Raw genomic sequence first — 72,089 nt, forward strand, 5'->3', positions numbered from 1 at the left:
GTCTGGATGAAGGAGAACTGTGGTAGACAGATGGCTCATCCAATCACCTGCCAAGTATTGTTTGTATTACTTATTTTGAAATTGCACATGTTGTTTTTTCTCAGTTTCAGAGAATGACTTCCCAGATGGTTTAGTGTGGTAAATTATCTGGAGCATAAGGTTAGTGCTCACCAATCCCTCCAGCAATTCACTGTAATCCACTCAGCATTTGTATCACAGTGCTGTACATTGGTTCCAGCTGTCACTTTTTATATCCCTCTTCTTTTTCTTCTTTTGGCTGCTCACTCTAGGGGTTACCATATTTGATCCTCTGCCTCCATTTCATCCTACCCCTTGCATCCTTTTTTGTTACACCAACACTATCCATTCATTCACTCCATGAATCTTCTCTCACTCCTCTTTTCCTCCTTATTGGCAGCTTCATCTTAGCATCCTTTACTTAGTATGTCCACTACATGCACATGTCCTCAGCCTTGTCTCTCTTTGGCTCCACACTGTTCAACCTGAGCTGATGTAATCATTCCTAATCCTGTTCACCCAGGTCACTCCCAGCAGAACTCTTAGCATCTTCAACTCTGACACTTCTAGCCCCACCTTTTCTCTTTTTGCCAGTGCCATTGTCTCCAAACATACATCATGGCATAATGTCTTGTAAACTTTCACTTTTGTTGCCATCTTCTGTCACAAATCATCCCTGACACTTGAATCCACCCACTCCACCCTCCCTACACTCTCTTCCTAACTGCTATTCTGCATTGTCCATTGCTTTGGATGGTTGACCCCCAGGTATATTGTTTATTTAAATTAAAAAACAAAACAAAACAACGGAGAGAAAATTATATTACATTTGTATAGTGTTTTCTAAGAAGCCAGGGTCACATTTCCCTTTTGGTCAATTGGTGAAATACAGATTAGTTTTCAAAAAAATTGCATTTAAGCTTTTCAAGATTCACCTGCTGAGGACAGATTAAGCAGAGGGGAAGGCAGAAAAGTTTGAAAGGCAGAAAAGTCATGATGATGCTGTAAACTACTGCACCAACAGCAAAACAGGAAGAAAACTTCATTTCAAAGGCCAGTGCACTCAGCAGAGTAAAGTCGTGTTTGCTGTTGTAGAAGACGTAAAGGAAATCATACTTTCCATCAATAATCCGCTAACCGCAGATGATATTCAGCTCCACATTTTCTTTTAATACTTTATTACTTTTTATTCATTCTGTTTTGCAATTGCTGCAGAAAAGACACAAATATTAATATTTGAGGAGGATATGTAAGCATTTATGCTTAATAAATTAAACATTATCAGTTATAATTACTTTTGCTAATATATTTTCATACGTGCATCTTTCAAATAACTAATTAACGGATTCGGCAGTTACTGAAATGCTTCTGCTCACATATGTTGATCACTGTTTTTGATTTAGTCTCTGTGATTGCTGTTTCTCAACAAGAGCCTGCCTTCATTTGCCCTCTGTGAACAACCTGAGCTCTTTGAACTGTGCTTACCAAGGTATAATTCTGCTGTGTTAGCACAAGCACAGGGGGTTCGACAAAATACTTCTTCTGAATCCCCTCCAAGCTTATTTACGCTGAGTATGCTGGCAGTATAAGCACACCCAAACAAACACTCAGTGAGAAACCCTGATGACAGGTGATCCCTCAGTGCAGGAGAAGGTGTTGTTTGCTGAATGGGCAAATCCATCACAGACCGAAAAGTGAAAGAGATGTCAAAAAGAAGGAGGGTTGAAAAAAGATGCATGTTTGGCAGGTTGGCGTAGAAGTAATCAGGAAAGCTTAGGTAGGGTTGTGAGGTTGTTAGAGTTCAGAACCTCAAATTATTATATTGTTGTCACTGAGTCATGACTAGGGATGGGTATCGTTTAGGTTTTATCCGATACCGGTGCCAAATCGGTACTTTTGAAATGGTGCCGGTGCTTAAACGGTGCTCGAACCGGTGCTTAAAGAATGGAGAACACAAACTTTGTCCAAAAACCTCTCATGTTCAGCTGGTTTTTTTTGTAAAAAGATAACAATGTTAGCCTTTTCTGCAGCTATGTGGCATATATGGTATCACTCTTGGCTGGAAGCAGTGCTTAAACAATGGAAAAAACACAAACTTTGTCCAAAAACCTCTCATGTTTAACTGTTTCCCACTTTTTCTTTGGTCATTTTAGCCTTTTTGGCCAGGGTGAAGGGAGTATCTGCCATCAAACAAGAAGACAGCCGCATGTAGCTATGGTGATGTTTGCTAGCTCACCTTACATGCATTAATGTAATAACGTGGTTAGCCTACTCAACGTAAATTACACATGAACAACATTAAGCTACTCACGCAGAGAAGAACGGCTGCTGCTGCATCATCATCCTCATCATTTCTGCTACACTGGCAGGGCTAGGGGCCAGGACTCTATTCTTCGGGTTTTTGGAGGATGTTGCTCCGGGTCCGATAACTGGCAACCCACCCGACGTGCACGGTATGAGGTCTCGCAGCAAGCTACGGCGCATTTCTCGGCTTTTAAAAAAGACGCTATGCGTCGCCAGCTGTTTAATCGGATTCTTGGTGTTACCTCCTTTGACAGTATCACAATATCGCCTTAAAGCACTTGTTGCAGGCTGCTGAGTTTGCATATTTTGCTGTGAAGTACAGCCAGACTTTTGACCGCTTGGCCTTGGACATTTTTAATCTGTAGCTCTGCTCTAACTATCCTAGTAGGCGGGGCCTACTAGCCAACGTAAAATTATTGGCTAGAAGTGTATCACAGCTCAGGGAAAAAAAGCACCGAAATGTGCGCTGCTTTTCGGTCTGGTTACTACCGTTTATGTCAGAACCGGTGCCATCATGGCACCGGACACCGGTACCCATCCCTAGTCATGACAAATTGCTTCTGCCCTCATGGATTCACCTTCTTTCTTCTCTTTTCCAAATAATAGTTTTAGAAATTTAGATGGATGGATTCTGTACATTGCACAGTACAAAAGGTGGAAAGCATCTCTCTATGAATCCTGTCAAGGAAAGCTGGTAAGTGGGGACATTCCAGTTACACACAGATAAAACCTGCAGTATAAACTACTGCTCATTTGAGCACAATGGGTGATATAAAAAGCAGGGTCTCAATTCGAACCCATGCTTCATGATTATTAAATGCATGACCTGAATATGAGTACATTGTGCAGCTGTTGAATAGTCTGACTACCCATATGGAAAAGAAATAGTAAAAACTTATATGTGATTACTCATGAAAGTGGCCACTTCCTCATTACTTTCATATATTGTTTTAGTAAGTATCCAAAACATACAAGTTTCATTGTATAATTTTTCAAGGGATCTTATATCTGTTTTCACTCTTATATGCTTTTCATACAAGTTTCACACAAGACAGGTACAAACTTTATAAGATTTATATATATCTTTTCCATATGGGATACACTTGTGAAAGTGCTCACTGACAGCATCACTGTTACTCCAAGTCAAACGACAAATATAATCAATGTTCTTCACAGCTTAGTGGTGTTATTCTGAGTCAAACACAGAGCTAAATTGAAGCCTAGTTGTTGCACGCGCAAACACACACACACACACACACACACACACACACACACACACACACACACACACACACACACACACACACACACACACACACACACACACACACACACACACAGTACAGTCATTAATTTGTGATGCAAGTGCAATTAAATCATAAAACGACTCCCCACCACAGTCTGTCCTGTTAAAATGGCGCCAAAGTGATGAACTTAATCTACTGACCTCTATTGTTTCTTTTTCAAAGCGCTTGAACAGATTTTATACTGTAGGTGGGAACAAAACTAATCTTTCCTGTCGACATTTGAAGAGTCTGATACACAGGAAATGAACTATTATTCTATAGCTGGGTTTTTCCTGCTGTGGTCTGTTGTCAGAGATGTTAAGTGTAATTAGAGGTGTGATTACAAGAGCAACAGATTACTCTTCCAGCCAACCATAGCCACTGTAGCCATGTTTTTCCTCTTCCTAAATCCAAATATAGAAACCCACTCTGTTCTTGCAGTCATGTTGTCAGTCTGTATCACAGTGTAAAATTCTTGCAGGAATTCTAAGATGTGCTTAACTCCAACAGCACTCAGTATGAAGCCAGGTTTGTTGCTTATTTGGCCAGATGTGAGTTTTTATTGTCTACCTACCACCTCTGGCTTGTATATCAATTTAAAAGCTGTAATACACTAAAGGTTCACTAACGCAATGAATAATCTTTATTTAATTTTATGATTTTTGTTTTATTTTTTATTTTCTGACACACTACATAAGATTATGTTCTCAAAATCTTACACATAACTTCATCCATACTGTCAAATGTCTGAGCCATTTGGTCATCTCTGCCCTATGTTGCTGTTCTTCCTTTCTTTTAAACAAAATATCATTTATGTAGACAATCTGGGTCAATGGCACACAGTTAGGTTGTGGAATTTGTACTATTGCAATTTTTAGAAGGATTTTGATATTTCTTTACCTTAAGAAATAGAAGCTTAAAGTTTTGCGTTTAACTGCCTGTAATATTCCATAACAGATGTTCAGAATCAAATATTTATGATTAGTCAGCCATGTTGGACTTGGGAAGCTACTATGAATGACTGTGAGCTGAAACTATTTTAAAAAAATTATTACAATTACCAACAGAAACAGCAGCTATCTGTTAGCAAGCTAACCAGATAAAGCTAACCTCCTCTCTTTAAAACCTGAAGAGGTGATAGTGGGTCAGTGTGGTGGGTAGTGTGCCCTCATTTCATCTTTAGAGTAAGACGTAGTGCTCTCCAGGTATAATTCATATTCTACTTGACATTTAACGGGCATCAGAGTAATTGGTGTTGCATCAACCATTGTCTGATAGCAATCGTAGGAATCGTCAGCAACCAACTTGCAAGATGATCTGCTGGAGAAGCTATGTAAACTTACTATTTACAGGCATCAGACTTCCAGTCCTCGGCATAACCTGCTGTTCATGGTTGGAGGACAATGCATCACAAGATAGCAAGAAATGAGAGGCATGGGGAAGGGATTAGGCTAAAAGGTTCCAGGTTGCAAACACACTGTAGCCAAATGGATTTTAAGTCAGTATTCTTCTCTATCATTGTCATACTAAATGTTAAACTGGAATATACCTTACTACAGATTGCACAGACTGCTGCAGCTATACACATTTCAACCTGATATTACGGCATGGCGTAAAATAGACATGCATGTCAGTTTAGCATCTTGCCTCTCCAGTGTGAAATGGATAGTAATTAATAGTTTCATTAGTTTCAGTGTGGGATTGTGTCTGTGTATTTTAAATTGTGTAAAGACTGGTGCTTAGTTACTTCTGATTGTTGGTGGAGTAGTGAATCAAATCCACAGCTCCTGCTTTTCACTGGGCTATATATGATTATGGAATATTGCCAGTTTATAAATATAGAATATTTATTTAATATATTTATTTATTTAAAATATAAAAATGAATTATTAGAAATAGTGGTTGAAGAATAGGCGAGGCTACACAGTGGTAAACATGCCTCTTGTCTAAAAATCCCTTCAGTCAGTGTTAAAACAAAGAGAAAACGCATCACGATGAAAGTGACTCAAGTACAGCTTGGAGAAAATTCAAATTGCCCCTGATTTCAGTTGCAATTTGACATACCTCAACTATTTCTCCCTGTTTCCTATCTTATGAATGGCTTCTTGACAGTCGTCCTTCAAATGAGACAATTTTTGAGGAGACTTCAGTGAACGGATGAATCAACTCTTTGTCAGCTCCTAAAAGTTCAGCTGCTGGACTTTTTCCGATTCTTAACGTCATGACTTTTAGACACTGTTCATCTGCTACAGATAGTTTTGTATGTTTCAACTTTGTTGTTCACTTGTCTAGACATACTAAGCCAACATATGCCAAGTCTTCTGCTAGTAACAAAGTGCCTTAGGATACAATTTGAAATTAGTTCTTTTCTAAGTTGTCTATTATGTGTAGACACGATGCTGATTCATTCCTTTTTTAATGCCTGAATGACTTATAGGTTAGTGTTAAGTAGCTAAACAAAGAAAATATTTCTTTTGAAACTGTCAGGTATAAGAACTGCACTGAAAATGAGTGAAAAGCAGCTGATATTCAGAGAAAACTGGTTGAAAACTCCTCAAGCTGCTGTTTATTTTGAGCATTCAGTTTCAGTTCTGTTGTAACTTATATATGGGAAATAAAAGTAATGAACAACTGCACGCTTGTCTGGACCAGTGTTGGTCAAGTTACTTGAAAAAAGTAATCAGTAACTAATTACTGATTACTTCCCCAAAAAAGTAATCCCGTTACTTTACTGATTACTTATTTTCAAAATTAATTAATTACTTAGTTACTTAGTTACTTTTTAAAAACACGATTTACAACCTGAAGAGGTGATAAAGCGATATATCTTTCAGCCCAATTCTACTTTTTCTACATAATCCATCATACAAAATGTAATCAAATGGAAAAGTCTCTTTTTTAAATTTGTTTTATCAGTTTTAATCTTTTAACTTTATGCATCAAGCAAAAATTTAATTATATGCAACATTCTCTGAGTTGAATAAATTAGTTTAACATTTAAACCTATTTTCTACACATTCCAGCACATAAAATAAAATATTTTTTGTGTTTACACTCACTCTTTCAAATAGATGCAAGTAAAACACAGCAGAACATAAATAAAGTCAAAGACTCAGCGGTCCTGTTGCTCTATTTTCACCTGTAAAGCAGGACTGCGGTAGGCAGAGGTTTACCCTGGTGCAGGTGTGCAGCGGTCAGTGGAAGGATACGGCAGTGTCTCTGTGAGTTTCCCATTACGTCGTTGCGCTCTCGGTGCTTGCTTGGAAGTTTAGGGGTTTTTTTCGCTGTAAAAAGAAGTTTTCTTCCCACGCACGATGGACGCTAATGTTTTTGTCACTTTTTACGGAATCAAACTCAAAGTAAGGTCAGTACTTCCACGCTGCACGCTCACACTCTCTCCCACAATCGATATGTGATCCATTGTTGATCTGCACACAGCTGTTGTCACTAACGGCGCACTCGCTTACGTCACTGTCGTGAGACACGGTTCACGGTTTTAGTAACGCAGTAACGCAGCGTTCCTATGGGAAAGTAACGGTAATCTAATTACCGTTTTTGCAATAGTAATCCCTTACTTTACTCGTTACTCGAAAAAAGTAATCAGATTACAGTAACGCGTTATAAGTAACGCATTACTGCCCATCTCTGGTCTGGACCATCTGTATAAATCTCTCTGTCAACTCGTGGAAAGGAAAGTATCAAACCCTATCAGGGTTAATTATGATAGACCACATCTTGACCGAGCTTAGGCATGCTGCAGTTATGAAAACCAGTTCTCCTCCATCTGTTTTCCTAACGACTCTTCTAGCTTCACTTGGAGACTACTGGGGAAAAAAAGAATATCCACAACTTAAATTTTTCTGGTAAACTTTCCAACCTCAAACTAAACATTGATCTAGTCAATAGTAACATAGTTTCTACATTTTTCAAAACAATAATCTTAAAATAACAAGCAATACAGGCTGACTTATAAGAGTGACCTAGTTAAATTGGTATGTTATGAAAAAAATAGCAGATAATGATGGCGCATTTTTGCAGTCCAGATAATGACTAAATACCAAATGTTGTCATTTAGAGAAGACAGCGCTCCTAAATTTAACCAGATTTATGAGATTGATTCGATTTTCTTTTCATATTGTTATATGAGTAAACAAACCTTCTTGTTATATTGTTATAACTGGATGTCAGAGCGATCAATGTTTATATCACTAAATACAACATAGAGAATGAGTAAAGGATAATAAACAAAATACCATGTAAGGCTGAAACAGCACTGGGGCACAATTTATTCTTGACCTTTTTAACACTTCTCAAATTCAAGCTTGAATTAGTCTCTTTTTTTTTGGAGAGAAAGTATGAAATTCCTTTCTTAATGATGAAGATTCTGGGGTCACCTTGCTGCTCCGATACAAATTACCACCGTCTTCTCCTCTCTGACAAACACACTCACAGCAGGATGACGAAACAGTCTTTGAATCCCAGAGGAGATGGTGCATTTTAAGCAGGTCAGAGGTCAGTGTGGAGGAAGAAGAGGAGACTGCGAATGATTTAACCAAACTCACTCTGAATGATGAACAGCCACCACAGCTTGACTTGGGTGGGAAATCAAAATAAGACAAACTCGCAATTTAACCAAAGTTTATAAAATGTAGCCCGCCCTGCAGACACATGAGCAGGTTCATTATGTAGCTTGGACTTTGTTCCTGTGTATGCCCTCTGCCTGGAAACATATCTGAAATTTAGTAATTTTTGTTACCCGATGGGAGTAATATGTAGAACATAATGATTCATCTGAATATTCCATCTTGATGCGATTTGAAAAATATCACATTTGCTGCTGAGAACTGCATGCAAAGTGGTTTCACATACTCAAGATCAATTTAAACCACAGCACAATGACATGTCTAGAGCAATTGTGCTGAGATGCATTATTGATCTGACAACAGGTGACGAATCGACAGTCTGTGGATGACTGGAAGATCAAACAAAGAGAGGATGAGGATGCAGAAATAAATTCAGTAATTAATTTGTAACTAGTGTCACCTATGGTGCTACCAAGTTTCTCTTATTTAAAAAAAACAAACTTTTTCACCGGTGCCCGGTGAAAAAAACAGAAGCAAGAAAAGGGCGAGAATGAAAAGGTGCAGGGGTCAAAACAGAGGCAGTAGGAGGAGTGGGTGAACCCAGGCTGAGATTAAAAAGTGATGACAAGAGAAAGACAAGTGTGACAGATTAGAGAGGAGACGAAGTGATCAGGAGGTTAGATGGAGAAGCGTGAGCTGAGAAGACAGGGAGAGGTAGATGGTGCAGCACTCAAAAAAATAAGTCATTGGATGAACTCAATTGGACTGATGGCAGGTTTTCCATGTAATACATCTATTTTGGTCCAACCTAATCTACATACATCATGACAATTCAATTAAATTGAGTCAGTAGAACACAATTTCGTAAATACTGCTAAAATGAAAAAAAGTACATTAAAATGATGTGAAAGGTTTTGGTTGGTCCAACTCAATACAATGTCATTCACTTGAGCTAGATTTTCATTGCATTGAAATCATTATTTTGAGTTCAACTAAATCATAATTTTCATTACCAGAAAACTAATTTAATTATTAAAATAATGACAAAATGAATTTGTTTTTACAACTCAGGTTTATTCACTTGAATTAAAAGCAGAAACAGAATATTTTGTAAATAAACATACATGTCACATGGTCAAATCAACCTTAACAAAAATCAAAGTGCTCACAAAAAAGTGCTGACGTACATTTGTAATGAATGTCAAATCTGAATAGCACACACCTCTGTACTACTAGGCAATACTGAAAACAAACTGGAATCTGTAAAATCAGATTTCACTTCAGAATCATTGTATATATTTATAGTGACACTTGCAAATTCACAATGATAACCTAAACATAAACATTGCAATTCACACCATAGTATGGCAGTCACTGAAGATTTGAAACAACCCAACAATACATAAATACACACACATATACATAAATACACACACACACACACACACACACACACACACACACACACACACACACACACACACGCACACACATATATATATGTGTGTGTGTGTGTGTGTGTGTGTGTGTGTGTGTTTTCATGACGAACATTTTTCTGTTACCAAGGGGGAGGTATTTTAATAAAAAAAAAATCTTTCAACTTTACTTCTCCAAAACCAATTACATGTAAACATTTACAAGCTTATAAGAACGGGAAGACCAACTTTAAAACACTGGAAGACACAAAACTTGTCAACATTTTTCTATTACCTTTGCAAATCCCAAAAGCAATCAAAAAGAAAATGGTGGTTACAACCATGAAACTTTTTCTGAGCTAAATCCCCAGTCTTTTCATCCATCTATAGTAGTACAGATTAAAGGTCACATCACTCACAACATAACAGCAGACAAAAATAGACAACTTCCATTTGGCCAAAAAAAGAAAGAAAAAAAGGTCACAGTTTGAACAAAAGATATAAAAAGGCCAAAATCAACTTTTGTGCTGGGTCTTGTTTGCCTAAGCAAACATCTTCATTTTCATTTGCTGCATCTTTGTACTGAGCCTTTGTCCATCCAGATTCATCAAAATCTTCTGACAGAACTCAAAAGTGTACTTGTGGTCATTTGGATAGCTCAGATCAAGTGCATAAATCAGTCCAAAGAGGACGATGAATGCCATGATGACACTACCGAGGTTGTTCATAACTGTAGTACCTTCAATGACAACTCCAACATCCTCTGGCTCCTGAATCCCTTCTCTTCTGATGGTGTAAATACAGTGACAGTTGCTGCAGTGGACCTCAACCGTTCATCCTCAGTGGAGGAGGTCTGAAAAACAGGTTGTTTCAGGTTTAAGGGCTCTGTCACTTGGAAGGGGACATATTATGCAAAACTCAGCTTTTGTATCCTTTTGTGCTGAAACATAGGTCTCTACCGCCTCTATAAACACTCCAAACATAAATAAAACCCGTCAATCTGTTTCCTATCAATAGTTTGGGTTCAGGTATTATGTACCTCCCTTTGGGAGGGGCTTGATATAGAGCAGGAGCTCCTCCAGTGTCTATCAGTGTGTGTGTGTGTGTGTGGGCTGGGTCAATTTCCCTTATTTCATCACAATTGGGAACCTTTTGAAACAGCTTGTTTTATGCACATTATTCCTGAAACCAGGAGATTGCTGTAATGGCAGTGACACTAGTTAGTGTCTTGATGCAATCTGCTGTGTTCCTTATAATGAAGACTTTTTACTAATTGGCATAATAAACTGAACTCCACTGGAGTGTTTACTTTCTGAAGTGCCTTGAGATGACTGTTGTTGTGATATACCGCTATATAAATAAACTGAATTGAAACACTGACAGAAAATGGATGAATGTTTTGTCCACATTTACTGTGTTTATAGAGGCAGTAGATACCTACATGGCAGCACCAAAAGAATGAACAATTGAATTTTTGCTGAAACTATCCCCTTAAAAAGTGCTCTCCAGTGCAAGTTTCAACAATGACTATTAAGAATAATACTATTTCACAATTATATTGTCTCTTTTGAATATATGAGGATTTTGTGTGCGATGAACCTAACTCAAATTGAATCTAGAAAAGAAGGTGTGATAAGCGTACCAGATACTCCTTGAACAGTAGGTCTGGATCTTCATTAAAGTAGATCACCAGGCTTTTAAGAGTATGCTCCCTCTTTATGTCGATGTCATCATACTAATGCAAGGGTGGAAAAAAAATGGTGAAAAAAATGGAATTGATTGATTGCATTTAATTGATGGGTTTATCATTAGTACCGACCAAACTACTGATCGCCATGATATCCTTGATCTTTTGGCCCTTTGCTCCTTTGCTCCCCTGAAAATTTTGCATCAGCTTGTCTGTTAAATTGTCCAGCTGAGCCAAGAACTTCGCCTGCAGGGGTTTTGTAGTGATCTGCAGGAACTCTGCATTCACCTGGAAATAAAACATACACAAATATAATAAACTAGAAGTTTAAATACAGACTGCTGAATCAACACACTGAAAGTTGCTAAACATTTGAACCATCAGTGAAGTTTGTCAAGACCTAAACTGTTTTTAGCTGAGTTTAGGAATATATCGCCACCTGTTGCTTTGGCATGTTCCTAGCAGCGTTTTCCTTCATTTTTGCGTTTACCTGTGGACGGGATTATTTTTTAAAACGAAAACGGAAAATCTCCGTTTTCAAAAATACCTGTGTAAGTGTGGACGTAGCCGAAATCTTTTATAATAATAAATAGGTTTGAACGTCATGGGAGTGCGCATTGTGCTGCCTGCAGTTACTCTTCCGGCCACATGGTTCGCTTTTGGTAGCACCCTCAGTAAACTATGTAGTGCTTTTAAAGACACCTCAAAACGATACTTTCTACTAGAAAATGGCATTATATAATAATAAACACAGAATACCATATTTTTAGATTATAAAAAGAAAACAGTAAGAAAGAAGTTAGCTATAGGACATCATCTTTCATTGAGCACAATGGCTAGCTGCTAATAAGCTAGCACACGCTCCGACTTAAAAGTTGGCAGCTACACAATTTCTCCTCTAAAACAAGGCACTTTTGAAAAGACCTGGCTATATTGTCAAAAAAAAAATAGTATTCAAGCAGAGAAGAGAATGGTAGCACCACCAAAAGTTCAAAAAACAACTGTTACAAGCTTCTATGATAAATAGCATTATAGATTTAGCTGATAAAGAAATACACAATTGGATATATGGAAAAATAATATGTTACCTTACCTGAAGGTGTAGTTTTATCCAAAAAGTACAGAGAGGCCAAGAGCAGCTGGATTCATTTAGGTGATCCTGAAAGAGCGCAAAATTTTCAAAGAAGGCGGACCGTTGTGTAACTCAGTAACTTTGTGTTCTTGTGACAAAGACTGCTTTGAGAGAAAATAATTTAGGTTCACCACACGAATAATAATTGCAGTAACGCTGGAGTGCTACATTTGCGTTGAATGAGATTAAAAATAATGTTTAAGCTTAAAGAGGGGCTTGAATTGATTTCTTTGAGTTTACAAATACTTAAGTGCAAAAATGTACTCCTCCTACCCCCAGTGCCCCAACAAACTCATTCATTTTGTGTTCAGAATCAGCCTCTGCTGGTTTTGAATAATTTTAGGTTTACACAAAGAAAATCAAATTAATTTGGTATTTTTTAATTGCATTTGTGAACAACTAACATAATTTGCATGTGTTCTTTGAAAGGAGGACCTGAATCTGTTTTTTGAGTGAGGGAGGGACACAGCTGCAGCACAGTCCTAGTTGTAATTCTTCACAAGGCACCAACGTTTTGTTTTTTTTGAGTGAAAACTTACAGAAAGTTTTTCTCTTATTTCTTTACAGTGTCAATTTGAATTCTGAAGAAGCACAGCAATCGCCACAGAATTTGGCAGTATATTGCATCATGCTGAGAGTCTGCACAGATAGCCTCCCTCTGTTTTTTTTAGAATACTATAACTGATAAGACAGACTCAGAATTTAATATATCAATTACTAGTTCCCAGTATAAAAAATAAATTCAAATTGCCACAGGCTATATGTAAACCTGTATCTTTGAGTATGAATTTAATTAGTATTAATTAATAGGAATCCAGATGTGTGAGAAAATGAGGTGCAAGATTCATGTTAATAGAGTGTTTTTCTTCCCACTGTAGCTTGCTCATATGGGGTCATCTGACTGCAGGGTTTTTCTCTGTAGTACTGTAGTCTTTACCTTACAATATAATGCACCTTGAGGCTACTGTTGTTGTTTGGCACAATTTAAATAAAGTTAAATTTAATGAAATTGAAAATAATCCAAAAGGGCTAAAAATAAATGAATAAAAGTGAACTGCCATTTATTGGATTCACCAAGTCAGAAGCACATTCCAGTCTGCATTTTCCTTTCTTTGTGTTAGTTTGATAAAGTCATACTACAGTGAAATCTACACACCTTCTGACTTTGTTGTAATGTTCTCAGATGAGTGTAGCAGAGACAGCAAAATATGTAAGATGCTTACCAACTCTTTAGATATAATCATAGCCTTCCCTCATTTAACAAGCTTCGTAAGCATGTAAGCTTGTTCCCTGACATGTTTACTTGTTTGTTACGAAACAGTTTATGATAACGTCACCTAGAAGTTATAGAAAGACTCATTTAATGACAGAAGTCCAATGTGCACTCTCTTTGAGATCTGTCGCTAATAACGCCAAAGAGAAGTATGTGTCTTTTACTGCCTAACTACATTATACTCACTCAATAGCCACTATGTGCTATTTCCATCCTGAGCAGCTACTGTATTATACAATAGGCTTTTAGAGATGTTTTTCCACAGGAAACCAGCTGCCTACTGTTAGAAACATTTCTGTGAGAGCTGTGAAAGTCGAAAACAGAATAGAGATACTGATTTGCAAATAATCATAACTTTGCATCAGAAATTGGATGCTGAGTTTAGATAATATTTATGACAGCTTTTTTTTTTTAAATGGTACTGAACCTACCAGAAGTATTCAGACTTTTTCTCTAACCTCTGGAAATCTCGTGCCCATTTCCCCTTACCTTTCATGTGCTTAATTGTGCTTTTGGAGAGTCTGAAACATTTGATTAGATTTTTTAGAAACCTAATTCTTCCAATTCTTCAAAATGCATCTTTGCATTATTCTGCACACTTCCACTTCAATAAAAAAGTAGCTGCACTTGTCATAAATGCTATTTTGTAATAAAAAAAATGTCTATACTGTCTATACATCTAAAGGAATTTAACTGGCTATTACTGTAAACCTCTGTATGTTTGTCCGGTCTGTTATGAGTGAAACTCATTATAATAGGTTATATTTTTATAACAACTTATATTTACATGTATAAGGTGACTGCTATGTAAGTATGCTACTGTCTCTGCATACCAGCTACTGTAAAATTATGCCTCTTATGCATTAACTGTGGTACATAATAATTTCATATTTAGATGCTCCAAGGATATAATTTCAGAGTTTCTGTTCTAACCCAGTAAGTTTAATGTCTTCATTAGTGATATGCTATTGTTTGACTTAATGCTTCAGTAAACAGTGTGAATAGAAGATATTTATTTCTCCTCTCTCAAAGACAAATCATTGCAAGATTTTGTAATTAATTTAAATTCTTTAATTCTTTTCTCAGCAGGTTTTATAGAAAATGCTTTCTAATTGAATCTAACTGCTTCTCCACATCTAATCACAAAAGCTTTGCTTCTGTTAAACCTTGAGAATTCACATATTTATATATATACATTCTGTTCATAATTTTTATGGACAGGATTTCTAGGCGCAGCCAAGTGGCGGAGGGCTTTCGCTTTGGTGGCCTCAGAATCTCATCTCTGATTTTTGCAGATGATGTGGTTCTGTTGGCTTCATCGGGTGAGGGCCTCCAGCTCGCACTGGAACGGTTCGCAGCCGAGTGTGAAGCAGCGGGAATGAGGATCAGCACCTCCAAATCTGAGGCCATGGTTCTCAGCCGGAAAAGGGTGGAGTGCCCACTCCGGGTCGGGGATGAGTTCCTGCCCCAAGTGGAGGAGTTCAAGTATCTCGGGGTCTTGTTCGCGAGTGATGGGAGAAGGGAGCCGGAGATCGACAGACGGATTGGGGCTGCAGCTGCAGTAATGCGGACGCTGCACCGGTCCGTCGTGGTGAAGAGGGAGCTGAGTGTAAAAGCGAGGCTCTCAATTTACCGGTCGATCTACGTCCCTACCCTCACCTATGGCCACGAGCTGTGGGTAGTGACCGAAAGAACGAGATCGCGGATACAAGCGGCAGAAATGAGCTTCCTCCGAAGGGTGGCTGGCCTCTCCCTTAGAGATAGGGTGAGAAGTTCGGCCATCCGGGAGGGGCTCAGAGTAGAGCAGCTGCTGCTCCACATCGAAAGGAGCCAGCTGAGGTGGTTCGGGCATCTGACAAGGATGCCCCCTGGGCGCCTCCTGGGTGAGGTGTTCTAGGCATGTCCCACCGGGAGGAGGCCCCGGGGCAGACCCAGGACACGCTGGAGAGATTATATCTCTCGGCTGGCCTGGGAACGCCTTGGTATTCCCCCGGATAAGCTGGAGGAGGTGGCTGGGGAGAGGGAGGTCTGGGCCTCTTTGCTTAGGCTGCTGCCCCCGCGACCTGGCCCCGGACAAAGCGGATGAGGATGGATGGATGGATGGATGGATATATATATACATTTTTCTGTTGTTGAATATACCCATTTGTGTTAAAATGGATATGATTCATTTATAGCACATTTTTGCAAACTGCATGGCCAATAGTTCTTAAGTCCATCAAATTCAATCCTTGAAATAAATGGACTGAATGCCCTCTTCTGGGTCACATCAAAAGCCTTCAGTATTTCTTGGATTAGTCGTGACCTCAAAGAGTCAGTTCACTCCAATGTAAGAAAAGAAAAAAAATGATCTTCTGCTTTGAGACCTAGTGCATTTCTTATTCTACTAAAACACTGAGTTTGAAGATAGCTGAGTGCTTTCAGCTAAATGCACATGACAACGTAAGTGACTGCAAATGCATTTTAACATAATATGCAAGAAAACTGTATGTAGGAAGCACTTGTCACAGAAGCATCAAGGGACAGTTTGTATTACCAAGTAAAATTCTCTCAGGGGGATGCAGCTGCAGTCAGTTTGGTTTGGGCGAAAGACAGATAGAGCTGAGTATGAGCAGACCTAAAGAGCATGATGTTGCATCAAGGAGATCAGGTTAACTGCTTAAACTCTCTGAGATATCATTGGCCTATCAACCAAATCCAATATGAATCCAAGGCCCTGTCCAAAGGAAAGAAGCCTTTAGGAAAGGTAACCAATAGTACCCTATTTCATAGAAGCAACAAAACACAGCTGTCACGCAAGATGGTATGTGTGAAATGCTTTGACAAAAATCGTAGCTGCAAGTTCTTTACTAGGAAAAACAAGAAGAAGAGAGAAAGAGAAAGCGGTCTATCACTTTGAGTCCTTATCAGTTCTCATTGGCTCCATATTGAGAGTCACCACCATCTCTAAACAGCATGTCAAAGACATTACATTCATGCAAATTAATTACATGCTGCCTGGTCAAATGTTTGTGGATGTTTGAGGTGTTTACCCTCTTTGTTTTGATCAGTGTTAGGGTCATTATTCAAAAAAAGTAATTATAGCGCATATTACACAAAGTTTTTCATAAAAGTAAAGCAGTACGTTACACCTATACATTAAATTACATTTTCTACAAATAACCATTGATATTCACAAATAAACCGCTAACGTCCTACCTGTGGGCCAGACCACCCAGCCTACCTCAGAAGACACTCGTTTTTACATGAAATCTCACGCACGCTTTGCTTATCTAAGCAGCCACACACAATGAAACACACTCACACACACAAACGAGTTCGGACTCCTGTGGCAGTGAGGCAGGTTTCCCCTGAAACTGGTCTTTTTTTTTCTTTTTTCTTTCTTCTGAATCTGAACTTTACTTCTGAACTTTACTTAATTACTCCCAGGAATAGTAATTATACTACTATACTATTATGTTACTTTCATGTTACTCTGTAAAATTATCTGAAACACACTGTCTCATAATGACCAGTTAACACTAGAAACATACAGGCTACAGCCCCACACACCAACACAAATCTCTATCCTAATGAGGACACACGTGGTCTTTCTCTTAGTATTTAGTTATGAACACAAAGCCGAAAGCACAAATCAAAGATTAAAACCAGCACAAAGAGACAAAGAGATCGTCACAGTGATTCTACTTTAGAAACATAAACAGGTAGAAACGGACTCCTCAGCCCGACTGTTCATCCATTTGTTACCACTTGAAGTTTAGCAGCGGCTTCACTGCAGATGACGACTCACTTTATCACGGTGCTGGGCTGGGGTCAGCATCTAACATCACTCTGGGCTGTGGGCTAGCTTAGCGTTAGCATGCTATCTGTGCAGGTGCTTGCAAAGAGCCGAAGTTATGTTATCTGTGTAATGCAGTTGTTTCTGTCCTGGAGCAGTCTCCGCTCTACCATCGTGCTCTCATAGTTTTGTGCAATAAAAATAAATGATTTTTTCTTCAAGAGACACATCTCTGCAACAGAGAAGTGAGGCGACTTAAGAGAAACTGGATCGGCAATATATATCATTCCAAATTTAACGCCAAGGCCAGAGGGACAGCCATACTTATTCGTAATAATATTCTGTTTGAGCAACATAAAGTTATTGCTGATCCAGATGGCCGTTTCACATTTGTGTCAGGAAACTTGCAGGGCTCACTTGTGATACTGGCTAGCGTGTACGGGCCGAACTGGGATGACGACTCTTTTATAGCTAAACTTTTCTCTTCACTTCCAAATCTGGAAAACTATCATCTTATTATTGGAGGTGATTTTAACTTGGTTCAGGACACTCTGCTGGATAGATCGTCAACTAAGGCCTGTTCCCTGAATAAATCTGCTAAAACCCTAGAATTTTTCAAAACTCAGCTGGGGATTGTGGATCCATGGCGACATGCGAATCCCACTACTAAGGCATTTTCCTTTTTCTCTCATCCCCACCGTACATATACACGTATAGACTTTTTTCTTGTTGATATTAGGTTTCTCTGTAAAATTAGCCATTGTCAGTATCATGCTATCGCCATTTCAGATCATTCACCAGTTTCTTTTGATGTGGTATTAGCGACCCCGTCTCGACCCATTAAACATTGGAGATTTAACTCTAGCCTGTTGATAAGGGATGACTACACACATTTTTTGAGATCACAGTTCTCACTTTTCCTTGAGTTGAACGATTCTACTGAAGTGTCAAGAGGTGTATTATGGGAAACGTCGAAAGCCTACATGAGAGGCCAGCTTATAGGATTTGTGTCAAATTTAAAGAAGAAAGAGTTAACTTACACGTCCAGTTTATTAAATAAGATCAAAGATCTAGATGGCAGATATGCATCAAACCCAGATCCTAACCTCTATACAGAACGTGTGAAAGTTCAAGCCAGTCTCAATTTAACCACCACCGCAACAGCTATGGTTCAATTAATTAAGACTAAGCAACGCTTTTTTGAATCTGGCGACAAGGCAGGGAAACTTCTGGCTTATCAAGCCCGTGCCGAAGCAACCTCTAAGCTAATCCCAAAGGTCAAGTCTGCTGCTGGTGACATAATATCGGACCCAGAGGGAATTAATGAAGTATTTGTAAGTTTCTATTCCAATCTGTACACTTCAAGTTCTCCCCCTCTATCAGAAGAAACTCTCCAAAATATACATTTTCCAAGAATAGATAGAGATCTGACGAAAGGATTAGGGGGACCTATCACTGTAGTAGAGGTACAAGAAGCCATTAAATCCTTAAACACAGGTAAATCGCCGGGCCCTGACGGTTACTCTGCAGAATACTATAAAGTCAATTCTGATCTTATGGCACCGTTGTTGAAAGATATGTATAATGAAGCCTTTTCAAAATGTCAATTACCCAAGACTTTGTCCGAAGCTACTATTTGTTTAATCTTGAAAAAGGATAAGGATCCTTTGTTGTGCAGTAGTTACAGACCAATTTCTCTTTTAAATATTGATTTTAAAATACTATCTAAAATCCTCGCACTTAGGCTACAACGTGTTCTGTCACAAATTATCGCCTTTGACCAGACGGGGTTTATGGCCGGCAGGCACTCATATGACAATTCAAGACGCCTCTTGAATATTATCCATACATCGTGCAACTCAATTCCAGAGGTTGTGGTATCTCTTGACGCGGAGAAAGCTTTCGACCGCGTCGAGTGGAGCTTCCTCTATGAGGTGATGAATAGGTTTGGCTTGGGGGCTGACTTTATTCTCTGGGTTAAGCTACTATATTCCTCGCCATCCACCTGTATTCGTACTAACAACAACTTGTCTTTGCCTTTTCCACTTGAGAGGGGCACTAGGCAAGGGTGCCCTCTCTCACCCCTCCTATTCGCCATTGCTATCGAGCCTCTTGCAATATGGCTGCGTTCAGAGGATAGATTTAAAGGCATTACAAGGTTCGGTGTGACTCACAAACTCTCCCTTTATGCAGATGACTTGCTCCTGTACATTTCTGACCCTCTAAACTCATTCCCGGTGCTTTTTGACATACTGGACCAATATGGTACACTGTCAGGATATAAGGTCAATTATCAAAAAAGTGAGTTGCAACCCCTTAATTCCCTGGCCAGAGCTCTTCCCCACTCAATAGTGCCTTTTAAGTGGACAGAAACCGGATTTAGATATTTGGGGGTTTTTATTTCCTCTTCTATACATAAAATGATGAGGGAGAATTTTCTATCCCTACTAGAAAATGTTGGGAAAGATTGTGACCGTTGGACTTCTCTACCATTGTCAGTGGCAGGGAGAGTTAAACTGATAAAGATGAGTGTCCTCCCAAAATTCTTGTATCTTTTTCAACATGTCCCGATTTTTCTTACCAAGGCATTTTTTGACAAGTTAGAAAAGATTCTGTTACATTTCATATGGGGAGGGAAACAAGCTAGAATTTGCAAGTCTATTCTTCAGTCCTCTAAAAGTGATGGTGGTCTTGGTTTGCCCAATTTTAGACACTACTATTGGGCAGCTAACATACAAAAACTTTTACAATGGGTTCATAACGACCCCCCTGTAACAGCCTGGGTACAAATGGAAACTGCATCTAGCTGTTACTCATTATCATCAATACTCAGCTCACCACTCCCTTTTTCTCCAACCCTTGTTGGGGATAATCTAATAGCTAAGGAAACAGTAACTATTTGGCGACAGTTCAGAAAATACTTCGGGCTACTTGGACCGTCTTTGCTAACACCTTTATCAAAAATTTTTAATTTTGCACCTTCAAACACTGATGCGGCCTTTAGTAGTTGGAAAGATAACGGACTTAGGACTGTTAAGGACTTGTATAGTCAGGACACCTTTCTATCTTTTGCTGACCTATCGTCCAAATACGACCTGCCTAACTCCAACTTTTTTCGCTATCTTCAGGCTAGAAATTTTGTAAAAACGCAGTTCCCTCACTTTCCCAATCGGCCTCCAGAAACAAATCTGGATATCATCCTGCAGACGAACCCTCATCAAAACAGACTGATATCAGCCTTGTATAAAATACTAGATGCTTTGGTCCCCAAATCCATTTCTCATATTAAGCTGAGATGGGAGGAAGAGCTTCAGACAACCCTGCCAGAACAGCAGTGGGATCGTGCTTTGAAATTGATTCACTCGTCTTCAATTTGTGCTCGTCATGCTTTGATTCAGTGTAAGGTGGTCTATAAAGTACACTATACAAACGCAAAATTATCTAAAATCTATCCAACCATCAGTGATGCCTGTAGCAGATGTGGACTATCGCCTGCCAACCATGTCCACATGTTTTGGTCATGTTCGAAACTGAGTGCATTTTGGAGGAATATATTCGACACACTTAGCCAAGCATATGGCCAGACTGTCCTTCCTAACCCACTCTCTGCAATTTTTGGTATTCCTCCTGACTTGAACTTATCTGGTCCCCTCAAACAGGCCCTAGCCTTTACCACTTTACTGGCCCGGAGGCTTATTCTGTTGAAGTGGAAGCTTCCCCACCCCCCAACTCATGACCATTGGGTGAGAGATGTACTCTTTAACTTAAAGCTGGAAAAACTTAGATTCTCTCTAAAAGGTTCTATTAGGGAATTTAATAAAATCTGGAAATCATTTCTCTTGCTGGTCGATACTATTACTTTACTTCCTGAGTCTGCAGTGAACTGAGCGAAGCTACATTATAATGTTTTTTTTGTTTTGTTTTTTATCTTATTTATACCATATCTATTTGTTTTTCCTTTTGTTTTGCTTGGTCCTTTCTCTGTTATTTGTTTTCTCTGTTTTTGTTTTGTTTGTTTTTGTTTGTCTGTTTGGTTACGGGGCGGGGGGAGGGGGGGGGGAGTTGTGGTTGTTGTTGTTTTTTGGGGGTTATGCTTGTTATGTGTATGGGTCCTGAGGTGTTGGGTTTTTTTTTTTTTTTTTTTTTTTTCTAAATTTATTTTTTAGGTTTTTGTGTGTGTGTGTGTGTGTGTGTGTGTGTGTGTGTGTGTGTGTGTGTGTGTGGGCAGAAACTGGTTTTCTGCAGTGTTTTGTCTATTGTAGACCTGGTAGGGGGAGAATTTGGGTTGGGGGGTTGGAGGGTATAATGGACATACCACTGTTCTGAAATCAAGATGGACTTAGCTGTTGCTAACTTTGTATGTCATTGTTGAAATTAATAAAACAAAGTTGAAATAAAAATAAATGATCATTGCGAGAACCGATAAGCAGGCTCTAAAGGGCAGGCAGACTAACGACTCCAAGAATTTTGACTACTAGAACTGGTTCTTGATTCCCATTCCAATTAGGATGTCCCCTTACTTGTAAATGCTAAAATGAATTGTAATAGATCAGATGGAAGTGAGAATATTTTATTCAGCTGGCCACTCCTTCACCTAATACAACCTTTCACTGTCAGAATACGCTTATATTCCAGTGACTTGATGTGTTTCTGAGCAACAAATATGGGCTAGCCTACACACAGTACAGCCCAGTGGAAAACCCTTTTGTGATGTACCCTTCCATCAGAAAATGAATAATGCATAAAAATGTACGATAGTGCTTTCAGTATAGCATAAAATCAAAGTGCTACACTTGTTGGGCTCTTCATTATTACATGATCGCAGATGGTTCCTTTTTGTAGAATGTCAGCTAATCAATAGTCTCTAATTGAAGGAGTGTAGGCTGGATTAATATGATTTGGAGGAGAGGATAGTGGGAAGCACTAATAAGGCAGGCAACAACACTGCACTGCTCGAGCCTTCATTTACATGGCACTGTATAGCTGTGAACATACACCTACATCCCCATTACATAATCCCCTAATGTACCCAACAACTCTTCCATAGCATACAGTACATATAAAAAGATGGTTCGTGTTAGCAGATATAACCACTGCATACTGACAGGAATGATATTTTACAGCAGTAACACCCAAGGGGCATGCTGTAATGTGACTGGGAAAAGAACAATGATCCACCATATGCACAAATCCTATCAAAAGAACTGGATTGGGATTACTTTCTTAGTCGCTTCAGGGTTTTTATAACTTACTGGTTAACATTAAAATCAGCAAATGGTTATTATGGTAGTTGATCATAGCAACTATGATTATAATCCACAGGCCAACTACTACACTAGTCAAAAGCAAACAGAATTCATATGACTTGCAACATGTTACTTGTTCAGAATATAGCTCAACAAAGCTATTGCAAAGTGAAAACAGTGTATCAGTGGTGCTGCTTCAGTAAAGTCATCCCCCTCTCATGATCACAGAAACACACATGTGCACACCTAAACCACAAAGAATTGGTTTCTCTGTTGCCTCTCCTCCTTCTCTCCTATGCACACAGTAACTGTTTGCTTTGGTGCTGAGCTGGTCACCACAGCAAACCAATTGTTCTATACTCTTGATTTGGTTCGGCTTTGGTTAGTACATACCAACCTACCCCTGAGCCCTTGTCCTTGTCCTTATGATTTGCTCCCTTTCTACATTCTCCCCGCTGGACAGATTTTGGCCATCATAACCTGCAGTTTCTTGTCTATGATGATAAAAAAAAGCCCAGCAGTCAACTTTCTGCACAAAACCTAGATGCTGTTCAGTATATTAAAAATAAACAGCATTAACAGTGATGTCATGGTTTGTGATATTTTTAAAGTGGACATCTGCTCTGTTTGCTCATCCTCTGAAGTCTGTGATCATAAACTCCACCCTCTTATTCCATATTACACCTCAGTCCACCATCAAATCTGTTTTCCATCACCTCATAAAGCGCTGCAAGAGTCTGTTCATCCCTGTCAGACTGAATGCACACTTTCAATGCCTCTCATCTGGACCCTTAATGGACTACCCAACAAAGCCCAGCACAAGCTTCAGTGTCTGCACAACTGCTCCCCACCATCAAATTGTTTGTAATTGCCTCCCATTAGAGATCTTAAATATCTTACTGGCTGTCACTTGTTGCCACTGCCTATGTCCTGAGTTCATAATTCTCTATTTTTGTCTTTTCATATATTGAAATTTCCCAGAAAGGTGTTATATTAATGTAAGATTATTAAACAATAATAATCATAGTTTATTATTAAAATATACAGACATGTGACATAGCACATGTACTAGAAAAGAGGGGTGTGTTCGGCATATCAGAGTGTCTCCAGGGTCTGGCCATAAACTGACTGACAGGGACAGAAAAAGAGTCTGTTCTACTTGCTCTGATGAAACAGTAACCAAAAGCTCTCTCTCTCCTTATCTCGCTTTCTTCATAGAAACAAATCTATTATATTACATTTCTACATTTTGTATCTCTCACTGCATGCGCGCGCGCGCGCGCGCACACACACACACACACACACACACACACACACACACACACACACACACACACACACACACACACACGAATACCAACAATTATTTATGACATACCTATTTCCCCTCTGCACATAGACTGCCATTAACCCAAGGAAAAAAGCAGTTTCCTTGCTTATAAATCTAATGTAATGTGTTGTGGCTACACATGTGTGCGTGCTATAGAAAATTAGTTGTCTTGTGTCCTTCAAACAGCAACTCCGTATGACATCAGTGGTCTTTGGTGTGTGTTAAGGACCTAGATCCACATATTACCATACCTAGTTATTATCCTTTGAAGCTATTAGCCAAATCCATATTAAAAAGCCCATCGAATACATGAATATATCACACTGCCATTTTAAAAATTTGATGTAGTTATTATATTTATATTATTTCAGCTATATTTCAAGATGCATTCCCACTTTCCTTAAAGTGGTTCTTTCAAAACTCGCAGTAAAACTTTAACTTTATATACAGAAGCAGTGGGCAAGCATGCATATTATTTGTTTAGGCTGTCACTCTGCTTTGTGCTGTCACTAGTGTTAACATAAAAGACAAGTATGACAAGAATTACTGTTCTTCTCCTTGTTCTTGTCTTATGTCAACCTAATATATTCATGTTGAAAAGAAGGGGCTGTGCTTTAGGTTGCTGAAAAACTGAAAGTGTTGTGGAATTGAATGGAAGTATTCATCAAGTGCACAATAAAACACACACTGCAAAAGAAATGAGAGGAGTGCACAGTCCATGTCAAGTTAGTGGACACATTATTACACACACTAGTACACACACACAAACTCATATACCCAAGGTTTTTTTTTTCAGCCTGCATTGACTGGTAAGGTTAGAGAGTCGCTGTCAGTCAGCCTCTCTCTGCTTATTGGGTTAAAGCTAACACAGAAGACCAGGTGGCCAATGAGCTGCAGGCAGTCCACTTCTGGGAAAGGCACTCACACACGTGCATATGCAGAGATCTGCAAATACAGATCCACAGAGAGGGATAACAGCCGTTTGCATATAGTACACTGAAGCTACCGCAGACTACAAAGCAGGATTTGAACCATTGGTAATTTTTGGTCAGATCTCGCTCCTGTTGCCTTCGGTGTACTCCTTAATATATCAGAGGCATGTGGAGAATGGAAATGAGGAAAGGGCAACATCAGTTAAGTTAAATGACGACAGCCCTGTTGAATGATTCCCCGTTTCCCCATACAGCTTTGCTTGATTAAACTAATATGTCACCAAGGCAATCTTCCTTGTAATCAGAACCACACTCTCCATGTCTCACTACGTGTGTCACACTCTCTTGTGTTATTTTGGCCATTTCTCTCCATCTGTCTTAATATTGTCTTCCAATTTTTATGTTCCTCTCCCCTATGGCTATCTTCCTCATTTCCTCTTTTCTAGTCCCTTGCAATGTAAAAAACAATGTAGGTGTATTTGCTTAAACTCTTATACCTTATGAATATTATTAACTATGAATATATGATCGTGGCAGTGCTGAAAACTGGTATTCCTTGCTAAAATAGATCTCTTCATTTTTGTCTTTTGTTGTTTTTATTTGGAAGACACATTTCTCCTTAAATAAAATAATCTAATATTTGTCACTACAGACTATAGCAGTAAATAAAAAACATTTTAAATCTTCTACACTGAATTTAGTACTGCTCTGTACAGCTGACAGGTGGGTTGTAAATTATTAAACATACTGTAGATGTGACCACGTTGTTTTAATTTTTCATGAGTTCTGAATGTGCCATGAGGGAAACAGTGTTATCCTACCTTCCTGTTTAACCCGTTTAAAGTGTTTAAAGTGGAAATCTCTGGGGGTGAAAAATTAAGCCAAGATAAAAGAGCCAAAAACATTTCCTTTAGTGGCAAGTCAACCCACATCTTACACTGTTAAGATTATGGCATTAAAAACACCTGGTTCAAAAGTGGTTTGGTCGCTTTGGATAGTTCCCCCTTACATCCTGCATGCATTCATTTCCCCCAGGTCTATTGGGGGGTGGGGGTGGGGTGGGGTTATAACCCTTTCATTTGGGTTAGGGTCATGGCTGCTTTGACTGACAGGTGTACCTACAGCAGTGGGTTACAAGTGCATTTGTTGTAGCCTGGTAGTCTGATAGGCATCATCTCTATTAATTGGAGTCACTGAAGTGGACCTCTGACAACCAGTATGTCCTCCTCTGGGGTCCAGATTAATCAATGTCTGCTTCAGTGTAGTGAGTGAAATTCTAGTTTTCTCGCTACACCACACTAAATTAGCAGATATGTGTGTCTATGATCTGCACCCATACAATTTGTGCACGCTAACGCAGCAGGCTAGTTGGTAGCTTCTTTCAAATATGCTAACTTTTGGCCAGCATAGACGGAGAAAATGCGAACCTCAAGAATTCAATGTACACTTTTCAACTCTGTAGTAGGCTACCTCACTTTCTTGAATTCTACTACTTTCATTTAATTCCAGGCTGTATTTTTTGTTTTCTCTCTCGTTCTTTCTTCGCCCAGGTGACATTATAGTTGAATTAAGTAGCTTATCACCAGCTGGTAACTGAGCAGGGAATATATTTTCCCAACTCAGTCTCAGAGAGGCATTAGACTTGAAGAAATGGACAAAGCGGATTACAGTTTTAAAAATATAGGGAAAGCTAGATATCAAATACATTAGAACTGGATTTATTTATTACCAGTAGTTATGCTTCTAGAGTAATCAGATGTTACATCATCATAAAACCTCCACCATCTGGTGCTGCTAATGGCTCCTCTGCTTCTCTTCCCTTCCTTAATGCCCATCGAGATGAATTGTCAGCTTGTCAGACAGACATTAGGCACCAAAGCTGCTGAATCCAGCCTCTGTAGGTAAGCTCTGTGCTCTGAGACTTCCTGTTCTGCATTCAATGATTAGCACCATGTACTTGGCAAGTTTCCTTTTGAAGAGTCAGTGATCTTCCCTGGAGGTTTTCAGTGCTTAAAGGACAGCTTTGGGTGGTGGATTAAGACAAGACAACAATTCCTGATTGCAACATACTGAAAGGATTTACGGCTTCAGATGAGCAGGTCATTGATATTTCCTGCCACTAATGAAGGTGATAGCATGTTTGCAATGCAGTGCAATGATACCTGAGCCTTGACTTTTAAAATTAACCTCAGTGACTTGTTCATATCCATCTCCAGCTCTGTGGAGCAGCTGCTCAGTAGGTCTTTCAGACCTTCATATTACGAGAACATAGTGGACTCTTAATCCTCATATAAAAGGTTTACAAGCAGAAGGTAACACAGTGTCATTTCTTCTGTAACCCTTTATCTACTGGCAAGCATCATGTTGAGTCCTGGCTTCGTGCTCATCTCTTTGTTTGTGATTCTTTTGGGGCATTTACTGCTTTCATTAGATAGTGATAATAGAGAGGCGAAAGAAAATGAAACAAAACACGACACCCACAAAGAGCTAATTGACATGTTGTATCCAGTATGGCTGTATAGGGCACTCTCATCACATCATCAATGTTTAAATAATTTATTAACTAACAGGAATCAGCCACTGTCAAATGTTGAGGGTATGTGGTTATCCAATCCACGTTCCTACTGCTGTGCATAAGCAGACACACAGACATATGCTCTCTTTACTTTGTTCACTGGTAACGATCGAAACAAATTCTGTTAGGATGAGTAGATTCACAAGGTTCACGTGGTTGCCTGTAGGTAGCATAACAGAAGTGGCTGCAGCAACTCATGACAAGCTCACAAAACTATGAGAGGGGTTTGACTATTGTTTGATTTATGCCGTGCATCTGGAGCATTTGTGAACCTTTTACGCTTTGTATGAAAAACTTTATATTCAGACATGTTTTTAAAAATGTCCATTTCATGTCCATTACTTTAAAAATATAGGCTTTTGAAATAGAATGATTCTTTTTGATACACCCTGTATAATATAAATCTGCCTTAAGACCCATGTGGTTAATTTTAAGGTAGAAGTGTTAATTGGGGCCTTGAGTTGTGTGTCCCTGTGCTCATTAGGATTATGAGCTCATGAGGATTTTGACTATGAAGACTAATGCAGTTGTTTTTTGTTTCATATTACATACATTTTGAATACCATGATCATTTTTTGAGGGTTGTATTCATCCAGACAGAAAAGAGGTAATGAATCGTGAAATGCCCTTAGGAGGCAGTTTGCCAAGTGTTTGACAGCCTCCATTTATTTGTGATGTGCTAATGTGTGTCTTTGTCTTAATGTCCTTTTTTCTCCTTCCTCTTCTGTGCTCCTCCTCTCCCACAAGATGGGACATGACACTGGTTGACCAGATAGTGTACTGAACTAATGTCAAAAAAGCAGAACACCAGAGGTCAAGTAGTGTTTGGGAAGAATATACAGCTCTGTCTTTTTCTTGGCTGGCACTTCTATTGCCAATCTGAATTAAAGGACTGGTCAGAGCTCAAACAAAGTGTGTGGTCAGCCTAGCCTTTATGAAATCACAAAATAGACTCTGTTGGCTCATGCAGGAATTTATAGGAGAAAAGCAGAACAGTCATATATGAGCTAATTTTATCTCCTCCATTCCAGTTTGACACAGTATACACCACCAAGGCACAAACCAAATACAGTAAGAATCTGTGGGACCAGAGTGTGGTTATCACTTTGTATCAGCTGACGAAAGACTTCTGATAAATGGAAAACAGAGCAGGAGGTGCTAGGACACAGGTCCTTGAAGTGGACTGTAGCTTTGCCAGAATTTGTTATTACCCCTGGAAAGTCTGTGTCTGAGTATTGGCATCGCAAATTGGAGAAACAGTAGGCAGAGAAGGGAGGATGTGGTCTTGGATAAATGCCATGGTGGAAAAAGAGAAAAAAGAGAAGAGGATGGTGAATTTGTAAACAGATGGGAAAAAAAACAGAGGAGCTGTAAAGCTTTGGTACTACTTCAGAGTCTATTTCATGGACCCACAATGCAGATACAAGGGGAAGACATGTTACAGCTCTTTTAAAGATCCTATTAAATTGATAGTTGTCCAAACTGTTTCAATTAAAAATGTACCTTCAGAGATTTTTTAAAAAAAAAGTTGTATTGTATGTTATTTTTATTATTTGAATTCCTAAGTGTTTTATTTGTTCATTGCATTGATGTTTTAAAAATGTCCTATTTCCTGTAATGAATTTTATTTGATCTTATCGAGAGTTATCTGTTATTTATAACTGGTATTCAAATTCAAATTCAATTCAAATTCAAATTTTTATTTGTCACATACACAGTCATACACAGTACGATATGCAGTGAAATGCTTACACAACTGCTCGTGACCTAAAAAAAAAGAAAGTAAAAGTTATGAATAAGATAGGAAATAAATATGAAAATTAAAAAGGGTAAATTTAACTAGGAAGGAATAAAATAAAATAAAATAAAATATAAAAATTAAAGTTAAAAATGAAATAACTGTACAACACAAATTAGAATGAAGGGTAAATTTAACTGGGAAAGAATAAGATAAAATATATAAGTTAAAGTTGAAAATAAAATAACTGTACAACAAAATACACCAATACACAGTATAGAACTATGTAAGAATGTATGAGAAATATAAATATATATATACAATAACAGCAGCTGTACAAGTATTAAATGGAAATGAAGAATATAATGTCCAGTGTTGTGCAATCCACATTTGTAAGTGTCTTGTGCAGTGCAAATATGCTTAAAGTGATTTAAGTGATGAAGTGAAAACAATGTCCAGAATGTCCAGTGTGTGTGTAAGAACTGTATGTGTGGGTCAGGACTGTGTGGTGGTGTGAAGAAGCTCCTCCTCAGTCTCTCTGTGTTGGTCTTCAGGGAGCGGAATCGCTTTCCTGACCTCAGCAGAGAGAACAGTCTGTTGTTGGGATGGCTGAGGTCCTTCACGATCTTCCTGGCCTTGGTCCAGCACCGCCTGCTGTAGATTGAGTGCAGGTCAGGGAGCTCGGAGCGGATGGTGCGCTCAGCTGACTGCACAACCCTCTGTAGAGCTCGTCTGTCCTGCATGGTGCTGTTCCCGAACCAGGTTAAGATGTTTCCCGCCAGGATGCTCTCTATGGTGCAGGAGTAAAAGTTCCTGAGCACCTTGGAGGGCAGTTGGAAGTCTCTCAAGCGTCTGAGGTGGTAGAGACGCTGACGGGCCTTTTTCACCACGGTGTTGATGTGACAGGACCATGACAGGTCCTGCGTGATGTGAACTCCGAGGTATTTGAAGCTGTCCACTCTCTCCACTGGGCACTCGTTGATGACGGGGGTCTGGTAGTTCTTCTCCTGCTTAGTGCTGAAGTTCACTATCAACTCCTTTGTCTTACTGACGTTTAGAAGGAGGTTGTTCCTCTGGCACCAGTTCTCCAGATTCCTAATCTCCTTCAGGTTGGCTGCCTCGTTGTTGTCAGAGATCAGGCCCACCACGACGGTGTCGTCAGCAAACTTGATGATGGTGGTGGAGCTGGTAGTGGCCACACAGTCATATGTGTATTTCACAACCTGACTTTCCAATTGTCCACTGACCTACATATAGGGTGTTTTAAAGTTTGACTGGTTAAATAGATGTACTGTCTACTGGTTTAGATGGTTTTAATATTCCTACAGTCTTCCTTTTATTCCCTGTTCTGCCATGATCTTTGACAAATTCGCTTGAGAGAGAAAAAGGTTTACACAGTTAATGCCTTTGTGAACACGCCACTTTAGAATTTGTTGCATAGAAACAAATCTTTTTTTCCCCTCTTGTTGTTTTTATTAAATAACTTCAGTCAGTACCTTCAAGGAATATTTTATAGAAAAGCTTCCTAAAGCTGGATAATGTTAGCACATCAGTAAGAAGCCAGTCCTTGGCGTTTGCAGTCCTGCCTGCTGTTAAAGTCTTTCTAAAACCAAGTAGGGGTGGGACATCTGCCATCTTTCCCTTTACAACACTATTCAATGCAGTCTGGCCCTAAAGGGACATATGCACGAGTAACAGTGTTACTAAGGATGTGTGAAAGTCTTGCGACATTATAAATGCACACAATCTATTTTTTTTTTTTTTTTTTTTTGCACACAATCTAAAGCGATCCAGCACATTTTATTTTATTTTTTACCAACATGCATTATTCAAACTGCCCATCCTTTTAATATACATACATACTTCTTTGCATTTAAATATTTGATTCGATGCGAGATTCAGGATGGATTTGTTACATATATCTCTCCACCACTGTCATCCAAACACCATATGAAGTAATATCTTCATATAATAGAAAATTGTGTTTCATTCTCCAGAAGCCTGCCAGAGACTTTCAGAATCAATGAAACAGTGCACCAACTGTTCTGGTGGCCCACCAGCTTACTAATCCACTTTAGGTTATTTTTTTCTTGTCAACAGTCTCTATATGCAGTGGCTGGGAAAACAAAGCCTTGGTATAACAATGCGGTGTCTAATTCCCTTGTGTATATTTGTGTAAATTTTGCGTTTGTCAAAAATCAATCAACAAATAGACAAAAATGACAACAAAGGATTAAGCTGCTGCCGCAGTCAAATTTAAGGCCTGTGCATATTAAATATGGACTCACTGAATCAAAAACAGATTCAAAGTGTGATATTTTTTTTCTAGGGAAAACCCTTAAAATTCCTCAACTTCATTATACATGTATAGCCTGTTGTCTGTGAAGTGCTCGCCTCATATAGTAGGTACCGCAAGTTAAGTGCAAACTTCAGCTGATTTTCCCATGGAGAACACTAACCTTGAAGCAGTTCCTCTGACAGCAATATCCACATTCATTGCACAGTCTCTTTCAACTGAATGTCACTGCACTTGCAAACTGTTTTTATATGTATTTTCAGCAGTCAGCAATTCCTATTTTTTGGATGCAAAAAGCTTTTAGATTATAAGTATTTAAATGGCCAGAAAAAAAAATGAACGTGCTATAAGCTGGCTGGCTAATATTAAGGAAATGATTCAGCTCTGCAATTCTCTACCTGCCCTTCTTTCACATTAAGTATTTAAGATGTCACAGAGCAGTTGCACAGTTACTGGGAGAAATGGTAATTGCATGTGGTCACCAAGAAGTCCACAATGCCAGTTATACTGAGCATTCATGTCTATGCTCATAGGTGAATACATACAAGGACATATATACCTGCGTGCTTCTGTGTCTCACTATTGCAAAACATTTAGTTTTTTCTAAAATACATATTTATCTCCACATTGAATAAAACCTTCACTACATCTAATTTACCAGGTGTGAAATAAAATAATTAAGTAAATCAAGTAAAACAAAAGCAAATTAATATTTGCTTCTTCATGTAAAAACAATTCTATATTTGAGGGAACCAGTGAAACCCATTAGCTGATTGTTATCTCATTTTTAAACCTACACTTGCATCAATCAGAGAATCAGATGAGAAATGGCTTTTTTTTTGGCTCAACTTCATTTTATAGAAGCTTTATAGGTTTTTCTCCATAACCCAGATGAGTATGAAAAAAAAGAATCAAAATAATAATATTCCCCTGCAGCTGGGATCAGAGCTATTATAATCTATATCTATTTGCGTTTGGGCTGTCTACCTCTCCCTTTCAATCTCAGCATCTTCAGTGCAACACCAATATAAAAAGAAATAGAGAAAGAATTGTGACTTGTGAAAAACAACCAGAGCTGGATCACATTTGAAGGAATTTATAAAGCTCTAAATGTACTGTGACAATCAGCACCCTGGCCTTCAACCATTCTGTTGAACAATATGACAGTCAAGGAAACGTCCATCATGACGACAGAAATCTGGGTGGTGAGGTTTAAAGATTTTTTTCTTCCTTTATCTTGAAAATCTTTTGTTACTTTTCTTTAGCAGTTTCTGTTGTTCAGATGTCATCAGGGAGAAAATGTACACATGTAACTTCTATTTAACTACTCTGATGCATAAGTCGTACCATTTTATCTTTAAATTAAACTGATGGATTTAAATTAACCTCCTGAGAACCGAACTCTTCCACGGCATGCATTTTTAATTTCTCTTTGATATTTGGGCTGATTGGGACCTGATGAATGTAAAAACAAAGAATTACCAGATTTATTTATTTATTTTTACCTTATTTTTGTTTCTAAGAAAAATGAGAGCCACATATGAGGATATTTGATTAAAATTTTGATAGAACATTAGCAGTATAATGTCCTTGTAAGTGGATATCAGGCCCTCATAGAGCAAAATTAAGTATTTTGGTCTAAATAACCCAAAACGTGATGCCCACATATGTGTACGCCAGGTCCTTGGAGGTTAAATATTTTCAACACAGAACACTTTTTGGCAAGATGGGAAAATGAGATATTTTCTTCATAAACCTCATGTTAGTATGACCCAAATCAAAAAACAATACTGTGACTCACATTTATCCTACATATAAGGACAACAATAGTTGAATAACATCCTACACCAGCAGTGTTCACCACATTTTCCTATTTATCTAATTAAATAAACGCATCATTAAAAGTGGCACACTGACCCTCTATTAGGTCATTCTTTCAAAGATCCTATATCTATCCTATATTTGCCGATAAATGGGAAAAAACTCTGAACCATATGTTTGGCAAATAGAGCTGATTACTATAAGGCTCCCCTCAACATATTTTATCTGATTTACCAGGTGGGAATTTATCCATGTTTAATTTGCCCTCCGTATAGAGCTAAGATCAAAAGAAATCTGTTTTCACATCCCTACAGTTAAAAGAAATTCAAAATTAAAAGCTAAATGTACTGTTGAAATGCCCATGCCAGCTAGTATATGCAGGGGAAACTAAATAAGATCTAAAAATCTGGATCTCCAAACATAAAAGAAAACACAAGGAACAAAGATGAAAGATCTTAAATGCCTAGGCATTTAATTCAGCTTGCTATCATGTGCTCCCATACAGTATGTTCCAAGGAATAGAAGTGATTCCTCTTCCTAAAAGAGGGGTGATTGAGACAGGAAAGAATTTTAGGTCTGAAAGTTTAATCAGATTTTTGTAATCAATTGTAATTCCCAAATTACTAGTACATACATTTTTTCCCTAAGTTTGTGTCATGTTATTATATTTAAATTATATTGTTCTCAGTTTAAATGAGCAGACTTTATATGATACATAATATGATTTACAGCATCTATGAGACAGGTGCTGCTGGCGTCCCTGAGATGGCATCAGTGACTTAACACACTGGATATGGCAATAACGGGTGATGAAATAATGTCCCACCTATAACTAGTCCCAGAGTTTGCACTGGGGGCAGTGGCTGATGGGAGGATGAGTACGTTTTTCAACAAGAAGACCACAGTCCTGTCTGGAAGCTTTGTTTTCTTTGGTTTTCACTTCCTTCTTTCTTTTTCTTTTATTTGTTGGTTAGATTTTGGCACCAAAAACTTGAGAAAGTATAGGAAAAGATTGTGGTTTGGGTCAAAACTACTTGATAACATTATATGCCTTGAAAAACTAAGCATTTAAATTCAATGCTAATGGATCCTTTAAGAGTCTCAACTCAGTATTGCTATTACCTGGTGTGTCATGATAATGACACTAAAGAAAATATCGCATGTGCCTGTGAGATGACAGCAGCTTTGAGAAAATGACAGTATTTGACACCCTGGGAATAAGAACAGCCTTGTCGTAACAAATTAAAAAAAAATGGACACAGCAGATAAGAGTCCTGACATTGTCAACAGTTTTCTCGTGACAAATTATCCCTTCCAGTAATATCCTGCATATATCTCCTGAAGGAGTATTTGGACAAAACCCACAGAGAAAGCAGTGAGTTAAAACAGATGCTGATGATATATCACAGTGGCACATCCTGTTCATTAAAAAGGGATAAAAACATATTTGAATAATGTCATCAACATTTCTAAAGACACATCATTTAACATTCCCTGTTAGTTCTTCCTCAAATGCACCCATATGAATTTTCTATTTCTTAACTTTTCTTCTTAGAAAACATTAACATACAATTGTAAAGCTTATACTGGATGGTTCTGAGTACTAAATGATAACAGTTGACTCTATAATGACCTCAGGTTCATATATTTATTTTCTTAGTAAAATAAAAAGTAAACTAATCCTGGATGGCATACTTGTTTAGTGTGTTTGGGGATGTATTTGGCAGCAAACATCTGGGTTTCATTATAAACCCATAGTGGTAACAAGCTTCTGTCTCCTCTTCTCTCCCATATTCTTGACTTACTTCATTATGCTACTGCAAAACATGGTGAATCGCTGTGGGATGTTAATTTTAATTTAAGTATTCTTGTGAACCTGATTTTCATGGTTAATATCTCATTTAGACCTTTTGGGACTGAATAAGAATCTGAGAACTTGCTCTGATCACTGTACACATTACTGCTGTGTCTCTCATTGCATACTTCTATACTAACGCTCACTGTTTTGAGTGCGCAAGTGCATTAATACGAACAACAATGGCTACATGAAGAGCAACACGAGTGGTTAAGTGCCGACTACTATAAACCTCTCATCACAGTGGTTGCCATCTTAGCTAAATAGGGAAAAGGGTGGAAACACTAACCTCTTTTCAGGCAGCGTGAGACTGTACCTGTAATCTATTGAAGTTGCACAGGTAGTCTAGCTCCTACAGGAAGGCATGTCTATGCCTGCTGACACTAGAAGGTTTTCTTTGTCTCTCAGCACAGTCTCAAGAGTTGGGAGGAAATACCAGAAGGTGGGCCGTTACACACAGAGAGGTGGTCAGGGCCATAGAAAGGCCTCAACCCGCCAGAAGGATGCATATTTGCTATTTTGTCTGAGAAGGAAGAGGAGCACTGCCAATGACCTACAAAATGCTCTCCAAAACTACTCATGTGCATGTTTCTGACCAAACAAGTACAGACTTCATGCGCTTTTATTATATGATGTCCTACAACGTCACAATGATGCCATAGCATTTCGCACAACCACACTGCATGAATCTATGTTAACAACTGTATAAATAAAATTGAAAAATTGGACAAGTTGATCAAGTTTTTCTGCTCCAATCATATAGACAAAGATAATAAAATACAAGATTTTAGTATGTAATGCAAAGATCAGACATCAGAGTGAACCTTATGACCCAGGTTTACATGCACAATGAGACCTTGGGCAGCACTATTCCTACATTTCAGTAGTAGGGACAGTGCCAAAGCATTCTTCTTTAAGAGAATGGAAGAGAAATGCATGTTGGGAAATGACGAGGAGCAGGGCCATCTAGAAGACAGAAGGTGCAAAAAAATAAAGTACACAAGTTTTGGACCGTCCTCTCCAGCTAGCATCGGCACAGCACATGACTTTCCTGTGAAGAACCAGTTTATTTATTGTCGTGTTTTCTTATTCTACTGTGGACTTTCATGTTGTACTTTTATGCTTTGTCGTACATTGTCTGATGGTGTGTTATTTTTGTCATTTATTGTTTGTGTTTGACTGAATGCTGAATTCTTGGGTAATCTTTGTTAATATTTCAAAATATATGTCAGCATATGTAAACAAATGAAGTAGAAAAAACACAAGAACAAAAATAAAAAGTGTCTTATGCAGGTGAACTGGCCACCTGCACTGCTAAAGCAGTTCCAGTACATCGTGGCTTACTAAAACACTGTCTCTCTAATGTGCTGTTGTTTCATACATTCTCTCCTGAACGGTGAAGACAAATGGAGTATTTCCCTCCAGTTGTATACAGTACTGTGCCTCTGATTCAGAGCCTGAGGCTGTGCTTGCCCCACTATAATGGGCAACACTATGGAAAAGAATAAGAAAGTGTTGACACAGTTTACACACACCCTGGTATTCTTAACTGCCAGTGTCATAGTATCTTCTTTGTTCCTCATGCCTTAACTTTATATCACACATAGAAGTGTGGGATAAGCATTTCAGTTCATTCCTTTCCACCCAATATGCCTCTTAGTCTTTTGTAACTGAAATACCATTTATATCTCAACATGACTAATCTGCTGATCTATTTCCACGTATGAAACTGAAGAGGCTGCGTTTTCTCTAACTTTCTAATCTCCGGCCCCTCTCTTGCCATTCTATTTCCCATAAGATCAACAGGCTAATATTAGGAGAAGGATGATCCTTCTGTCTCTGTTCAGATGGGTGCCCTTTTGTCATCACTAAATTTGAGCTAATTCACTTGCTGTGGTGTCTCTCTTCCTGTACAGGACCTTAGAGAGATCGCCCTTTATATGTCTGCTACGCCCACCTTTCAGTTTATCGCTCTCCCTCTTTCTCTCTCACTTTCTTTTCTCTGGCCTTTCCCTATCACATGCTCTGATGATCTGTGCCCATTTAAAACAGCTCATGGATGAAGAAGGAATACAAATATTCCACACCCAGTTCCTCCCTACTTTGCAACTTTCCTTGCAGTCAGTCTTGTTGTCACTCACCCTGACTTATCACACGCTCTGCTGATCCATACTGTAGGACCAAACGGACAGATGTGATAATGTTGCAAGCTGCTGAGGTGCATAATGTGAGCTATCCAGGTGAGCTCAGGCCATAAATTAGCAAATCAGGATGCAGACAGAGTGAGGAAGCAGCTTTTCCTGAGCCTGTTTGTGCCACACCATTGTTAACCTTGTGACTCTTGTGTGTGTGGGTGCATGTGTGTGTCTGATATGGATGGACAGAGCACATGGATGGTGATGCATGTGTGACTGCTTTGAGTGACAACTCTGTTTCCCTGCATTATGTATAGGGGTGGCTGATGGTCTACTCTGTGATTGATAGGGACACCAAAGGGATGATAAGAGAGTCTGATGGTGGTGTTCTAACAACATTAAGCACAGACAAGCTCTCTGTCCAGTTCATCTTTTCCCACATGTGCTTCTCCTTTCTCAGAAAATGGCTTCTTTTCCGCCTAATAAATTTCATTTTATCCCAGCTTCTCTATGCTTTCCTTTCAGTGTAGATCTGCACAAATTCAATGTTTTTACACAGGCTACGCATGTTTCCTACGATACCATGAAATGAACAAAACAAAATTATCTGAGAGTAATCTGAACTAATACAGAAAGTGAAATTGATTTAGAGCAACAGAAGGCAAATGCAAGCAGAAAATAAAGGTGAGAAGGCAAAATATGGAGATGTGACTATGAGGGTTTCTACTTTAATTGCGTAACGACGAGTGAGAACCCTGGGAGACAAGAATGAACCAGGACAGAATGAGATGGAGAAATAGAGACATGTGGGTGGATAAGAGAAAAGACAATAGTAACTGCATTAGAAGCCCTGCAGCCCTAGGCACTGGCAATATTGCATTTCCTGCTGAGAAAAACAACATGAAAACAGGCCCACAAAGGAGAGGGGATTCACTGCTGTGCCTGATACGGAGATGCTATTCACCGTTAACACATCAAGACGAGCATGCAGCCAAGCAAACACCCACAACTATACAACCACACACTTGCACGTGCAGAAACTTCCAGAAGTTAGAAAAACAAAAAACGGAAACTGAATCTATAGCTATGCTAACAGTTCTCACAGGGTTTACTGGTCATTTTAAAGAAGTACAATATAATGAATGATTTTTAAAGCTGAGAATAATCTGTCTGTCATCAGTTTTGGAGGTAATACACTGAAATCATGCCAGTCTAGGATCCCATTATTTAATCTTCTTAGTCAGTCTATGGGGAAGAGGTCTCAGGGCTTCGGGTATATCCAGAAACTGCACAGAAAGCAGACAGGGAATATCTAGTTTAAGACTTCCTGTTCCGTCCTCTAGTGATCGATTGCAAAGCCAAAAATGAGTAATTACAAGTTATATTTGTGCATTTCAATTGCTTTTTTTGCCCTTTAGATTGATTATTTGCCAGTGACTGACCATACTACACTGTTAAAAAAAATTCCGTTATAAAACGGAAAAAGTGCTGGTAATTAATTACCAGCACTTTTTCCGTTATTGTACGGGCACTTCCGTAAACCTTAAAACGGATATTTCTGTAGATTTACCCGAGTTTTTCTGTACCATTGACGGACATTTCCGTCAAACCTAAAATGGAAAATTCCGTATTTTCCATAAATTTCGGCGTTATTGCACAGACAATTCCGTAAACCCTATAACAGATATTTCCGTAGATTTACCTGACTTTTTCTTTACCATTTACGGACAGTTCCATCAAACCTAAAATGGAATATTCCGTATTATTTAAGTACTCAATCCATACCATTTACGGACACTTCAGTCATCCTAAAATGTTTAATTCTGTACCATTCTCTATACCGTTTACCATCAATAAAGCACAAATGTAGAATCACAGCAATTATTTATTTCCTTTAACAGCTGCCAGTGCTTTAAAGTGATTTCACTTTTTGTGGTGAATGATTTGCAATATTTACATTACAACCATTAAAACATTCAGAACATCACCTTCACATTCAGAGAAATTTTACATACATAAACCAGCTGTTCTCTCAAAGAAATACAGCCATGTCCTTTAACAGTGAGATGCCAAATCTAGCAACTTTTTAGCATCCACAGGCTGACAGGCATTAATAACAAATTGATTTGTTAAAGACAATGACAAAATAAGACAATAAAACTGCCAGCATTGCAGTTGCTGTCTCACCTGTCAGTGCAAAATGAGGAGCCCCCTCCAGGAGGATGCAGAAACCTACACCTCCAACTCCACATATCACACCGACAGGCAGAGCTCTGCAACCAGTGGCTGACCTTTCTACAAAAAACAAATAGAACATTAGAAGTATTACATTATACAACTTTTCTATAAAACATCAGTGCAGCAATAACAACCATGACCTTAGAAGGATGACTGTGCAACATGCCATAAAGAGATTTTTAAAACTCTTAAAACAACTTAAAACTAAAAAAAATTTAAAACTTACACCTCCAACTCCACAATGACAGGAAAAGCTTAACTGGAATGACAAATATCACCCACCTTCCCTCCCCCTTAACATGGGGGATTTGAAACTGCAGCATGTGTGTTGTGGGCATCTAGTTAAAACATCTGAACTCACCTAATACTGTAAAAATCTGTATTTCTACTCCCAAGCCCCATGTTTTTGGATTTGCCTTTGTGTGTGTGTGTGTGTGTGTGTGTGTGTGTGTGTGTGTGTGTGTGTGTGTGTGTGTGTGTACATTCAGTCCAAAAAGGTATTTTCTGAGCTCTGAGAACAGCTCAAATGGCCCATTCAGATTCCTTCTGCTTGCATTCAAATTCCTTCAGCTGAGAAACCAGCTTGCACACCTGTGGAGGAATGAAGTGCCGTTTCTTCCCCTTCTTCTCTGCCTTGGAGCCTCGCTCAGGATTGACCCCAAAGAAAACTCTGAGGAAAAAAAACAAAACAATAGTGATATGCAGACAAAGTTTGCACGTGTAGTGTGGCTTGACAGGAGTGGAGCAGTTCAATAAAATCCTACATTTGTTTTCTTCAATATGCCCCTATGTGTGAACCTCTCTATCATTCTAGTTGACCATCTGTCTAGAACCCAATGTTGTTGTGGTGCTGGTGCCAGTGGCTAAGCTTATCTCTTCCTTTGTCTTTTCAAGACACATGCATTCACACTGCGCATATACAGAAATGTTTGCAAGGGCGAGAAGTCTGCTTATCACCAACACATGACAGCATGCATCCTCAATGTGTATGCAGGGATATTATAAATGCACAGAACACAGAAGGGGATAGAAAACACAGTTGACATTGTCCTATCAAAAGGTGTAACAGCACATTTGAACACGGACTGTCCTGGGGGTTATTCAAACATGGAGTGGAGAAACTGTGACATTCAGTGCACGTTACACATCAGTACAAGTATTAACATTTGGGCATGAATCCACTATGTAGTATTTTTTAAATTAATATGTTTAGTCTTTCCTTCGGGGGGGGGTCCCTGAAACAACATATTTTGAGTTTGGGGTCTGCAGCCAAATAAATTTCAGTTTGTGTGTCTTTGACATGAAAAGGTTTGACCACCACTGACATAACCTGGTCTCAGGTGCTAATGGTTTTAAAGAGATAGCTCAAACGAATTTTGTGTGAACAAACCATTCTGAGAAAAATATGGTTTTGCTCCATTTCCCAACTAGAATCATGTTATGTTTGTTTTGTTATTGATTGACTTAGGACACTATTTAAAGCAAAAAGCATGTTACCTGCCCTTTAAAAAGATATGACACATTTATTCCAACAATAGTCTTCAACAGGGAGCTACAAAATCTCCGAACAAATCCATATTCAGGGGGATCATAAACCAATAACAGCTGATCTAAAAGCTCACAGCATGTGGCGACACATTTTGAGCTTGTACATCTCAGACAAACGGGTTTAGTGTAGATTGACAAAAAGCAGGTCAGGTGCAGAAAGGCACGGCAAAGTCACATTTACAAAGTATTTCCAAACAATGAGTGCTTACCTTTGCATGAATTCGAGAGTAAAAGCCATCTCCGGTGGGTATTGGACGTTGCAGACATAAAACATGGAGAAGACGTAGCTCAAGGCCACAATGGGAGAGGTGATGTGGTCATTGACAAGTAACCCATCAACAGCAATCTTGAATTGCTGGTCACCTTAAACACAGATAAAAACCATGTACCATTTACAAAAAAAAAAAAAAATCCTATATTTTAAGGCAAGCAAAAATTTCTTTAATAAATATGACACAACAACAGCTTATAACAACAGCTAACAACAGCTTGCTGGGATACAAAAAAAGATTTAACTACAAACCTCTGATTAGGATGCATGGGGTCACTGGGAGTTCGACTTCAGGATCTGCAGAGATCTGTTTTGGTGACAGACATGATACATGAATTAATGTTTCCAGTGCACACAAACCTGCTGGCAAATTGACTATCTGCTAGTGTCTTCATCAGACAGAGGTAGCCATTATGCACAAACATTAATGTAAATAGTTTATAGATAGAGAGTTTATAGAGAATATCAGCAGCACAATTAGGGGAATCTATACTTCCTACTGTGGTTGGTTACTTGGTTCACCACTGGATGCAAATAATTATCTTGCACACAGTTTAAAATCTACAACATCTACCTCTTTTTTGTGGAAGAGTTTATAAGAGTCTTCCTTGAAGTATTTTGAAATGCCACAGATGAGCTGTATTGGACCTTCGCCCGTCTTCATCCCTTTGGAGTCAAGGAAGTCATTGATCCCCTTTTCTTTTTTGGAAAGTTCCTGTTCAAGGTTCAAGGTGTTAATTTTGTACAAGTACATAAGACTAACACTAATTTTCGTTTGGAGCTATGGAGAGAATTTTGAAAAAAATAAAAATGAATTATTTCATTTTCATTTGCAACCTGTTCTGTTTTGATCTCAAATGTCCTGCTTTTTTGGTTGTCACTTCCTGATTTTTGGTCTCAAATCTATTCCATTTGATTGTTCATCCAAGTTATTCTATTTGATTGGTTGCCAGTTTATCTTTTTTGGTCTCAACTCTCTTTTTGGTTGCAAATCTTTTTTTGATTGATTAATAAAGACAAAATTCTCTCCATATGGAGCAGCACAGCACAATCATAATAATAACAATAAAAACACACCTGTGCCAGCTTGTTTTGTACAGAGAAGCCAAGGAGTTTAGATGCATGATCAAACAGGTGAGGAACTTCAAACAGGAACGGCCACTCGTCCTTTACAACGGCAATAGTGGTATCATCATCGTTGAGGATTTCACGCTGAATGGGATATGTTTCAGTCATCAATTTTCGAACAGATGACTCCTAAAGATACAGTGGGGCAAAAAAGTATTTAGTCAGCCACCGATTGTGCAAGTTCCCCCACCTAAAATGATGACAGAGGTCAGTAATTTGCACCAGAGGTACACTTCAACTGTGAGAGACAGAATGTGAAAAAAAAAATCCATGAATCCACATGGTAGGATTTGTAAAGAATTTATTGGTAAATCAGGGTGGAAAATAAGTATTTGGTCAATAACAAAAATACAACTCAATACTTTGTAACATAACCTTTGTTGGCAATAACAGAGGTCAAACGTTTACTATAGGTCTTTACCAGGTTTGCACACACAGTAGCTGGTATTTTGGCCCATTCCTCCATGCAGATCTTCTCGAGAGCAGTGATGTTTTGGGGCTGTCGCCGAGCAACACGGACTTTCAACTCCCGCCACAGATTTTCTATGGGGTTGAGGTCTGGAGACTGGCTAGGCCACTCCAGGACTTTCAAATGCTTCTTACGGAGCCACTCCTTTGTTGCCCGGGCGGTGTGTTTTGGATTATTGTCATGTTGGAAGACCCAGCCTCGTTTCATCTTCAAAGTTCTCACTGATGGAAGGTGGTTTTGGCTCAAAATCTCACGATACATGGCCCCATTCATTCTGTCCTTAACACGGATCAGTCGTCCTGTCCCCTTGGCAGGAAAACAGCCCCATAGCATGATGTTTCCACCCCCATGCTTCACAGTAGGTATGGTGTTCTTGGGATGCAACTCAGTATTCTTCTTCCTCCAAACACGACGAGTTGAGTTTATACCAAAAAGTTCTACTTTGGTTTCATCTGACCACATGACATTCTCCCAATCCTCTGCTGTATCATCCATGTGCTCTCTGGCAAACTTCAGACGGGCCTGGACATGCACTGGCTTCAGCAGCGGAACACGTCTGGCACTGCGGGATTTGATTCCCTGCCGTTGTAGTGTGTTACTGATGGTGACCTTTGTTACTTTGGTCCCAGCTCTCTGCAGGTCATTCACCAGGTCCCCCCGTGTGGTTCTGGGATCTTTGCTCACCGTTCTCATGATCATTTTGACCCCACGGGATGAGATCTTGCGTGGAGCCCCAGATCGAAGGAGATTATCAGTGGTCTTGTATGTCTTCCATTTTCTGATGATTGCTCCCACAGTTGATTTTTTCACACCAAGCTGCTTGCCTATTGTAGATTCACTCTTCCCAGTCTGGTGCAGGTCTACAATACTTTTCCTGGTGTCCTTCAAAAGCTCTTTGGTCTTGGCCATGGCGGAGTTTGGAGTCTGACTGTTTGAGGCTGTGGACAGGTGTCTTTTATACAGATGATGAGTTCAAACAGGTGCCATTCATACAGGTAACGAGTGGGGGACAGAAAAGCTTCTTACAGAAGACGTTACAGGTCTGTGAGAGCCAGAGATTTTCCTTGTTTGAGGTGACCAAATACTTATTTTCCACCCTGATTTACGAATAAATTCTTTACAAATCCTACCATGTGAATTCATGGATTTTTTTTTTCACATTCTGTCTCTCACAGTTGAAGTGTACCTCTGGTGCAAATTACTGACCTCTGTCATCATTTTAGGTGGGGGAACTTGCACAATCGGTGGCTGACTAAATACTTTTTTGCCCCACTGTATGAGGCAGTTAGACATACAGTCGAACAGTTAGTCAAACTAACCAATTAAAATAATAAAACAGGGTATCAATTTCAATTGACTATGGGCATAGTGATCTACAGACGATCTACAATTTCACAATGTGTCCTAAATTGTACTTGGACCCAGACCTTATCGCATTACTCCTGCTATATACTATTGCTGTGTGAATGGTTGTATGTCTAGATGGTGGACTGTAGGAACCGAATTGCCCTTCGAGGATTAATAAAGCTTTCTGTATCTGTAATGGATGATTGCAGACCCACCTGAAGATCCTGGGTTTGAAAGGCACGTTTCAACTCATCTCGTTTAGACAGCAGGTCTTCTCTACACACGGCCCCCTCAATGATTGGATCCCACGCCACACATCCATACAGATCTGAATTCCTGGGCCTTTTCTTTGTTGAATTTTCACCCCCTGCTTGCCTCTTCAGTGAGCTTTGTGGCCTCTTCATATTTTTAATTCTGTGTTCCAGCTGACGAAAGAGAGTTTCAGAACCATCTTTTGCAAAAGGTTTGTTTCCAAACGGCTCTGTCAGCTTGAAGGAGGCAGGATATTGTCCTACAGTCATACTGGCGAGTTCCCTCAGCTTTTGTCTACCAGGTCTTCCTGGGTGTTTATGGAGGTCATCTTCAGCGACGATCCGAACCATCTCTCGTCTGTCTTTCCCCATTATGTACTTTTTTTCACGTAACTCATCCATGACTTTTGAGGGAAATTTGTGCCATGGTACAGAATATGTGTCTTGGGATGGGGAGTCGGCTGTCTCAGGTGGTGTTGAGGGCAGCTGAAACCTCTGTGGTTCAGGTGTTGATGAGGGGCCAGGCCGGGTGAACTGCGGTGGAGTTTGTGAATCTATGGATGACATGACAAACATCTCCATAAATTAAACACATCACAATTGTTGCAAATCAATTAATACATTGGTCCTCAATGTCCAGTTTGGGTCAACCAGGAATACAAATGGACCTAATTATGAAAACCAATTATAGAGTAATTATTGCCATGTACAGCTGATGGCAACTTTTTTTTTGCATTTTTGGAATAAACCTTTGTAGTTTCAGAAAACTTGCATTAAAACAGAGGGGCAAAAACTCACCTGCTTCCAATGCTTTGACAGCTCTGACGAATCTTTTGCACTGAATGAATGGCAGAGTGTCTTTAATGTCCTCCAGGTCCACAAGGCTCAGGTCATCTACAGAGAGAACTCCTAATTCCTCCAGTTTAGCCATGGGTGTATCCATCTGATCGCTACTGAGCGATGGCATTGCTTTCTTGACATAGTTTTTCACAAGTTCCATGTTGGTGTGTGTTTAAGAGGAATGAGCCACCGAGTACCTCTCTGGTAAGAATAAAGTGGATGATAATCATCAAGTTTGTTCAAATCATGGCAACTGAACAGGTCAGAAGCATTTTCATCAAGTTCATAGAGTCCAAGCTCAGGTATCCAGCTGGCAGTTTTCCCTCGAAGCAAAAGTAGGACAGTAGTTTCATTTTTTACAAAAATGCTTGCTATTTGTCCTAACTGCAGTAGTCCTTTTGCGTAGCTCAGTAAGACCAGCATTCCATTTGCATATGTAGTGCCTTTAACCTGCACACTCTCTGTGACAACTGAGTTACTTGAGTTCAAATCAAATTCTCCAACCACTGTCTTTATGTTCTGGTCATAGAGCTCTGGGTAGAACCGTGTTGAGTCTGAGACATGAACCTGGGAACGAAACAAGGTACCACAAGACTGATAAGCCTGAAGCAACTGGTGCCGTTCAGCCAGAGACTTGGTTACATTTATGAAGTTCTTACTTGCCCTAATGCACCTTTTAAAATAAGAATGTTTTGATTCAAAGCGCATTGTCCAAGTATATATGAGTGGGCCAAATTGTAAAGTCAAGTGTGCATAGTGAAGCAGATAGTGGTGTTTTGGTCTAAGTTGAACTCTTGGAAACAGCTCTTGCCTCAATTCCACATACAGTTCAATCAGTCCCTTCATGAAAGCAATCTGCAACTCTGAGAGCCGAGGTGCACAGACAAATTCAACAAGCTCCCTCAGAAGTAGTACAAGTCCCCATACTTCATTATCAGCATCTTCAATTGTGTCATGCACCAAAACAGGCAAGAATTTCAAAAGCCACCTGTTTTGGGCTGCATGTCCTCCAAGCCTGGCTCCTGTAGTGGGAATAGTGTTTAGCTTGTTGATGCTTTCACCAGGAAATGATTTGATTCTTTCATTAAGAACCTCATAACTGAACCACTTTTGTGTTCTGATTAAGAACTGCAAAAACAATGCCAAATCATAATCTACTACCCCCTCAAACAGATCATGAGCTAAACAAGCTGGTAAGCCTGGCTGACACACATGAAAGTTGGACAGTTTGTTGAAAACACTGTCACATTTAACACCGTGATGAGTGTGTACTTCATCGTTACTTTCCAGAAACCGCACAGTCTCATTATGATCAGCTGGATTTCTATGAGTGAAAACTGTGAGAGGGTTCGACTGAAATTCACTTTTTGTTGCCAAACAGTATCTGCAGAAATATTGAGCTGTGCTGAAATTTTCTGTAAAGCCACCAACCATGTGGGAGCCCAGATTATCGCCCATTATGCACACAACAGTGCCTTTATATATTTTTCCATTGAAAGATATGCCCCTTTCCTCCAGCTCACACAAGTCTGACACTAGCTTATTGAAAATCTTATCCATTCCAAAGTATTTGCAATCTTTCTCTACACAGAGTAATGCCAACTGTATCTGATCAACAGTTGATCGTTGGTGTGGATGAAAATTTCCAAGTGTGAAGTAGACAGCCAATACTTTATGCTTTGTCTTGGCAGATCCGAGTGGATTAGCCACCTCAAAAGCATCCTGAAAGAGCATTACCTTTAAACTGTCTGGGTCTGAGGAAAACATGGCATTGGATTTGATGGCCCACCCATCAGTGACATCACACAGTACATCATCTTCAGAATTTGAACTAGGACTGTGCTGATCTAAACCTTGCTGTTTCAGAATTACTTTGAGGGTTTCCAGTATTGGGATGTAATGATAGTGCCTCTTCTGGCCACTGCGATTGCGTCCAAGAAAGACTTCAACAGGTTCAACATAGTCATAGTGTGACTTGTAATATTTCAGCCTCTTGTGTTGCGTAGTTAAATGACCCTTTTCATGTAATGCCTTGTGCATAGGGCTCTGCTCGTATATACTATTCCCAAGAGATGTTACAGTCTCCTTTGGAACACCATACTGCCCCAGTTCACAGGCTAGTGCATCCACAGTATATTCCTGTTGAATATCACTTATAGTTCTCATTTCATTTGCTATTTCTGTTATTGTGGAGGCTGGAACCAAATATTTTGCCTGTAATCCCAAGTAAAACTGAGCAAGACTCTCTGTGAAGTTGTCTTTCACTTGATCACTGCAGAAATTATCACTTTGTTCTGCATCAGTGTTAAAACTTTCAGGTTCTTCAGGTTCTACATGTGATCCTTCACCTTGGAAAGACCGTTCTGTTAGTTCACATATATGAACTGGGGCTATCTTGGTAACATCCCACCCTTTATGGTATCTGGAAATATGCGTTAAAAAGGATGACTTTAAATTGAATGTCTTAGAACATCCATCAAAGGGACATGTTACAGTCAAACCCTCATCTATGTGACCACTCAAATGACACTTTAAAGTTTTAAGATCATCATATTCACTGCTGCAAAAATTAAACAAGCACCTTAACTGTACAGACACATCACGGTTCCATGTTTGTGTGCTCCTTCTGTCTACATGAGCTCGTGACATATGCACAGCAAGGCTACTGTATGTGTTAAACTTCCTTCTGCAATCCCTATGGCCACATAAAAAAGATACATTATTATTATTTCTGTGTGTTCGGCAGTGTTTCAAGTAATCAGTCGAAGACCGAGCGTTAAAGCCACAAATGTTACAAGTCAACATTTTTAAGAGATTGAATTTGCCAATTGAAGGATAGCCAGAATCAGAACAGAATCAATATGAAAACAATAAATTTATATCAGCACAGTGAAGCACATTCACTTTTCAGGTACCTTCAAATAAGTAATCTGCGTTGGGCTGCATGGGCCACTCTCTTTGGGCTGCAATGTTTTCTGCAATGAAATCTGATTCTACTTAACTATCACCCCTTTTAATTATTACCATGTTCAGTTGCATGCTAACGTAACACAGCGAGCTATAACAATACACACATGTGGCTAATTTACACACACACACACACGCGCGTGCGCGCGCATCCAACTTATGGGCTAACGTTAACTTTAGTTGGGCAAACCACGCTTCAAAATAACGCAAAACCCACACATTCAAATGTTACCATGAAAAACACATGGCTACCAACTGACTATCGAGACCAAATTTCATGTAAGAGGGAGGGAAAAAATGGTTTTTGACGTACTTACGAAGCGCAGGCGGCTGGCTAATGCTAACGCAGCTAGCAGCAAACGTCCACTCACATACATACCACTACCAACTGCCTATCGAGACCAATTTAATGTACGAGGGGGAACAAGGTGGCACTCCATTCTCATTCTCATTCCACACAACCAACCTGTTTCCAACTTTCCTTGTGACTTGCAGACATTTAGGTAGGCACTGACCGCACTGAAAGTAATGGCGTCGGAATATTCTGGCTGGGGGAGAAAATTCTGCCTTGCGCAACAGCAAACTTTCCGTATTTCGCAAAACGGAGCGAATCCGTAGCAAATCCACGGTAAAGGGACCCCTAAATTTACGGATTTTTTTAACAGTGTAGGCTTCTCGTATAAAAAATCTTTTCCCTTTGCCACACATTCTGCATTTTAGATGCCTTTATGATTTATACTGACCGAAGTATCAATGACAAGCAATCTTTTTTTTGTTTTTGTTTTGTAGTTATTTTCCCTTTACTTAGCAGAGAATGAAGATAAAAACAACATCAGAAAGGAAAGGGGAGTGACAGGAGTATAATATGCAACACAGGCCCTCTGCCAGAGACTAAACTGCAGACATTTCTGTTATTGAAAGTGCCTTAAACATCAGACATCAAACTCAAGGAGATCAGTCTCGTAACTATTTTGTAAAATGACTCCCCATGAAAATTTCATCCATCTATTATTAGATGATGTACAGTTTTTTGTACATCATCTAATAATAAATGCCTGCATTAAATATTTGGTCAGTCCAGAAGCACAAGTATTTCATAGCATAGGTGAAACATTTGAAGCCGTAATGGGCAGATTATCAGCTTTTTCAAAAAAAAAAAAAAAAAAATCAATGGCAATTCATCCAACTGTCGTTCACCACTAGAGGTCAAATAGTCAATCACACCATGAAAAATGAACCATGTTGCTTTCATGGTAAGAAGAATGCAAGAATCCCATCTTCAAGTACTTATGATGTAGAAATAGAAAACAAAGTAAGAGTAAGACAATGCTGTATATTTATCTTACTTAATATACTTTTATATGCGCGCATGTGTGAGTGTGGGTGTAGCGTCGAATGCTGACCTTTAACTACTGATTACACTCATGGGCTTGCATGAGCTGTCTTTGGTCATGGGGGGGAGACTGCTTTCATCAATCACAGTCTGAGTGTGTGTGCATGCCTGTGTATACACACTTCACATGCATTCTTTTATATTACACTTAATGATGAAAATAATTTCAAATGTATGTTACATTGACTCATTATGCACAAGAGTTTGAGCATGTAACTACGGAGAGGTCCTCTGAATGTGTATCTCTAGTACATTGTGCAATGTGAAGACACATCCAGAGATGCTGCTGACTGCATGTAAACTAAAGCACAGCTGCATTAAATTCTATCCAAGCACATCTGTCTGGGAGATTTCAGAGATTGTCTTTTCAAACTGCACAAAGCACAAAGGAATAGCTCTCATTGGATTTCTCTGATTTGTATGTGTGCAGTGATTTCTATACTATTCTGTACTCTACATTCCAGTTTAAATGTAGTTGCATTATATAATATTAAAAATTACAAGTCCCTGTGACAGCTGGAGCATAAATAAAAGAGAGAAATCTAAAACAGATATGTTATTGCCCAGTAGGAGCTCAGAAGAGCAGCATACATGATAAGCTGAGAATGTCTGCTAACATATAGCATGCACAGCTGCAGCAGTGGGTATTTTCCCATCTTACAACTCAAACGAATCCAATATATTTGCATGGATTTGAGAGGGGTGTTAATCAGTGCAAGTGCAAGTTACTTTACAAGGGTATGCAACTTTTGGCTTTCACACCTCATTTTACAACATGTGCTCTGTGTTGGCATATAAATACAAGCCCACAGTAATTTCAGGACGGTCCAACTCTCTCCCACTCACATTTCTGCAGAGCATTTATAAAAATGTTATTATTATTATTATTATGCTGCCCACAGCTACTACCATGATATGAGATCAAGCAGGCAGGGAAGCAAATCATCACTTCCATCAGAACCAGTGATAAGCCTGAAAGGGTGGGGCTTCTCAGGGTTCAAGATTTGCTCCCTATACTGTTGCTGGGAGACCTATCTTATAAAAAGCTGTGTATAAGAACACATAAGAGCTGAGATGAAGGTGTTCTAGGGTGTGCAAAGCTAAAACTCGAGTTGTATTTACCCAGAGGTGCAATTAAAAGGTTTTGTAGGGTAATTTCTTAATATAATCCGGAAGCTAAAACATGCTTCTCTGGGCTCTAAATATGCAAATATGCATACTTATGTATGTATATATAATGTATATATAATATGTATCTACAGCTCTTTATTCTGCAGCTGCAGGTAAATCAAGCATATGGTCATTTTTTTTCCAAAAAAAGAAAAAACCCTCAAGTATAATTTTCCTGGACAATTAAATAAATACTGTACACCTAATCACTGAATTTAGTCTCCAATAAAAAGAGGCATAATTACCACTAACACCTCATTTTAATGGAGGTAATGAAAATCTCAGTTGAATGAATTGTAAACCATATTTTAGAAACAAAGAAACAAACCTGCTAATGCAGTTTTGGTCTCCCCTCCACTTCGGGTAATTTCCCTGCCTAATCTATCTGCTGTTAAATGAGATGAGGGTAGTGGGTGAAGGCAATGGCTTAGCTTTTTATCTATAGTACACCAATAACACCAGTGAGGGTCCAAATTCCCATGAATGCCCTGTTTTAATGAACTGTGCCACAATGTGCGAGTGTGAAAATGCTGTGAATATGTGAGCAGTCTGCTAATTGATATCCCCAGCAGATCTAAGTCATAAAGCTCTATTATTATTGTCATTGTCATTGTCTGCAGGTTAAGGACACATGCATGCCAAGAAGGAAAACCTAATCCAAGGCAGAAAGGCAACACAGAACTCATGAACTCAATGAATACAGACAGTAACTGAAACTAAGACTAAAAAAAAGTAATGAAATAAGTAAAAAATGTAAACAATAAGGAAAGTAAGAATCAAATAGAAAATATTTGAGGACAAACAGAATTTTAAAGTCCAAAAACTTCAAAAATCTGGATCTAAGACCCAGGACCATGACAGTTCTATTTTTCCAGTTACCAAAAATCTTACTGTTGTGATCACTTTTACCTCAAGCTTTACAGACTTTTTGCTTAAGAAAAGAGCTGTTTGCACCTCCATTAAGATTAGCCACAGAAATGATCCAAGCACCATCTAACCTATGGCATTTCATTAGCATCTGAATACTTCTAACACCTATTTATATTTCTACCGTTTTCTTTATTCTATTTTTATGTTAAACAGACACTTCAGCCTCTTAAAAGTCCTCTTTACTGATAACAGTTTTCCACATTATGACCTCTTTTGAGGGAGAAGTTGCTTTGTTAATAATTCTGATCATTAAACAGATTAATTCTTAACTTTAGGAAAAAATTATTAGAAAACTTTTCTTCAAATTTTGTCACTGGTAGACACTCGTTGTTCTAGACAGCTTTATCGATATAAGATTCAAATCTTTTGTTCTATTTTAAACACATTTTAGAGAAACAAATAATTTACAGGGTCTAGGAATGTGTGCTGTAGGTGCTAGTTACCTGGTTTATAATGAAAAGTGACAAAAGAACAGTGGTTCAAGTGGACTGGGCAAGAACTAGTGAGGGAGTGGAGTCCATGTGGCTAATCATTACTCCCCTAGTACCACCTTATTGCCTTTTCACTCTATATAAAAATATGCATTGATTAGTGCTTTTAAACATCAAGAAGTGATACAGCCAGGAGTTTCTGAAACTCACACAAACACCAGCAACATTTTTATTTTAAATGTATGTGAATGACAGAAGCATGTTTATTGTCTTTTTACTCTCCTCACTTACTGTTTATGGGATCCTGAAGCAAAAAACAGCAACGATGCAAAACTCTCCCAATGAGAAGCTATCCATCTGGTTTCACACTGCTGAGTGAAGAGTGGGAACAACACCGCAATGGAGGTGTTAATGTTCCATGCCACTCTCGGAGTTTCTCCATGGGAAGAAGGGATGAGAGGCACAGCCTGAAAGTACTTTATGTACAACAACAGAGTCTTTAGTGTGACCAGCTGAAACTGATTCAATTCTAGATAGACTATCAGAGGATTACACTCCATAGTCTGTAAGCCTTCGATAGCAGTAAAAGATACCAAATCACACTAAAATACTGCTTTTTATAAAATAAAATATGATAAGACTATGGACGTCCTTTTGCACTATTTCCTTTCAACAAAACACTCAATAGATCATTAGGCAACATGTGCTCTATTGTATTCTTTTTTCCATTTGTTCAATTGTATTTTGGCCTCACCTTCTTGGCCTTTCTGTGGCAGTACGTAAAAAAAAGAAAAACATACATAAAATTAAGAAACAAACAAAAAACTAGCAGGATATGATTGCAGACAAGCTCCTCGGGGTAGGCTGAAAGATAGACGCAATCTGAGTAAAGCTGATGTAAACAGGGCATGGTGAAGGATGGTGGAAACAACAATATATCACAAAGTTTCTGCATGAAAAAAACCTAGTTAACTATGGAATCCTATGCAAAAGTATCTGTGAGATTAACAGTTTTAATCTTGTCAGAATCGAGACATCATCACCCCGTTGGGTGGACAGTTGAACCACCAGTTTGGTTATTGATAATGAATAACGATTAATGAATGGAGTGCTAGAAAATGTTGTATTGTTTTTCCTCTGTTGAATCCTACTGATTCTGGTGGTCATCTTGCGCTCTCCTCCAGCATAACTGTGAGAATACAATTAGCAACCTGGGAGACATTTCCTTCACCTCTGGAAAATATCTGTGCCCAAGACAACTTTTCCACATGCTCTCCTTTCCGTTAATTTGACAGCATCTAAACATGTTGCCCTTATGTGTGAATGAGAACCCCGGTCACTTTCCTTGCAAGTCACCATGGCAATCTTATGAGGTTGAACTTAGTATCCTGATTCATTTTCAACACCATCCAAGTCTGATATGCACGTGGCCATGCACAAGAATACACCTACACCTGTCTCCCTTATCAGATCAACTCAGTTTCTAATCTCCACTAAGATAAAAACCTAATATATATATATATATTTTTTTTAAATATGAGACTTTAAATATCATTAAGATGACTATATTTCCTAAATTTCTATATCTTTTTCAGTGTCTTCCAATTTTTTTAACTAAGTCATTTTTTAATAATCTAAATAGTCAATCTCCTCCTTCATTTGGAACAAAAAACCACCTAGGCTGAAACAGAGTGTATTACAAAGACCGCAGAGCGTAAGAGGCTCCCAAATTTTTTGTTTTATTACTGGGCAGCTAATATAAGGGCATTATTGTACTGGATAAAAGACCATGATAATTTATCATCATCATGGGTAACACTGGAGCGGCTATCGGCTATCTGGCTGGGTTTTAGTTACACTGTTCTGGATGGGGGGGGGGGACTGTTTGTTAATATTGCCGTAATTGTTGTTGGAAGCAATTCTTTGTTCAATAAAAAGACCTTGATCAAAAAAAACAAAACAAAAAAAACAAAGGGGTCCAAATACTTATACATACTTGTATATAAGGATTCCTCTTTCTGGACTGTACAGCTTCATTCTTGCCTTTCTTGTTTTATCAGTAGCAGGTTTGCTGAAAACCACCAAGCAACACAAGAGGTGAGAACATAAGAGTATTTTTTTTATATACCCATCTGCCAGACAAACAGTACTGTGGAGACATACTTTGATTAAGAGACAGATATTTCTGGATACAGACAAGCATGCAGAGAAAGAATGGAGGGGCTTCAAAGGCTGTGTCTGTGATATGGTGCCTCTGTGAGCTGAGAACCACCACTCACATCCAGCATGCATTACAGAGGTGATTTTAGATTGTAATCACTGGGGATAAACTGAGGCACAAATACACCCCATCACGACCAGCATAACAATGACCCCTACACATACATGCTCGTGAGGCAAGGGTGGGCATCAGCGTGTGAATGTGAATGTATGAAAGAAACCAAAAGGGTGTAAAGAAACTGAAAGTAGAAATAAAGAAAGAGCAAGTGAGCTACACATGGACATTCACAGTGGAAGGAGTCCAGAGAGCTCACAGGGTTTATAAGGCAGCAGATGGGCAATTTCAACACCATTAAGGATGGAAGAAGCAATTACCGAGCCAACAATCTTCACATATAAATGCATGCTTGCGTGTGTGTTTGTGCTGTAACCCACATGTGTAAATATGTAAGTAAAAGCCGTGTTTTCACCCCTTTCTTTGCTTTTATCTTTAAGGATCTTTTAGGATTTCTTTACAAATCCTACCATGTGGATTCATGGATTTTTTTTTCACATTCTGTCTCTCACAGTTGAAGTGTACCTCTGGTGCAAATTACTGACCTCTGTCATCATTTTAAGTGGGGGAACTTGCACAATCGGTGGCTGACTAAAAACTTTTTTGCCCCACTGTATACACACATATTGTCCCCGTTTCCCCTCCCTCTCCCCTCCAGCGAGGAGTTAAACAGTTTGATGGCGTGTGGGACAAAGGACTTTTTAAGTCTGCTGGTCCTTGACTTTGGGAAAAGTCAAGGACTTTGGGAAAAGTCAAGGACCATGGTCCATAATGTCCATATTCCATCTTAATTTGTTTTTATATAAGTGCGGGGAATGAGTCTTCAGTTGACTGTTTTTTAATAGGCAAAAAATAAGTAAATGGCGAGTAGAATTTTTTTCTTTTTTTTCTATTTTTGCTGATCCGAAAATTGATCCGATCCGTGACTTAAAACCGTGATCCAATCCAAACGGTGAGATTTTTGATCCGTTGCACCACTAGTCAGCAATGGTGAATTTCAAACTGAAATTATTATTTGGATACTGATCCTAAAAGCTTTTAAGACACTGACTTTAACTACAGTCCAAACTATGTGACCCAGACACAAAATCATCAGAAAGCAAAGTTTTTGTTTATTTACAAGAAAACTTCACAGAGAACCTTTAATATAAATCGAATTAAGTCGATATGAAAGACAGCTTTTGAGTTGAAATAATAAGACAAATAACAGAGGTGGGAGGTTTGTGACACCAAGACAGTAGCTGTCAATCATGAGCAGCCTCCATATAACTGCCATCTGTTGTTTGAAATAACAATGTGATGATTCACTGATTGGGAAAACTTAAAAACTGTCAACTAAATTAATCCAAACCATCTTTAAGCCTAATATTCATCCACTTGCTGGATTCATAGCTTGTGTTGCTCTTAAATCACCAAAGACTCACATCTGGTTTTAACCTACACACACACACACACACACACACACACGCACACCACACAACTTACATACCCTAAGGATTTGTTTTCTGGCTGCACGGTCTGGCAAGGTTATAAAGCTGCTGTCACTCAGTCTCAGGCTGCTTATTCTGGGTGCACGAGATTAGGCCTGCACAATAAACCAAAAATTTATTGTCATTATGATATCAGTTTAGGAGTTTTGTCTTTTGGTGAACCAGTTTTTGTCCGAGTGTGTTGCTGGGTCTGAAGTACACTGGGATGTCGTGCTTGGAGAGAACCCTCCTGAGTTTCTCTGATACACCGGCTACATAGGGGATGACAATGTTGTTGCGTCTGTCTTTCTTATCCTCCCTACCTGGTGTTAAGCACACTTATGGACACCCTTACCCTCAAAAATGGAGTTTGTAATGGAAAGGCTCTTATGAGAGAGCATGTTGTTCTTTTCTCAGTAAGGATTTCTGGTGTTAAAATCAATCAGAAATTCTTTGCTCTCTTTCTGCAATCGATTTAGAATATATAAGTTTCAACCTTCTGTCAGTTATTAGTGATGGTGTGCTAGAATCCTGTTTCGCCTCATTTCTTTTAATTGATCAAGGCCTGTACTTGGAGATAAACGTCTTCCTATTTACTTGGGCAACCACATGTTTGTGTCTGTAGCTGCTCTTGTGTGTCTGTGTGACAAAATTATCAAAAGAGTGTGTGAGAGGTCACTTTTACTTGCTGGAATCAGGATACATGCGTAAGGAACAAAAATTAGTGAACTCTCCTCACTTATGTGGAAGTGGCAGTCTCTGTGTGCATGTGATTGATTATGGGTGTGCATGTGCATGTTTTGTAAAATCTTCACTTCATTATGTGCATCTGTAATTGAATTAGTCATTCCATGCTCATATCCAGCATCGACAGGAGCAGACTATGGCCGCGGTTACATTCTGTCAGGATGGTGGCAGTTTTTTTTTATGTGTGTGGGGAATTTTTTCTCAGTTTTTTTCTCTTTCTCTTTTTTTCTCCATGATAGAGTTAAGGGGGGAATTTTCCACAGGGTCACATTATATGGTGGTTAAAAAAAAGCCAGTCTTGGTCTCATTTAGTCTCACGAATTAGACTTTGAAGAGGCTCTGTCCACCCATAGCTGTATTTACATATAATGTGAAAAGTATCAAAACAGTACACTCATGAATCATTTATAAGAGCACTTTCTTTGAAACAGCTGCTGAAGCATGGTAATTCCTGGCTGTTCTTAAATTATACTCCACTATGACTACTGCTTCTACTGGCTTTGACCGTCTTTTGCTTTCAGACCTGTCCTTATTCTTTGTGGCAAATATTCAACAAGATGCTGGTAACCCCTTTGGTGCCAGCTGTGGGCTCAAGGCTGGAGCCGAACAAAAACTCCCTGATAACGACTGTGTTGAGTCTGTCCCTTCCCATTCCATGCAAGGCCACCTGGGTTGGCTGGAAGACTGTTTACTTAGCCTAGCAGGGCGAAGGACACTGTCTCAGCTGAACTATGGACGCGCAAACACATACATATACTGATACTGATAAGCACTCACTGACGCATCACCCTCCCTACCCTGGATCCAACGCCACCTCAAATGCTTACCTCCCCTCTGATGTGGACATCGGGTCAGCTGGAGGCGCAGTCGAAGATTGCAGCGGTCCCAGATCAGATGTACACACTGGAACACTTTCCCATGTTGCTTGTCTGTGTTTATTGTGCTATGGTGTGTTGATATCTGTTCATTCCTGTATTATCCTTTTGTGTTACACATTTCGATGTTTTTTTCCTCGTTACCTAGCCTGACCTCTCTCCCCAATGTGATGTTTGTGTATTGTATGTACGGTCGGCAAGGTCTGTCATCTCGGTTGTGGGCAAAAGACCTGCAACTGACAAATAAAGGCTATCTCATCTCCTCATCTCATCTCTCATAACTTTTCTCAGAGATTTCTGTCCATTTTAACATGTTAGCATCATGCAGTTGCTACAGATTTCTTTGCTACACATATGTGATGCAAATTCCCATTCTACCACATCCTACCACAAACTTTGAGATGACTGTGGCGTGTGAATTATCCTGCTACAAGCAACATTTAGAAGATAGTTACATTATAGTAATAAAGACACAGTGAGTTGGAACATTGCATTTACCAGTGTTCCACTGGTAGAGGCCAAAATGTACTAATAAAATATCTCCCAAACTGTTACAACACCACTACCAGATGCATGAACCATTGATACAAGACAGGACAGATGCCATGCTTTCATACTGTTTAAAACAATTCCTGATCACAGCAAAAATCAAGACTCATCAGGCCGTTTACAAATCTTCTATTTGTCATATTTTGGGTAGCTTGTGCAAATTGCAGGCTAAACATCCTGTTGTTAACTGACAGTAGTGAACCCAAAGCAGTCTGGCTATTTTCCTCTGACCTCTGACATCAGCAAGAAATTTTCACACAACCCTAGAGATGGTTGTGTGGAAAAGTAACAATAGATCAGCAGTTTCTAGAATACTCAGACCACCCCGTCTATCACCAGCAACCATATAAGGTTCAAAGTAATGTAAAACACCTTCATTCGCCGTTCTGGGGTTTTGTTTGATCTTTATCAGGTTTTGACCATTTCTACATGTGCTAAATGTGCTCAATTGTTGCCGTATGATTCAGTGATACTAATGATGAAGAGGTGTGCTCATAAGGTGTTGGTACGCGTATCATGTAAAGACATGCGCTGTAATTTTTATAAGAAGAACATTTTACTAAGGTCTTATTTTCTCTTCAGTATGAAAGCATGTTTGACTTAAAAAACCAAACAAATAGTTAAATGTTGTGCTTTTGCATGCCCTGTCTTTTGGCTAAGCCTGCCTTTGAGTGCAAGGATTAAAGATGTAAAGTTGGCAAAGGTTAAGCAAAATCAAAGCTTAATGAGTGCCAGAATCCACACACAAGTAGGAAAATGCAATATGAAAGGCTGCAAAGTCGAGGCTGTTAGTTAATGGCCCTGTCTGATAGTTTTGACTGATAATTCAATAATATAAAGTGGGTATTTTAGATTTTCCATCAAGATAGCCAAAGAGAACTTTCTTGCTTGCTTGCTTGCTTCCCCCCCCCCCCCCCCATTGTGCCAGAATCTCAATTTAGCACAAAAACATGCTCTGCTTTGCAGGAAGATTGCAATCTTTGGTTCAACATGTTCCCCTTGCTTGACACCCATTCAAAATGCTGAAATTAAACCTCCCCCTGTCACTACTTACAGGTACAAAACAGCACTGCTGCACTGTTCAAATAGCAGAATACAAAAAGAAATGAGCATGAAAAATCAGAGCAGAGAGGGAAAGATTGGAAAGATTGTGTGTCCGGAGAATTAATGAATAAAAAACACAGCAAATTTTCAAATTCAAATTTCAAATTTTTATTTGTCATGTACACAGTGAAATGCTTACACAACTGCTCGTGACCTAAAGAAAAATAAAAGGAAAAGGCTATGAATAAGATAGGAAATAAATATGAAAAATTAAAAAGTGTAAATTTAACTAGGAAGGAATAAAATATAAAAAATTAAGGTTAAAAATGAAATAACTGTACAACACAAATTAGAATGAAGGGTAAATTTAACTGGGAAAGAATAAGATAAAATATATAAATTAAAGTTGAAAATAAAATAACTGTACAACAAAATACACAATACACAGTATAGAACTATATAAGAATGTATGAAGAAATATAAATAAATAAATAAATATATACACAATAACAGCAGCTGTACAAGTATTAAATGGAAATGAAGAATATAGTGACCAGTGTTGTGCAATCCACATTTGTAAGTGTCTTGTGCAGTGCAAATATGCTTAAAGTGATTTAAGTGATGAAGTGAAAACAATGTCCAGAATGTCCAGTGTGTGTAAGAACCATATGTGTGGGTCAGTACTGTGTGGTGGTGTGATTGAGAGACCGTATCGCCTGCGGGAAGAAGCTCCTCCTCAGTCTCTCTGTGTTGGTCTTCAGGGAGCGGAATCGCTTTCCTGACCTCAACAGAGAGAACAGTCTGTTGTTGGGATGGCTGAGGTCCTTCACGATCTTCCTGGCCTTGGTCCGGCACCGCCTGCTGTAGATTGAGTGCAGGTCAGGGAGCTCGGAGCGGATGGTGCGCTCAGCTGACCGCACAACCCTCTGTAGAGCTCGTCTGTCCTGCATGGTGCTGTTCCCGAACCAGGTTAAGATGTTTCCCGTCAGGATGCTCTCTATGGTGCAGGAGTAAAAGTTCCTGAGCACCTTGGAGGGCAGTTGGAAGTCTCTCAAGCATCTGAGGTGGTAGAGACGCTGACGGGCCTTTTTCACCACGGTGTTGATGTGACAGGACCATGACAGGTCCTGCGTGATGTGAACTCCGAGGTATTTGAAGCTGTCCACTCTCTCCACTGGGCACTCGTTGATGACGGGGGTCTGGTAGTTCCTCTCCTGCTTAGTGCTGAAGTCCACTATCAGCTCCTTTGTCTTACTGACGTTTAGAAGGAGGTTGTTCCTCTGGCACCAGTTCTCCAGATTCCTAATCTCCTTCAGGTTGGCCGTCTCGTTCTTATCAGAGATCAGGCCCACCACGACGGTGTCGTCAGCAAACTTGATGATGGTGGTGGAGCTGGTAGTGGCCACACAGTCATATGTGTACAGAGAGTACAGAAGGGGGCTCAGAACACACCCCTGGGGGGCTCCAGTGCTGAGAGTGGTGGAGGCTGAGATATGTCCGCCCATTTTTACTGTCTGTGGTCTGCCAGTTAGGAAGTTGGAGATCCACTGAGACATAGATGAGCTGAGTCCCAGATGCTCCAGCTTGGTGGTGAGTGTGGAGGGAATTATGGTATTAAATGCAGAGCTGTAGTCTATGAAGAGCATTTTAACATAATTCCCCCTTCTAGTGTCCAAGTGAGTGAGTGATGTGTGGAGGAGATGAGAGATGGCATCGTCTGTGGAACGATTTGGACGGTAAGCGAACTGTAGTGGGTCCAGTGTGTCTGGTAGTGAAGAAATGATGAAGTCTCTGACCAGGCGTTCAAAACACTTCATCACTACTGAGGTGAGGGCTACAGGGCGATAGTCATTGAGAGAAGCAGGGTGGGGTTTCTTCGGGACAGGAACAATGATGGACTCTTTGAAGCATGTGGGGATCACCGACTGAGATAAAGAGATGTTGAATATCTCAGTGAACACAGGAGCTAGCTGGTATGCGCAGTCTCTGAGGATACGACCGGGGATGCCGTCTGGTCCTGCTGCTTTCCTGGTGTTCACTCTCTTGAAGGCTCTCCTTACTTCATGCTCGGAGATGACGAGCACGTTTCCGGTGCTGGCAGTATCTTCCTGTCTGCAGCCGTTAGCGCCGCTAGCACTAGCATTGTTGGAGTCCTTAGCTGCAGCCTCGAAGCGAGCATAGAAAGTGTTCAGCTCGTCTGCCAGAGTCACGGCCGCGTTCGTCATACCGGTTGTTGGTGCTTTATAGTCCGTTATTGTCCTTAGTCCCCGCCATAGGCTCTGTTAAAGATATTCTATTTTAACAAGTACTCAGATGCAATGAAATATCACTCAGACACTTAGAGCAGTTTTAAACGTGCACGGGTGAGAGACTCAGGGAGAGACTCACACACCTCCTTGGTGCAGTCTGGCTTTATTTATACACATCATGAAGCATACAAAAAAGGAAATATCATCCTTATCTTGTCAAGAACGCAGGTGTGGTTTCTCAAAAAACTTCGTGTTCTCTACAAGGTTGTTTCTTACTCGTGGGTGGCGGTTTCCTGCTAGTGTGAAGGCAAACAGTGACAATGTGAAGGCAAAAGAGTGATTATGTGAAAGCAAACAAGTTTCCGTTATAAAGTAGGGAGCCAGCAATTAAAATATACAGCTGGTTGAGTACAGAAGAGAAATATAAACACTCTTAGTTGATTATTATATGAATAATAAAACCTTTAAAAACAAAAATACTCTGACAGGCTCCTAGAGTCACTCTGTTGGAGTTGTGACTCTAGTTTCCTCCCGTAGCGCTGCTTCGCCTCTTTCACCGCCCTCCGCACGTTATATGACGCGGCTTTGTACGGGTCCATGTCCCCCGTCGTGAGTCCCGTGTTGTAGGCAGCGGTGCGGGATCTCAGAGTGTCGCGGATGGTTTTATCCACCCACGGCTTCTGGTTGGGAAACGTTGTGATAGTCGTTGTCTCCACGGTATCATCCGCTAATTTCCCGATGAATCCCACAACCGCTTCCGTAAACACGTTGACATCATCATCGGAGCTGTTTCTGAACATGCCCCAGTCTGCGTCATCGAGTGCGTCCTTTAACGCGGCCACCGATTGATCAGTCCAGCGCGCGATCTTCCTCTGAACCGGAACTTCCTGTTTCAGCCTTTGTTTGTATTTTGGCATGAGGAAGATGGCGGCGTGATCGGATTTGCCAAACGGAGGGCGGGATTGTACCTTGTAGCCGTCCTTGACCGTAGTGTAGCAGTGGTCCAGTGTCCTTTCACCCCTGGTGGTGTCATGGTCCTGGGCCATGTGGGCCCAGTATTCTTAGTTTCTTGTATTTTTGTATTTCGTTCCTTATTTAGGTCATGTTTCCTGAGTTGTCCTGTTATGTTGTTCCTTATTTGACTTCCCCTTGTGACTCTTATCCCCTGTGTGCCCCTCTATGTATCTGTGAGCCCTCATCTCCCCTCCTTGTGTTTCATTCCATGTTTCCCCAGCCCACTATGCCCGTGCTCTCTCTCTCCTCCTGTTTGCACCTCTGTGTACTTCCTGTTTTACTTTGACAGTCTCCCGTCAGTGTTGTTTACTCCTGCCTTGTCTTGTTATGTTTATCTGTGTCAGCTGTGTTCCCATGTGTGGCCACTTCCCCTGATCATCCCTCTTGTGTATTTAGTCTCTGTGTTTCATGTAGTCTGTGTCGCGTCGTCTGTGTTACCACCCCCTGTGTTCCGTATCTCCAGCCATAGCTTTTCCTTAGTTTATGTCCAGTTTAGGTTTCTGTTTAACTATTACTCTTATGCTGCACTCACTCTGTTTTGTTCCTTTCATCAGCCAGAATAAAAGGCTCGCTTTTGTTTAACTCCACTCCTGCATCCTCGCTTGTGTTCGCTCCTGGGTCCACCACACACATTTCCGCACGGTCTGCCTCCGCAGACCGTGACAGGTGGGGCAGGTGATGTGTTGATAAAAGTTCGGCGCTGCGCGTTTGAGGTTGGCACTATTAAAGTCCCCCATCACAATAAGCGCAGCGTCCCGGTGTTGTGTCTGGTGCTGTGTGAGTGCCTCATGCAGCTCGCATAAGGCGGTGACCGTGTCCGCTTGTGGTGGAATATAAACAGCAGATGTAAATTCCCGAGGTAGATAAAAAGGACGACACATGATGGACAGTAGTTCCAGATTTGGTGTGCAGGAGCGTGTGAGAGGAACAACGTTCGCACTGTTGCACCAGTTGTTGTTCCACATTAAACACACGCCGCCTCCCCTTGACTTCCCCGAGTCCCGTGTCCTGTCTATGCGGTGAACCGAGAAGAACTCGGCCGGCTGGATGGCGTGGTCCGGCACCGCTGGGTTCAGCCATGTCTCGGTGAAGCAGAGAAGATTGCAGCCCCGAATGTCTCTCTGGAACTTTATCCTGGCCCTGAGGTCATCAAGCTTGTTCTCCAGTGACTGGACGTTGGCGAGCAGGATGCTAGGCAGAGGTGTGCGGTGTGCACGAGCTCTCAGCCTGTTCCTGACGCCGGCTCGCTTCCCTCTAGGCCGCCGCCGCTTCCCTTTGTTCTCCCTCAAGATCTCACTCGGCCAGCTCGGATCCGGAGTTAAAAACTTCGAATTGTGAGTGGATCTCGAGTGAATCTCAAACGGACATTTCACAACCTTCACCAGCACATCAACTGCCCCACCCGGGGCACGAGGACATTAGACCACTGCTACACCCCGTTCAAGAACTGTTACAAGGCTCAGCCCCTGCCGGCATTTGGAAAATCTGACCATTCCGCCATCTTCCTCATGCCTGCCTACAAACAAAGGCTAAAGCAGCAACCACCAATCAGGAGGGAGGTCGCTCGCTGGACAGACCAATCGGTGGCCGCGCTGCAGGACGCACTGGATGACGCAGAATGGGACATGTTTCGGCGCAGCTCTGATGACATCAACATGTTTACGGAAGCGGTTGTGGGATTTATCGGGAAACTAGCGGACGACACAGCAGAAAGAACTATCATCCGAACGTTTCCCAACCAGAAGCCGTGGGTGGATAAAAACATCCGCGACGCTCTGAGATCACGCAGCGCTGCCTACAATGAAGGGCTTGTCTCCGGTAATATGGACCTATACAAGGCTGCGTCCTACAACGTGCGCAGCGCGGTCCGAAAGGCAAAGCGGAGCTACGGGGAAAAACTAGAGTCACAGCTACGACAGTACGACTCTAGGAGCCTGTGGAAAGGACTGCGGACTATAACGGACCAGCTTCTTCAATGATGAATGCAGATGCTTCACTGGCTGATGAGCTGAACACGTTTTATGCTCGCTTCGACGCCGCAGCAATTAAAACAACAAACGGCTGCGCGCGCTCGGAGTGCACCAGTGAAGAAAATGCATTCGTCATCACAGAGCATGCCGTGAGGAACACCTTCAGGAGGGTGAACACCAGGAAGGCAGCAGGACCAGATGCAATCCCTGGCCGGGTCCTTAGAGCCTGCGCTGATCAACTAGCACCGGTGTTCACGGAGATCTTCAACCTCTCCCTGGCCCAAGCTGTGGTTCCCACGTGCTTCAAACAGTCCATTATTGTCCCTGTTCCAAAGAAACAACAGCCTGCTTGCCACAATGACTACCGTCCAGTAGCACTGACTTCAATTGTGATGAAGTGTTTTGAAAGACTGATGAGAGATCACATCACTTCTTCACTTCCTGCCACCATCGACTCACTTCAGTTTGCTTACCGGACTAATCGTTCCACAGACGATGCCATATCTTACCTGCTCCACACATCCCTGAGTCACCTGGACACTGGCAGAGGGAATTATGTTAGGATGCTGTTCGTGGACTACAGTTCAGCATTCAACACAATAATTCCCTCTAAGCTTTTCACCAAGTTGACGGATCTAGGACTCAGCTCATCACTGTGTCAGTGGATCCTCAACTTCCTCACAGACAGACCCCAATCAGTGAGGGTGGGAAAACAAGTCTCCCCCTCCATCTCACTCAGCACTGGAGTGCCTCAGGGCTGTGTTTTAAGCCCCCTGCTGTACTCACTGTACACTTATGACTGTGTAGCCACATCAGACACCACCTCCATTGTCAAGTTTGCTGACGACACTGCTGTTGTGGGCCTGATCTCCGACAACATCGAGACGGCCTACCTGGAGGAGATTAGGAACCTGGAGACCTGGTGCCAGGAGAATAACCTCCTCCTAAACATCAGCAAGACTAAGGAGCTGATCGTGGACTTCACTACAAAGCAGGCGAGGAATTACAAACCCCTCATCATCAGTGGCACGCCAGTGGAGAGAGTGGACAGTTTCCGATACCTGGGTGTCCACATCACTCAGGACCTGTCATGGTCCTGTCACATCAACACCCTGGTTAAGAAAGCCCGTCAGCGTCTCTTCTTCCTCAGAAGACTTAGAGACTTCCATCTGCCACTGAAGGTGCTCAAGAACTTCTACTCCTGCACCATCGAGAGCGTCCTGACGGCAAACATCTGCACCTGGTTTGGGAACAGCACCAAGCAGGACAGACGAGATCTGCAAAGGGTGGTGCGCTCGGCAGAACGCATCATTCAATCAGAGCTCCCTGACCTGCTGTCCATCTACACCAAGCGGTGCAAGTCCAAAGCTAGGAAGATTATGATGGACCTCTCCCATCCCAACAATGGACTCTTCTCACTGTTGAGGTCTGGGAAGCGCTTCCGCTCCCTTAAGGCCAAAACAGAGAGAATGAGGAGGAGCTTCTTCCCCCAGGCTATTCGGGGCCTGAACCAGGTGTAGGACTGGACTCTCCCAAACACGTCACTATAAGACTGGACTCTCACACACGTCACCACACGCACCACCACACATTTCCTATAATCCTATAATTCCTATAATTTATAATCCTTATCTTTATAACCTCTTCTGCTATTTGCAATTCTTTACTGTAAATTCCTAAGTTAATTTGTAAATTTTTGTAGTAAACTGTAAATTGTAAATATTGTAAAACTTTTCTTCTGTCATTTAATGGTCGGGCATTGTACAGCTACAAGCATTTCACCCCCATGTCATACTGTGTATGGTTGTGTGTGTGTGACAAATAAAATTTGAATTTGAATTTGAATTTGACATTGTATACCAATAGAAACAAGAGTGTCACTGTCATACCTAATGTACCCAATGGTGATGATTTTGCCGATTTAGAAACGCTGAAAACTAACTTAAAAAACAAAGACAAAGAAAAAGTGGTCGGAGCAGTCGTGATGGCAGCCGACCTCACTGGCGCCATCTATTCTCACAGAGGCAGAGAAGGAGATGAGAGAAAACACCGGTGAGGAGTATGAGAACATTTTGTGATCTGTACTTCAAAAGATTTTATATCAGTTTTATTCTGATGCAGTCTGATGATATCAAAGTTGTCCAGTTGAGTCCATTCAGCGTTAACTAGTTTGTCCAAGGCTCACAATCCCCCCCAATCATTATGTGCTCGGTATAACTCAAACTATTGTAAACATGGATACACATTCATACACACATTTGAGAACAACCATATAAAAAGTGTTGAGTGTGATAGAAAAAGAAACACCCACACAAGATGAAACCAACACATCTTCTTTGACACAATTTGTTTAACACTTTGTCTCTCTCCCTCTATGGTATCATTCAACTACACAATGCAAATTCTCATGGACGCATACACACATGCATCACTCTATTATTCACAGTGAAGGGGAACAGGCATGATCGGGCAGTGAAGCTGAGATGTCACTGCTCCAGCTGAAAAACCACACTGACACCACAAAGGCAAAGTCTGTATTCAAATTAGCAAGCACTGCCGGTGCCTGTCCACAGCGCAGAATTAACAGGCTTAGAAGCAGGCAGTCTGCAGATAGGGAGTATTTCCAAACCTAAAGAAGATTCAGCTGCTTTGATTTTCTGTTGACAAAAGCATGTTTCCAGTGAGACTACGATAACAGGAAGGTTAGTGGAGAACAGCAACCCCCCCCCCCCCCCTCCCCCCACAAGCACATACAAACACACAGCAAGAAACACCATCGAGCCATAACTTTCACAGCACTGTAAAGCAGATGACAGTCCAGGACCAAGACAGGATGGGAATGAATGGTTTCATCACGTAATGTCCTGAGACACTAGAAAAGTGGAAGTGAAACGGCATGACAGTGTGTCAGGAAAGTTTCCCCAGAACTCATCAAATGTAAATGTATTTTCTACATCACAAGGAACGATACAAAGTGCAGGAGATACCGATGAAAGAGGGAAGAGAGCTTCGAGACAAACCTCCCTCTTGAAGAGGTTTACTACATCAGATCAAGCAACAATAGGGTACGGGCCGTTTGTCAGCCGGCCAATAAAACTGCACTCTTCCACTGAAAAGCAGAATAAAACACACTGATAAAATCGCTGAACATCCTCACCACTGGACACAGTGAGATCACCCACAGAATAAATCCCTTTTATGTCACCAACTGTCGTAATGTGTTCATTTGGTAACATCTGACCATCTGGCCCTAACTACACTACCCATGAAATGACTCTAATTCAGAGAAATAACATGAGCCTCCCTAAGTAGCCATTCACCAGCACATGCTTAAGACTGCGCGTGTGCTAATGCAGACCTGTGAGTGTGACGGAATAAAAAAAGAAAGGGAAAAATAGTGAGCGTGAACTCGCCAACTAAATCCCTGGATACAGCAGAACGATGTGACAACAGGACAAGGAGGAAGATGAAAAGTGAAATACGCTTTGCCACTCAATTCCCAAAGTGCGAAGAATACCTTTATAACCTAGCGCTAATTAACCGAGGAGGAACAAGAAGCTTTGTTCTTTCCGCCCTCTTCTTTTTTCCTGCCTTTTCATGTTTCCTAAACTTTTCACACTGGTTTAAGCTTTAAGCTCTCAAGCACAGAAGCATCTGAACTGATTGCACTAGAGAACCGGGAATCTCATAGAAGCCTGAAAACATTTGACAAAATGCCTTGTGGACATCGGAGGCTGTGAACATATCTGTTGACCAGGGTTTAAATGGAAGAGGTATTGTAATGAAAAAACAGGTTGACTTAAAGATGGTACATTACACTCTTCACCCATGTTTGATTGTATTTAGTCGTACTCCTATTGCAGCGGACACATTTGGGACTGGAAACTTTTGCACTGGTATCGAGAGGGCCCTGAAGGTGATATTTATATTTGCATTAGAATATGTTACTTCTCCAATCAGTAACCACTGACTCAATGAATAATTTACTCGAAATCCATCAGCTACATGTTAGTGTATTATTAGCTGATTACCCTTTACTCCCCCCTTTCTCCAGCCTAAAATTTGATTTCTACATGAATTCTTTTAACATTTCTGGGCCAATCTGTGATCTCTTTGCCAGTGACACTTCACAGATGGTCATTTTTCACCAACATCAAGTCAATCTGGTGTACAGATCATGATGCAACTCCTAGTCAACTGGTGCTCGTCTATGTCTGGGTGTCACGTTTCTAACACATTCAGGCTGTGCATAATTCTCGACTTGCCTGCGGATCAGCAAGTTTGGCCCAACTGTCCCTCAGATGGACAGTAATGACTTTGCTAGGCCAGACACTGCATAGCCACTCACAATTGGACAGTCAACCTTTCTCGGGACAGTTGAGTAATCTTATCTGCAGTGCAACAGTCTGTTGTGCCACAGCAAATATCCAAATGCTTTATGAGGTTGAAATACTATTATAGTGTCCATTGTGGAGAATCAGTTTTGGAAAAGCTATTTGATTTGTGTTGTAGTCATATCTGGTAATTATAACTGGAGTTTTGGAGACTTCTTTGGAAAAGACACAGGCCGTTAATAAAAGATGACAAAAGCGACACGAAAAAAGACCTTGAGTCTTGTATGAGTATGAAATGATGAAGTCTTTCTTTTCTGCCTAGTAACTTATATATAGCTGAAGGTCAACTTTAATATTAGCACGATCTGACAATGAAATCCAAACATGAGAGAAAAAATATAAATTGTTTTACAGTGTCACAATATCCGTATAACGTTTGGCTTTTCAATCTCTCAGCTGACTCTTTGTAATGCCTATGAACCCAAAAGCTTAACAGAAAAGGAAAAAGATACATCTCTTGATGCTAAATACAGAGTTAATATCTTTACTGCTGATTTTGCATTGTGTAATAGGAAGAAAGCCATTTGCCTTAGTGACAGCACACAAACCTTTTCCCAAAAGAGCGATGGAGTAATGCACTTTCTACTCGGCAGGAACACACAAAGACAAACACCCCCGACATTTTGTCCTTTTCAATTCAAAGCTGTGGGTTTTTGAACAAGAGTCCCTTACGCTGACAACCTGCAGTGTTTGAAAGGGGCTTACAGTTATTTTCACAATACATGCTTTTGCCTGATATTTTACTTCTCTTCAGACGGTCCTTACTCTATAAAATCCTCAATGCCAGATAATGCCGTAGCACCGATAAAAGTGCAACACATCTGTCCTCTTATAACATCCAATCTGTGCTGCTAAATGTCTACATATCCTTCAGCTTAAACTGAATTTTAAAATGCCAAATACTTTATACACTCATAGTCTACACAGGTTTCATTAGTTTTTATTTACTGACTACATGATTATTTTTGAGCTGAATGTCAGCCACATTTTTAAGGCTGCACGCCAAACTATTCATTAAGTTCTTTGCACAATGTCTCTTCACACCCAATACTCCTTATGCTGCTTCATTCAAGCTGTAACAGAGGAGTTCTATATGGACAACAACTGATTAAGCACAAAAATGTGAATGAAAAGAGAAATATTTGTTTCAGAGATGGAAATATAATAAGATTTTTCTGAAACTGGGGAATAATAAAGCATTCAGAGATTTTAAATTTCATAATCAAAAGACTTAGCTGTTAACTAGACTGTGCATATTATTGTGCAAATCTACTGATTTGACAGCTCACACAGAGGGCAGTTTGCAGAGAGTCAAAACGCATCCCTGAATTTCTTTCTTTTTTCTTAATTCCCCAGAGTTACAAGAGAGAAGCTAACAAATCTCTTACCTGCTCTTTTTAAAATGCATCCTGCTTGACATCCAGCCACAGGCTTCACAGTGACAACTACTTCATCTTGGATTTGCTGACAATCTTTAGGGGAAGCAAAATTTGAAAAAGACACCAGTTTAAGATATGGTTCATACAATGAAAATGTGTTTTTCTAAAAATCTCTGTGAGCTCCAGTAGCTCTGTGTTAAGATATTCATTGTGTGTACTCATGTTGTACAGTGTTTAACTGCATTATGGTTACTGTGGTTTAACAGAGACAGTGTTTTAGTGCTCACCACAAGGAGGCACTGTTTCATTGTACGTTCCTAAAACAGAAGAAGAAGAGAAATAGATACGGCACCTATGAGAAAAGTTTTGCCGTGTGTTGAAGAGGAATAAAGTTCATAAAATATTAAGGACATTTTTGCCTCCGTCATCATTTCCCTTCGAGTTGATCGCTGTCGATGCTGCAATACTCAACAGGTTATGGGCCCAGTGGCCGACTCGAAGAAGAGCCCTTTCTCATGAAGATCCGGAGCCAAAACGGATAACGGGCTAACGACTAAAGAGCAACATGGATCAACGCGGAGCAAGCAGGCTCCCTCGACTCATGTTTGACGGAGATGAGACCAGATATGAACTTTGGGAAACTAAGGTGCTAGGATATTTGCACTTGTTGGGATTAAAAGCCACTGTTCTGAAGGAACCGAACAGTGAGGCTGAAGTAGCAGCAGACGGTAAGAAGAACGCTGACGCTTACGCCGAGTTAATCCAATTTTTGGACGATAAAAGCCTCTCACTGATTATGAGAGATGCCCCTGATAATGGGAGAAGAGCATTAGAAATATTGAGGGACTACTACGCTGGAAAGGGGAAGCCCCGAATCATCAACCTGTACACCACGCTATCATCGCTTCAGAAAAAGAGGGAAGAGACTGTCACAGACTATGTCATCAGAGCAGAGGCCGCCATTACAGCACTGCGCAATGCGGGTGAGACTTTAGGTGATGGATTGTTAATTGCTATGGTTTTAAAAGGTCTACCTGAAAGTTTTAAGCCATTTGCAATACACGTTACTCACGATAAAGACGATATGACATTTGCTGAGTTCAAAACAAAGCTACGGAGTTTCGAAGACACTGAAAAGTCAAGCGCATCCGAGTGTAGCGACAACGTAATGAAAACAGGAGGAAGAACCGGGCGTGAGCACACGAGATCCAGCGCACAATGCAGATACAAGAGCGATGTGGACATTGTGTGTTTCAAGTGTGGACTAAAAGGCCACCGAGCAAAAGTGTGCAGACGGAGGACGTGGTGCAGTCATTGCAAAAGCAGCACACACAGTGATACCACATGTAGACATAAAGACAAACAAGATGGCGCGCGGAAGGTCGCAGATGAGAGCGGCAACGGATCCAAAGCAGAAACGCCAGATTATGCCTTCAGGATTAAGGGCGTAGACATCAAAGTCCAGCAGTCAGCGTACAGCATTGAGGAGAAAGGCCTGTTGGTGGACACTGGGGCTACCTCACACATCATTAACAGCATCGCCAAGTTCAAGAGCTTCGACGACGCGTTCAGACCGGAGTCACACAGCGTAGAACTGGCAGACGGTACCCAGTGCAGAGGCGTCGCCCAACAGAGGGGGGACGCAGAGGTGTTCCTGATTGACAATACAGGCCAGCGACGCAAAGCAACGCTGAAAGATGCGCTGTTTATTCCATCATACCCCCAGAACATATTCTC

General features: G+C 40.2%; 1 protein-coding gene and 1 long non-coding RNA gene across 9 annotated transcripts; both read right to left on the minus strand.

Annotated features, from left to right (window-relative positions):
* Positions 1-9,070: 9,070 nt before the first annotated feature.
* On the minus strand, positions 9,071-12,536 carry LOC146668692 (uncharacterized). 2 transcript variants are annotated; one of them, XR_014912175.1, is made up of 4 exons: positions 12,387-12,536; positions 11,426-11,581; positions 11,249-11,341; positions 9,071-10,459 (listed from the first exon to the last, which is right to left on the minus strand). It is a non-coding gene; the product is annotated as an uncharacterized LOC146668692 (long non-coding RNA). The 2 variants fall into 2 exon arrangements; XR_014912174.1 differs by lacking the exon at positions 12,387-12,536 and having other exon boundaries at positions 11,426-11,786.
* Positions 12,537-39,271: 26,735 nt separating this feature from the next.
* Positions 39,272-49,126, minus strand: LOC146668693 (uncharacterized). Of its 7 annotated transcripts, none has more exons than XM_085410696.1 (8): positions 48,930-49,126; positions 45,455-45,697; positions 44,621-45,210; positions 42,539-42,718; positions 42,036-42,176; positions 41,714-41,768; positions 41,400-41,553; positions 39,272-40,312 (listed from the first exon to the last, which is right to left on the minus strand). In XM_085410696.1, the coding sequence occupies exons 2-8, from the start codon at positions 45,654-45,656 to the stop codon at positions 40,165-40,167; spliced, it is 1,470 nt and encodes a 489-aa protein (XP_085266822.1). In that variant the 5' UTR covers positions 45,657-45,697; positions 48,930-49,126; the 3' UTR covers positions 39,272-40,164. The 7 variants fall into 7 exon arrangements, with proteins under 7 accessions (XP_085266822.1, XP_085266820.1, XP_085266823.1 ...); XM_085410694.1 differs by having other exon boundaries at positions 45,455-46,063; XM_085410697.1 differs by having other exon boundaries at positions 39,272-39,699; positions 40,234-40,312; positions 45,455-49,126.
* Between the last annotated feature and the right edge of the window lie 22,963 nt (positions 49,127-72,089).

This window comes from Rhamphochromis longiceps, linkage group LG6 (genome assembly GCF_057381845.1).
Source record: "Rhamphochromis longiceps isolate RC_006_pf linkage group LG6, R_longiceps_female_GT1.1, whole genome shotgun sequence".
In the NCBI taxonomy this organism is placed as follows: domain Eukaryota; kingdom Metazoa; phylum Chordata; class Actinopteri; order Cichliformes; family Cichlidae; genus Rhamphochromis; species Rhamphochromis longiceps.

Coding starts and splice junctions, on each gene's coding strand:
- LOC146668693 (XM_085410696.1), bottom strand. CDS start 45,656: ATGGAACTTGTGAAAAACTATGTCAAGAAAGCAATGCCATCGCTCAGT. Junction 45,211..45,454: donor TGTCAAAGCATTGGAAGCAG/GTGAGTTTTTGC, acceptor TGTCATCCATAG/ATTCACAAACTCCACCGCAG. Junction 42,177..42,538: donor TACAAAACAAGCTGGCACAG/GTGTGTTTTTAT, acceptor AACCTTGAACAG/GAACTTTCCAAAAAAGAAAA.